Raw genomic sequence first — 72,089 nt, 5'->3', positions numbered from 1 at the left:
GAATTCAGAAAATATACAACTTCTCTTATCGGGTTGATAGCAAGCAACAACCAGTGTGCTCTATAAATTAAAACAATAGGTTATATGAAAATTTTGCTACGCAAAAGTGAAGGATAGAAAAACACTTAGAAAGGGGGGGGATTGAATAAGTGTGACTTTAAATCTTGGACGATAAAAATAAATTGCACAATTATTTTTATCCTGGTTCGCTGTTAACGAAGCTACTCCAGTCCACCCCCGCAGAGATGATTTACCTCAACTGAGGATTTAATCCACTAATCGCACGGATTACAATGGTTTTCCACTTAGTCCGCAACTAAGTCTTCCAGAGTCTTCTGATCACACACTGATCACTCCAGGAACAACTGCTTAGATACCCTCTAAGACTTTTCTAGAGTCTACTGATCAACACGATCACTCTAGGCTTAGTTCACTCCTAAGACTTCCCTAGAGTATTCTGATCAACCTGATCACTCTAGTTACAAACTGCTCAGCCAACTGCCAAGACTTCCTAGAGTATACTGATCACACGATCACTCTAGTTCCTTACAACTTAATGTAATTCTAAGAGTATTACAAATGCTTCTTAAAAGCTATAATCACAAACTGTGATATTTCTCTTAATCGTTTAAGCTTAATCTCACTAATATATTACAACAGCAATGTAGTGAGCTTTGATGAAGATGAAGATTCTGAGTTTAGATTTGAACAGCGTTTCAGCAAGTTTGATATAAGTTGTTTTGGTGCAGAATCGTTAACCTTGCTTCTCATCAGAACTTCATATTTATAGGCGTTGAGAAGATGACCGTTGAGTGCATTTAATGCTTTGCGTGTTCCGTACAGCATTGCATTTAATGTTATACGCTTTTGTCAACTACCTCGAGCCTTGTTCACGCTGTGTCTACTGACGTTGCCTTTAGTAGCTTTAACGTTCCTTTTGTCAGTCAGCGTAGTCTGCCACCTGTACTTCCTTCTGATCTGATGTTTGTGAATACGACGTTTGAATATCATCAGAGTCAAACAGCTTGGTGCATAGCATCTTCTGATCTTCTGACCTTGAAGTGCTTCTGAGCGTGATACCATCTTCTGATCTTCAGTGCTTCTGATCTCATGTTCTTCTGATGCTTCCATAGACCCATGTTCTGATTCTGCTTCGACCATCTTCTGATGTCTTGCCAGACCATGTTCTGATGTTGCATGCTGAACCATTTGAGACACAACTTCTGAGCGCTGAATTATGCGTACTCTTTATATATTTCCTGAAAGGGAAATTGCATTGGATTAGAGTACCATATTATCTTAAGCAAAATTCATATTATTGTTATCATCAAAACTAAGATAATTGATAAGAACAAATCTTGTTCTAACAATCTCCCCCTTTTTGATGATGACAAAAACATATATAAATGATATGAATTTGCGATCAGAAAGAGTAGACGGCAAAAGACAAATTACACAGCTATAGCATAAGCATATGAATATGTCTCCCCCTGAGATTAACAATCTCCCCCTGAGATAAATAATCTCCCCCTGAAATAAATACTCGAAGAACTTTAATAAAAGACTTCCCTGATTATTTCGGTAGAGACGATCATATAAGCTTCTGCCTTCAGAGAATTCATAGCTTCTGACTTCTGCTTCCATTGGACAGCTTCAGAACTTGAATTTCTTTAGATCCTTAGAACACTCACAGCTTCTGATTCCTGCTTCCATCGTGGACAGCTTCAGAACTTGAATTTCTTTGATCTTCAGAACATTCACAGCTTCTGACTTCTGCTTCCATTCAGGACAGCTTCAGAACTTGAATTTCTGGATCTTTTAGAACATTCACATCTTCTGATTTCTGCTTCCCTCGGATAGCTTCAGAACTTTGAATGTCTACCAACATCACTTCATGCTAGATTTGTATCAGAACATTGTTGAATGTACCAGAGCCTCATCAGAGCATCTCTACATCCTGAAATGTTGCAGAACAAAAACTAAACGACAAAAGTCAGCATGAACGAGTTAGAACCTAAAATGTATATTCAAATACATAATATGTATCAGAGCCAAATGTATCAGAGCATTTAGGCTAAAAACGTGTATCAGAGCAAATAATGTATCAGAGCCATAACATTATATGTATCAGAGCAAATAGAATTTTGTCAGAACAGGATAGACAATGATATTCAAATTCTATTATCAGTGCTTCTGATCGTGCTTCTGATTCCTGAAGCTTGACAGCACTCAGCTTGCTTCAGTTTCCAAGAGCTTATTCCTTTTACAGAATAACGCTTCTTATGGTTTTGCTTCTGGTGTTTGCTTCTGAAGATTTACTTCACTTCTCTGTACCTGCAAAACACTTAAACCATATAGAACTTGCAGTTCTTGTTAGTGAATGTGTGGGAGCTTTACCCAGCAACTGATAGATTTAATCAAATCATTTATCATTTATCTTCTCCCCCTTTTTGTCATAACATCAAAAAGAATATTTAAAAAGATTCAGATGCATAAAACGACAAATAGAAAACATTTACTGGAATGTAAAACAAAGAAAGTTTTTCATTGATAATCAAAAAGGATTACAAGGAGGTGTTTAACAATCAAGGAAAATAAAACTACTAAGACCAAATCCTAGGACCCTAGCTACGACACCGTTTGAGCCAGCATGCCATGAAGGAGTGAAACGCCTCATTGACTGCTTCTTGGGCTTTCAGGCGAGGGATCAGGGAGACTTGGTCCTGAAGCAGATCTTCCACCATCTTTACCAGAGACAACATTCTCAGCGGGTGAAGATGAAGAGATTTCTTCAGAAGAGATTAAGGGAGAGGAAAGGTTAGATGAAGAGGAAATTGAGACTTGAAGGTCGAGAGATGAGGAAGAAGATGGAGATGATGGAGGGCTTTCACCAGGAGGATGAAACACACGTCTAGAATAGTTTCCAGACAACATTGCTTCGAATGGATTCACCTTGAGAGGATCATAGGTGATTTTGATCTTTTTGGGTTTGGAAGGTGATGTTTCAACAGCTTTCCTTTTGTTGTTTTGATCATTTTCATTATTTCCTGGGCTTGATGAAGAGTTCATGATGGGTTTGCAGAAAAATGAACAAGTAGGGTTGATATGGAAGAGAGAGAGAAAAAGCTTGATGAAGAAATGCAAAGAGATAAAGAGAGATGAGAGGGAAAGAGAAGAGTTTGAACAGTATTTAAAAGGAAATAAAATGAAACGAATGATGAAAAGCATTTAATGTTACGTGACGTGAGGAGAGATAATAAAGACAAATGAGGTGACTAGCACAGTTACCTATGGTCGGTGTCCCTTCAACTGCACGCACGTTTATCCATGAATAGTAACGACAGGTTTACTATCCCGAGATAAAAACGTAACAGCTGTTTTGCTTTAAAAGAGGTTCTGAATCAACTTAGACAATGAAACGTTAGTAATAACCGAATCATAATTTCTAAAAGATTTTAATCAGAACTTCTGATAAAAGTAATTTCATTTCAGAAGATACTTATATATAAGAACTTCTCATCTTCTCATTCTGGGCATAAGTCCATACTGATGTTCTTCAGAATGAACTTAAACCTATCTTCAGCCAGGGGTTTTGTAAAGATATCAGCCCATTGATGGTCTGTATCAACAAAGTTTAAAGATATAACACCCTTCTGAACATAGTCCCTTATGAAATGATGTTTAATCTTAATATGTTTAGCTTTTGAATGAAGAATAGGATTCTTAGATAAACATATAGCAGAAGTATTATCACAGAAAATAGGAATGTTACTCTCAAATATCTGATAATCTTCTAACTGACTCTTCATCCAGAGCATCTGTGTACTACAGCCAGCAGCAGCGACATATTCTGCTTCTGTTGTTGATAGAGCAATAGTTGCTTGCTTCTTGCTATACCAAGAGATCAAATGACTTCCAAGAAATTGGCAACTTCCTGAAGTACTTTTTCTTTCAATTCTGTCTCCAGCATAATCAGCATCACAGAATCCTACTAAGTTGTATTCTTTAGATTTTCTGTAAACTAAACCAACATTAGTAGTACCTTTCAGATACCTTAGAATTCTCTTAACAGCAGTTAAATGAGATTCTCTAGGATCTGATTGGAATCTAGCACACAAACAAACACTGAACAGAATGTCAGGTCTAGAAGCAGTCAGATATAGAAGAGATCCAATCATACCTCTGTATAACTTCTGATCTACCTTCTTACTTACCTCATCCTTACCTAGGATGCATGTTGGATGCATAGGAGTTTTGGCTTCTTTGCAGTCTAGAAGATTAAACTTCTTCAGAAGTTCCTTCACATACTTGGTTTGGTGAACATATGTTCCTTCTGATGTTTGATTTATTTGTATTCCAAGGAAATACTTGAGTTCTCCCATCATGCTCATTTCAAACTCAGCCTGCATAGACTTAGCAAACTCCTTTCCAAGTGTAGCATTAGATGTTCCAAAAATAATATCATCTACATATATTTGACAAATTAAAATATCCTTTTCAAAGGTTTTACAAAAGAGAGTAGTGTCCACTTTTCCTCTAGTGAAACCATTATCTAGAAGGAAAGAACTTAAGCGTTCATACCAAGCTCTGGGAGCCTGTTTCAATCCATACAATGATTTCTTAAGTTTAAAAACATGATTAGGAGACATAGAGTCTTCAAAACCAGGAGGTTGATGGACATAAACTTCTTCATCTATATAACCATTTAAGAAGGCACTCTTGACATCCATCTGATAAAGAGTGATGTTATGCTGAGTGGCAAATGAAATTAATAGACGAATAGATTCTAACCTGGCCACTGGTGCAAAGGTTTCTGTATAGTCAATCCCTTCTTGCTGACTATAACCCTGAGCCACCAGTCTGGCTTTGTTCCTTACCACTTCACCTTTCTCACTGAGCTTGTTTCTGAAGACCCATTTTGTACCAATTATATTGAATCCATCTGGTCTAGGAACAAGATCCCAAACATCATTCCTTGTAAACTGATTCAGTTCTTCTTGCATAGCAATTATCCAGTCTGGATCTTCTAGAGCATGATCAACAGAAGTTGGCTCGATCAAAGATACAAGACCTAATTGACAGTCTGCATTGTTCTTAAGGAATGCTCTTGTTCTGATTGGATCATCCTTCTTTCCAAGAATGACATCTTCTGAATGACCAGAGATGAGTCTAGATGATCTTCTGACAGATGGTTCTTCAGAAATGCTTAGATCCTCCAGAGAAGCTGATACTTGATCTTCAGATTCTTTGCTTCTGAGAAGCTCTGCTTCTGATGCATTGCTTCTTGGCTCAACAACTTCTGATATGTCAATATCATAACCTGCAAAATTATCAACTTGCTTTGGTTTTTCAGAACCAAGCTTATCATCAAACCTGATATTGATTGATTCTTCTACAATCAATGTTTCAGTATTGTATACTCTGTAGCCTTTTGAGCGTTCAGAATATCCAAGAAGGAAACATTTCTGTGCTTTGGAATCAAACTTACCAAGATAATCTTTAGTGTTCAGAATAAAGCATACACATCCAAAAGGATGGAAATATGAAATGTTGGGCTTTCTATTCTTCCACAATTCATAGGGAGTCTTATTTAGAATAGGTCTGATAGAGATTCTATTCTGAATATAGCATGCAGTGTTTATTGCTTCTGCCCAGAAATGCTTAGCCATATTGGTTTCATTGATCATGGTTCTGGCCATTTCTTGCAGAGTCCTATTCTTTCGCTCTACAACTCCATTTTGCTGTGGAGTTCTAGGACAAGAGAAATCATGGGCAATACCATTTTCTTTGAAGAACTCTTCAAAGGATCTGTTCTCAAATTCACCACCATGATCACTTCTGACCTTTATGATTTTACACTCTTTTTCAGACTGAATCTGAATGCAGAAATCAAAGAACACTGAATGAGTCTCATCCTTGTGTTTCAAGAATTTTACCCACGTCCAGCGACTATAATCATCTACGATGACTAATCCATATTTCTTTCCTCTGACAGATGCTGTTTTGACTGGTCCAAACAGATCAATGTGCAAGAGTTCTAATGGCCTTGAGGTAGAAACAACATTCTTAGACTTGAATGCAGGTTTGGAGAACTTGCCCTTCTGATCTCCTCCGAACTTGACTTCTCCTCCAGACTTAAGCACCAGGTCTTGGAACATAGACCTTCTTCCTGTCATGTGTCGCGAGCATCCAGAGTCCAGGTACCATGACATGTTGTGCTTTGTCCTTCTTGCAGCCAAGGATATCTGCAATAGGAATAATCTTATCCTTAGGTACCCACATTTTCTTGGGTCCTTTCTTGTTAGATTTTCTCAAGTTCTGATTGAACATGGGTTTGACATTATAAGCAATAGGAGGAACAGCATGATAATTTTTAATATGAGTTTCATGATATTTCCTAGGTTGTGTCACATGCTTCTTGGTGTGTGTTATGTGAAAACTTTGTGCATGTGAAGTGTGCCTAATATCATGAGAGTGGCCATACTTGAACTGATCATACAATGGCTTGTATGTGAGTTTCATTTCATCAACAGGTTCAAGTTTGTATGGGGTTTCACCCACATAACCAATGCCTACTCTTTTGTTTCCAGACACAGCATATATCATAGAAGCTAGCTGACTTCTGCCAATACTTCTAGATAAGAACTTCCTGAAACTTAAATCATATTCTTTCAGAATATGGTTTAGACTAGGAGTGGATTTTTCTGAATCAGAAGGAGATCCAACATTATTGGATAATTTTAAAAGTTTTTCTCTTAATTCAGAATTTTCCAACTCAAGCTTCTTTGTTTCAAATTCAAATTGCTTTTTCAGCTTTTTGTATTTGAGACTAATTTGAGACTTGAGTTCCAGAAGTTCAGTTAGACCGGAAACTAACTCATCTCTAGTAAGTTCAGAAAATACCTCTTCAGAATCTGATTCTGATGTAGATTCTGATCCGTCATCTTCTGTCGCCATCAGCGCACAGTTGGCCTGCTCATCTTCTGATTCATCTTCTGACTCATCCCAGGTTGCCATAAGACCTTTCTTCTTATGAAACTTCTTCTTGGGATTCTCCTTCTGAAGATTTGGACATTCATTCCTGAAGTGTCCTGGTTCATTGCATTCATAGCACATGACCTTCTTCTTGTCAGATCTTCTGTCATCAGAAGATTCTCCATGTTCAAATCTCTTTGAACTTCTGAAGCCTCTGAACTTCCTTTGCTTGCTCTTCCAGAGTTGATTTACCCTTCTGGAAATCATGGACAGTTCATCTTCTTCTTCAGATTCTGATTCTTCAGGATCTTCTTCTTTGGCCTGAAAAGCGTTAGTGCATTTCTTGATATTAGATTTTAATGCAATAGATTTACCTTTCTTTTGAGGCTCATTTGCATCCAGCTCAATCTCATGACTTCTCAAGGCACTGATAAGCTCTTCCAGAGAAACTTCATTCAGATTCTTCGCAATCTTGAATGCAGTCACCATAGGACCCCATCTTCTGGGTAAGCTTCTGATGATCTTCTTCACATGATCAGCCTTGGTGTATCCTTTGTCAAGAACTCTCAATCCAGCAGTCAGAGTTTGAAATCTCGAAAACATCTTTTCAATGTCTTCATCATCCTCCATCTTGAAGGCTTCATACTTCTGGATTAAAGCTAGAGCTTTGGTCTCCTTGACTTGAGCGTTTCCTTCATGAGTCATTTTCAAGGACTCATATATGTCATAGGCCGTTTCCCTGTTAGATATCTTCTCATACTCAGCATGAGAGATAGCATTCAGCAAAACAGTTCTGCATTTATGATGATTCCTGAAAAGCTTCTTCTGATCATCATTCATTTCTTGCCTAGACAGCTTTACGCCACTAGCATTTACTGGATGTTTGTAACCATCCATCAGAAGATCCCATAGATCACCATCTAGACCCAGAAAGTAACTTTCCAGTTTATCTTTCCAGTATTCAAAGTTTTCACCATCAAATACCGGCGGTCTAGTATAACCATTGTTACCGTTGTATTGCTCAGCAGAGCCAGATGTAGATGCAGGTGTAGGTGTAGACTTTTCACTTTCATCAACCATCTTTTACTGAAGCGTTTTTCTCTTCCTGAATCTTTTCTAAACACGGTTAAGTGCTTGCACCTTAGAACCGGCGCTCTGATGCCAATTGAAGGATAGAAAAACACTTAGAAAGGGGGGGGGATTGAATAAGTGTGACTTTAAATCTTGGACGATAAAAATAAATTGCACAATTATTTTTATCCTGGTTCGCTGTTAACGAAGCTACTCCAGTCCACCCCCGCAGAGATGATTTACCTCAACTGAGGATTTAATCCACTAATCGCACGGATTACAATGGTTTTCCACTTAGTCCGCAACTAAGTCTTCCAGAGTCTTCTGATCACACACTGATCACTCCAGGAACAACTGCTTAGATACCCTCTAAGACTTTTCTAGAGTCTACTGATCAACACGATCACTCTAGGCTTAGTTCACTCCTAAGACTTCCCTAGAGTATTCTGATCAACCTGATCACTCTAGTTACAAACTGCTCAACCAACTGCCAAGACTTCCTAGAGTATACTGATCACACGATCACTCTAGTTCCTTACAACTTAATGTAATTCTAAGAGTATTACAAATGCTTCTTAAAAGCTATAATCACAAACTGTGATATTTCTCTTAATCGTTTAAGCTTAATCTCACTAATATATTACAACAGCAATGTAGTGAGCTTTGATGAAGATGAAGATTCTGAGTTTAGATTTGAACAGCGTTTCAGCAAGTTTGATATAAGTTGTTTTGGTGCAGAATCGTTAACCTTGCTTCTCATCAGAACTTCATATTTATAGGCGTTGAGAAGATGACCGTTGAGTGCATTTAATGCTTTGCGTGTTCCGTACAGCATTGCATTTAATGTTATACGCTTTTGTCAACTACCTCGAGCCTTGTTCACGCTGTGTCTACTGACGTTGCCTTTGGTAGCTTTAACGTTCCTTTTGTCAGTCAGCGTAGTCTGCCACCTGTACTTCCTTCTGATCTGATGTTTGTGAATACGACGTTTGAATATCATCAGAGTCAAACAGCTTGGTGCATAGCATCTTCTGATCTTCTGACCTTGAAGTGCTTCTGAGCGTGATACCATCTTCTGATCTTCAGTGCTTCTGATCTCATGTTCTTCTGATGCTTCCATAGACCCATGTTCTGATTCTGCTTCGACCATCTTCTGATGTCTTGCCAGACCATGTTCTGATGTTGCATGCTGAACCATTTGAGACACAACTTCTGAGCGCTGAATTATGCGTACTCTTTATATATTTCCTGAAAGGGAAATTGCATTGGATTAGAGTACCATATTATCTTAAGCAAAATTCATATTATTGTTATCATCAAAACTAAGATAATTGATAAGAACAAATCTTGTTCTAACAAAAAGAAACAAAGATTAAATGAACCAAGAATGAGAAACTAACCCTACTGGTCGGGTATTATACGCCCAAAGAATCAGACTTTCTGTATTGTCGGATGACATGAATCTATCGACTAAGTGCTATCTAACTGATTCCGGTTCCGAAGCAATTGTCATTCCGCTGCAATGGGCGGAAGACACGAAACGGAATCTGTTTGACAATGCAGTCCCGCGCAACACTCTGTCATGCAACAACCTTAAATAAAAACATTATAAACATATTAGCGGATGAGTGAATAACCGGATGTATGAGTGCATATTAGTGTATATTACCGGATGAGTGAAAAACATAATAAACATATTGTGTAAATAAATTGTTCGACTAATTAAATAATATATCGGATGAGTGAATATTACTGGATGTACGAGTGCATATTAGCGACGCCTAGTTGTTCTTGCGTAAAAATCTCTTCCAAGTCATCTATTGCAATATGTGACATGAATTCAACACCAAAGATACCTTCCTCCATATTGATTTGACGGAGAGCACCTTCCTTCAAATCGGACATATCAACAAGTGTTCCGAGCGTCGTCCGGTATCGAGCCACAAAAGCACCACCTTTTTTTGCCGCTTGCTTCGGAGGACCCTTAGGTGGTACGCTACGAACGTCCTGTGTCACTTGTTGTGACCCCCGAGCAGATGCCTAAAAATCATATAACGATCGATAAAATATAAAATCATGCAGTTTTAGATTCAAATTATATATTAACACCTTAAATGTACCTCTTTTAGTGATGCAACAGACTCCTCCTCCTGTAAAATCCCTTTGCCCTTAATTGCGGGTTTTGTAGGAGCAGTCTAAAATTAAAATGTAAAAAATAATTAACGTAACGGTGCAGAATTGACATTCAAAAACTAAATGATTCATAATGGTTTTGAATATACCTCATCACCAATGATAATGAGCTCCGAGGGCCATGCAACAAATGACCCTATTGCATCTCGCATCAATGTTGTCTCTGAGACCATGTCAGGTACCGGTAGCACCGCATCATGATCTAATACAACATCAACTGATACTTTCAGGTGTCCATCCGGGAGCGGTCTATGGTGAAGTAAATCTCCCACAGTGTTGTGCACTTTTCCCTTGCCAACTAGGCGATAATACGGTGACGATAAGTATAGTTGGCAAGAAGAAATGCCCTAAACCAATAGTAAATATAAAGTCATTATCGTTAATAAAATAGAACAATTTGTAAGGGAAAGAAATTTATAATTACCTCGGGAAGTTTTCTTTGACAGTTGAAACTAGCTTTATCACTAGTTTCTTTCACTGATGTAGTATTGCACTTTTCTCTCATATACATATCTTTATCTCTTTGCAATTCAGAGACTTGTGCTTGCAATTCCTGCAATTTTTGCAACACTTCTTGATTGGTAGGATTTCTTCTCCTAGGATGCTTGTAAAAAGAGGTTGGAGTCACACCATGACCCTTACCCCTCACCCGACCGGGATACTCAGGAGCATCTAGTGCTCTACTAAGTACGCTCCTATCATCCTGGTCCTCACCGGTGGACACCGATTGCGACAAGGTCTCCTGTAATTCATTTACATTTCAATAATGATTAGTGGAGATAAAAAATCATTTATATATTAAAAAACATTTGATTTAATTAAAGACACAGTATTATACTTACACATTCAGTATAAACTCTCTGAACATCGGGATCGACAACTTGATTCTTGCCCACACGAGCTTCCTTCCACAACACATGTACAGGAAGTGAAGTTTCCTCACTTTTAGTCTCCTCTAACTATGCATTGACACAAATGATAAAATCGTCAAATAGAACACATTTAGACAATTAATTAAAACGCATTTCTATTTACTTACAATTTTATCCTCTAAGCGTGCATATCCCAAACGCCCTTTTTTGTATGGATACGCGGGTTTGGATGCTCTCGCACTATTCGTGGCACTCCTTTTCCGAAAATCTTTATCTCTTTGATTTACAAACTCAACCCAATCTTTTTCATCAATGAAGATCTCATACTTTTTTGGCCGTCCCGGTGCCTCTTCAAGAAAGTTTCCATCTTTATCCTTAAGATAGGTGTTTGTCAAAAAAGCTTTCCACCCTCTATATCTTTTTCCGGCCAAACTAAGTATGTAGCCTCTACGATCATCTGGTATCTCAAAAGTCCTCTGCAAAAAAACATACGCATAGTGTGTTAGTATAAGTAATTTAAACAATTTATCGTCAAGATAATAACAACAACCATATATGATATATACCTGAAGCTTGTCCCAAATCGCTTTTTTTTTTCGCATCCAACTCTTCGCTTTTCAGATTCCATTTATCTACGGAGACTGGAATATGCATACGAACAAGTGTACCAATATAGCTTGTCAACTTTGCAGAATTAGGACCAATTGGTTGGTTTTCAGAATTACATTCCAAATGGTATACTAATCCTTGGTTTCTATGTCGAATGATTCCCTTCATGATGGTGATGCCTCGTGCAACTTCTTTTGCTTCAGTATCAGGTGGAGCATTTGTATCCGGAGCATCTCTTTCTTGAGCATCTCTTTCTTGTGAGTTTTCTTGTGAGTTTTCAGGTGGAGCATCTCTATCTGGAGCCATTGAACCTGTATCAAACAAACTAAAGCACATTAGTACACTATTAATAAGCTAACAATCTATACAAGTCAAATGGAAGTCAAACCATACATGTACAAGTAAATCGGTAACGAAATCGGTACAAATCAAAATAAGCGTCAAAAAAGAAAGTTTTCGGAATTGAACGAAATTTACATGGCTATGGTAAAACGTCCCCACAGACTCAAAAATAAAGTCGGTTTTCCGAAATTCAGACCCTAAGCCCAACTTTTGATTACGGGCAGAAGCAAAACCGATAAAAAACAGTCCCGAAATGTAAAGATAAGTGCATGAGCAGCTCCGGAATCGTCAAAATAGTATAGTTAGATGTAAAGAAGTCGACAAACGGATACATGGTTCAAAAGTTATGTACAAAACGAGAATATGCACCAAAATTGAATAAGTACTATACTATTGAATAAAACAATCGGTACAAATTGAATAAAGCAAATTAGTCGGAATATGTATACTATTACCTTTATCACTAATGTCTCTTTCTTTTCTTCGTAGGATTGTGTTCTACACGTCTCTTAACAACGCGGACGGTTGGATTGATCCAAATACCCTCATTATGATCATTTCTAATACAAGATTCATTCTCATTTTGATCGTATCTTGTACAAGATTCAATGCCAACACCAATATCACCTTGATCTTCAATGTTTTCATCAACTATTTTGTTAGATAAAAGCGCTATAGACCATTTCGTACTTGTCGGATCATTGACATAGAACACTTGTTTAGCTTGAGAGGCTAGAATGAAAGGCTCATCTTTGTACCCTACCCTATTGAGATCCACTTGCAAAAATCCTGACTTATCCATTCGTATGACACTATTATTTTCGACCCACTTGCAACCAAATACAGGAATCTGAAACTTCGCGTAATCAAACACCAAATACAATGTGTATCCATTAATTGCGTATGCGCTATAAGAAAGCACAATTACACTTGGACCATAGGCTAAACATCTCAACCTTTCTGTTACTGAAGCAGGATCTGAACGATACTTTGAATAAATATGATCCCTAAACCACGGTATGAAACTTCGATTGTGCTCTCGTACTATCCAGTTCTCATTTCTATTTGGATTTAAATCTCGAAGAACAACCTTGTGCATTTCAACATACGGCTCAACCTCAATCCAATTGTGCAGAACATACAAGTGCGCTTGATCCCGTTCGACCATTGATACTGTCACAACTTTATTTCCAATTACCCTTTTTCCTTCTTTTTTTTCGACAATATGTGATTTGGGGAGTCCAATTGATTGAACATTTGACAGATATTCAGTACAAAACTCAACCGCTTCTTCAACAACGTATTGTTCGGCAATACAACCCTCCGGTCGACTTCTGTTTTTCACGGACCCTTTTAATATTTTCATATAACGTTCAGTAGGGTACATCCATCTCATATAAGCTGGTCCGCACAATTGTGTCTCTTTCACAAGATGAACGACTAGATGAACCATTATGTCAAAAAACGAGGGAGGAAAATACATTTCAAGATCATATAAAGTAACAACTATCTCTTTTTGCAATGTTGGTAAGATCGCGGGATCGACCACCTTACTTCAAATTGACCTGAAGAAGAAACACAGCTTAGTTATTGCGCTTCTTACTTTTTCTGGCAGAATAGAACATATACCTATTGGTAAAAAATGTTCCGTTATAACATGGCAATCATGCGTCTTCAAACTCTTTAACTTGAGGTCTTTCATGGACACAAGTCTTCTAATATCTGAAGAGTAGCATTCTGGAACTTTAACTTCACTGAGGAACTTACACAATGTTTTCTTCTCCTTTCTAGATAGAGTGTAAACAGCAGGTGGCAGATATGTTCGTCTTCCTTTCGTCACGGGTCCCAATTCAGTTCTCATTCCCATGTTTACCATGTCCTTCCTTATGTTAAGGCCATCCTTAGACTTTCCTTGTATATTGAGTAACGTACCTATGACGCTGCCAAATACATTTTTTTCAATATGCATAACATCCAGGAAATGTCTTACGTACAACGACTTCCAATATGGAAGTTAAAAAAAAATTGACTTCTTCTTCCACCCACCCTTGACAAGTGAATGTGCAAAAGGCTTGCCAAACTGAGTGCTCATATCTTTCACCTTTTCAAAAATTTGATCACCTGACAAAAAAGGCGGGGCTGTACGATGTTTGGCCTTTCCATTGAATGCTTTTCTCCACCCACGGTAGTGATGATTAGAATTTAAGAATCTACGATGGCCGAGAAAGACATTCTTCTGACAAAGCTCCAATCGTGTCGTATCGGTTTCATCTTCACAAACAGGACACGCCTTTTGACCTTTATTGCTGTACCCGGATAGATTTCCGTATGCTGGAAAATCATTAATTGTTCCAAACAACATCGCCCTCAAGTTGAAACTTTCCTTCCTATACCCATCGTAAACCTCCACACCGTTCTCCCACAAAAACTTTAAATCTTCGATTAAGGGTGCCAAGTATACGTCTATGTCATTCCCTGAGTGTTTAGGCCCATAAATTAGCATAGATAACATCATGTACTTACGCTTCATACATAGCCACGGAGGTAGGTTATAAATCATAAGAATCACAGGCCATGTGCTATGCGAGATACTTTGAATACCATGCGGGTTCATTCCATCAGTAGACAATGACAAGCGAAGGTTTCTTGCTTCTTTTCCAAATTCAGGATAATCAGTATCAACTTTCATCCATTGTGGCGAGTCTGCCGGATGTCGCAACTTTCCATCAATAATTCTTTCATCTGCATGCCAAGTCAAGTGTCTTGAATCGGTCTCACTACGATACATGCGTCTAAATCTCGGAATTATAGGAAAATACCATAAGACTTTGGCAGGAGACAACTTTTTCTTATATCGAGGGGCACCGCATTTAGGACACTCATTCAACGTTGCATACTCGTTTCGAAACAAAACGCAATCGTTTGGACATGCATGTATCTTATCATAGCTCATGCCAATAGAGGACAACATCTTTTTGGCTTCATACGTTCGATTCGGAAGAACATTATCCTTTGGTAGCATATCTTTCATAAGGGCTAATAACTCTGTGAAACTTTTATCCGACCATCTATTGTCCGCCTTTAAGTTGTACAACTTTAACACCGCAGACAATCTTGTGAATTTTGAACAACCATCATACAACGGTTTCTCTGCATCGCTTACCAACCTCTCAAACATTTTGGGACAATCCTCAAGATCTTCTTCAAGCGCTTCTGCAATCTCTTCGACTCGATCGCAATCGTATGTGTCTGTGCAATCGTCGTTTGAAGCATACTTCCCATTACACCTCGACTCAGCATTCCCGTTACTTTTCTCACCATGCATTGTCTAACATGTATAACTTCTATCAATTCCAAACCGTAGTAAATGGGATGCCAACTTATTCCCGTCAACCTTACCCCCATAACAGCAACCCAAGCAAGGACATGGCATTCGAATCGGGTCTTCGGAGTGCGCAACCGCAAACTCAACGAATTCCCATACCCCTTTCTCGTACTCTTTCGACAATCGGTTTGAATTCATCCATGTCTTATCCATGTCTTAATTAAGCTAAACAAATGCTTCTTGGTTTCTCTATCAGGTACTAAGGAATTCTGTCAAGATAATAAATAGCTATCATCATTATGTCTTGATCAGAATACCTAATGAGATCTTATAAAGTGTGAATAATAGAATGCCTAATCAGAAGGGTTTGTTCTTCGTTCTAGTTTCGTATTCTCTTCGTATTTGTTTTTCTGGGCGGTTTTGAGGATGAGATACGGTTTTGAGGAGTTTTTATGGAGTTTTTATGGAGTTCTTCGTAGATGGCAGCGATGGTTCTTCGTTTCTTCGTTCTGGGCAGCAATGGCAGTGAAAGAAGAATTAGGGATTATGAAACAGCTATTATTTTGATTTTAAAAATTTTAATTAACGAAACAGCTATGAAAGCGCTTTTAGAAAGCGCTCTGGTAGCCCTGCCTTTACCAGCGCTTTTTAGGATAAAAGCGCTTTCGTACCCCCCCCTTTAAGAGCGCTTCTGAAAGCGCTTTCATAAGCCACCTATAAGAGCGCTTTTTGAAAGCGCTTTCGTACCCCCCCTATAAGAGCGCTTTTTTAAAGCGCTTTCGTACCCCCCCCAATAAGAGCGCTTTTAGAAAGCGCTTTCGTACCCCCCCCCTTTAAGAGCGCTTTTTTTGCGTGTTTTTTTATTTTGTTTTTAGCGAAACCTATGCCAGCGCTTTCTCCTAAAAGCGCTTTAGTAGGGGTGCTGCTAAAAGACAAATTTGGCATAGTGTACAATAAAAGGAAGAAGAGTTTAGTGAAGAAGGTCGATATCAACCCTTTGTGGTATCGAGGCTTGTGCGATTATTTATGGCCCATACGATCCTCAACCTGAGATCTGGCCATCACCGTCGGGAATTGAAAAGGTGCTTTCGAAATTCAAGGCAGCGCCTGAGTTTGGTCAAAGCAGAAGGATGGTGGATCAAGAGAGTTTTCTGAAACAAAGAATTGGGAAGGCTGAAAAGCAACTTAAAAGGCAATGGGCAGATAACAAAGAGACAGAGACAACCATGCTGATGTTTCAATGTCTCGATGCTGGGAAGGTCGTGCATAACGATATGTCAATGAGTGATTTGAATGATCTTTCTTGCATGATTGATCATAATTTGAGGAAGATAGGTAGAATGAAGGAATCCGATGATAGTGAAAATATTAATCACCAAAATCCAATCGAAAGTCAAGTCATGGCTGCTCAAAGCCAAGTCCGACTCCCCATGGCACCACCACCGCCGCCACCACCAACCGCACCTGATAATGATGAAATTAAAATGATGAGTAGGTTGGGATGGATATGAATAATAATTTCATTCAAAAGCAGTTGTTTATGGACTTGATGATGCATATCCTTTGAGGTGGATATCACGAATTTAGTCCAAATTTTTAATTATAGGATGATTTATAATTTGTTTTTTTTTTGTACGTGAAGATACAATCATTGGTCATCTGTAATTTTCACATGTTTTATGTATTTCTGTGTGCTTTCAATACTTTTGCAATATCCTTAATCTTGACTATTAACAATTATATTTATATATAGAAATAATGAAACACACGAATGAAAGGGTTGTGAAAGTTGAGTTCAAGTTTTGAGATGCAACTAAGGGGAAATGAGAACAATTAATTTTTGCAACCAATTAAGATCCCTCTAGTATTATTTCTAAGGGGGTGAGAGGTAAGAATCATAGAAACAAATGAATTAATAAATGATAATCAACCAACAATAATAAGTTGGGAATTGGTCTTGAATGAAGAAGTGTCTCGTGACCTCAAAACTTGTTACAAATCTACTTTAAGAAGATTAAAATGAAGTGTAACAAACCCACTAGTTCTTTTTGAAAATTTTCATTGAGAGCTTGTAATTAATATTTTATAAAAGCACTATTGTAGACACTATCTTTAATAACACCTTTTAGAAAAACATTATTAATACCCTTTATTTATTCTTTTAAGAAAATGAGATTTTGGACCTTAGAACAACTGATTTTCATCTTTTATGAGGCTCATCTTCTTCAATCTCTATTTCATGACTTCTGAGAGCACTAACCAACTCCTCAAGAGATATGTTATTGAGATCATTAGAGAGCTTTTAACACAATTACCATAGTAGGTCTTCATTTCTTGGGTAGACTTCTGATGATCTTTTTAACATAATCAACAGTAGTATAACATTTGTCCAGAACCTTGAGTCTTGTGACTAGAGATTGAAACCTTGAAAACATAGTTTCCACAGTTTCTTCTTCTTCTTCCATCATGAAGGTTTCATACTTTTGAATTAAGGCCAAGGCCTTAAATTCTTTGACTTGAGCATTGCCTTCACGAATCATTCTTAACGAATCAAGAATGTCTTTTTAATTTCTAAATTTCTATTTGTAATTTTCTCATATTCATTGTGGGATATGGCATTGAGAATAATGGTTCAACCTTTGTGATGATTCTTAAACGCACATTTCTGTTCATCACCCATTCCGTTTGTAGGAATGGGAATACCAATCGCAATAACAAGTGTTATATACCCATTGGTGACAATCTCCCAGAGATCAATATCATATCCTAGAAAGAAAATTTCTAGTCTATCTTTCCAATAGTCAAATCGTTTTCCATCAAATACTGGAGGTTTAGCAATGTAACTATCTCTTCCATGAGTATTAGCAGCGCCATCCATTTAAAAAGTTTGTCTCATGCTGGATCTCTCTTTATGGTTAAGTGTTTGATAAAAAACAAAGAGTCGGACCTTTGATTCCAATTGAAGGTAGAGAAAAACATAAGAAAGGGGGGGTTTGAATGGGGTTTTCTAAAAAAATTTCTTCTTAGAAAGATTATTCAGAAAAGTCAATGAGATAGTTAAGAGGGAGAAAAAAATAAAACGTTGCGATTATCCAGGTTCACCTTAGAAAAGGTTATTCCTGTCCACCCGCCAAGGTGATTTCTCCTTAGAAAATGACTTAATCCACTAATCTTTATAGATTAGTAACAACCTCTAAGAACCTAGAAATACACCTTAGCCCTCTCATGTATACAGACTAAAAACCTAGTCACTTGAGGAATACAAATCTCAATAATTTTACAAATGGTAATGTTTACAAAGATATAAGTTCTGAAAAGCATATTTAAACATAAACAATTTAGCACAGATGTTAACACAATCTAATGAGCAACAACTCTTGTGTTCTACAGATTCTTAGAAACTAGATTTCTCACAATGGAGTGTTTAGTACAGTTTTTCTAAGATCTTTCTTTGTCTTTTTCTCTTTAAAGTTTATTTCCTGAGTTTGAAAATATAGCTTGAATAGCGTTGTAAATCGGCAACATCTTCAAATGAGAGTGTCTCTTATATATGTCCCATGGAAAAGATGACCCTTGAGAGAGGACAAGACATAGCTTTCCTTGATGTAATAGCTCTAGAAAGTCGTGGGGAACAAAGAGCACACAAAAGAAGAAATCATACGATACGTCTTGCAATAGTGGAAAAGACTATGTAATGTTGTACCATATTGCTTCTATTGCAAGTTTATGATCATTCTTCTTTTGAGATTTACTTCTTATCTAAAGTGAAGAGAGTAGCGAAGAGATCATGTAACGTAGACGTTCCAAGAGAAAATATTTTTCAGAGCCAAAAGGAAGTCTTTAGAGTTGTTAGTAGTAGCCTATCTCAACGATACATTTTGAATTCAGAGCTGGAGGAAAAAAGCGTATCTGAGCTGAATTATAATCTTGAATAGTAGCTTAACTTCAAAACATTTATAATTCCTTTTTCTCACGAGTCATTCAACATTCTTCGAAACTGCTGATGTCACATCATAATTTAGATGAATAGTTATTCTAATGTGTGATGACGCTGATTCTGATGATATTTTTGGACAACAGCCCTAATCAACCAGAATAGTGAATCTACAAACTTAAGAAACTATTAGAGTACAAAATATTTGTATAACAAATATATGTATTGTTATCATCAAAACTTAAATATTAAATGCAAAACCAAATCCTGTTCTAACAATTGTAAGTCGCGACCCTTAGACGAGGCTTTAAGTTAAATCCCATCAGACAAGATTTTAAGTTAAGTTCCTTAGAGGGAAATTCCCCCAAGCATTTCTTGAGGAGAATTCAATTTTTTGTACTTTGTATGTTATTAGTATTCTCGTTATTTGTAGGACAATTTGTAACCATGCCTTTTAGGAGTTTTTCTATAAAGAGTATGTTCACACATTTGGAGATTCGCTTAAGAAATTCTTAGTGTTATGTCCAGTATGTTATTCATAGTATTGGTATTGAATTAGCATCCTGTCAAGGATTCTTCTATGAATGTCCAACAATGTAATTACCCTGTAGGGTGGTAACAATATTCTAGTGGATGTCTAGCGATATAATTATCGTGTAGGGAAGAAATGATCTAATATTGGAAGTCCTATAACTATAAGATGCAATCTAAGATAGAAAGGGGGGTTGAATTAGGATTGCTAGTTTTTTCTCGCTTATGCGTAGAGTTTCTTAAGATTAATGTTTCTTTAAGATTACTGTAAAGGGCAAAATTTTAAAGGCATAAATTAAAGAACATGGGTGGATTATTCTAGTTCCCCTAATTAATTAAAGGGTACATCTAGCCCCTATACTCCTTAGAGGATTATCCTTTATGTTTAGTTCCTTGTGCTAGTCCTCACAATTACCCCTTTTACGACCTTAGACATTTAAATAAAAAACACTACTTTATTTTAACAAAAACTTATCACAACAACTTTGATAATTAAGTCATAACACACAATTTATAAATGATTTTGAATAAGATTTCTTCTTGGATTAAATTCGAAGTTGAATGATTGATTTATTTTGTCTTTCTTTATATCACAATTCAAACTTATATATCTTTGTAGCTTAAAAATTTTTAATGAAACTTTTGAATGATTTAAAATTTATGCAAAGTTCCAATAATTTAAAATTGTATGAACAGTTTAAAAACAATTTTTGAATTGTTTGAAATTGATCATTTAAAAGAGGCGATTTCATTTTCTAGTGTATGATACCGTATTTATACACCTTTAGAAGCCTTATTGAATGATTGTTTAAGTTAGAAAATGTTTCGTGAAGCTTTTGCATTCATATGAGTGATTTTAGTTCATGAAAACTCACACTGGTTCATGTTGTAGTTGATTACAACACACTTGTAATTGACCACAACAATGTAATGTTCCAATTTTTTGAATTTTGGCAGCTTGTAATCAATTATAAGAATGATGTAATCAATTAAAGCTTTGCTTCCAACATAATAAATAGTTATTAAGGAAATTCTTTCATGGGTTTCATCTATGTAGCACCAACACCTTTGAAAAAAAGGCGTGTCCATATCTGCGTCGGTGTCAGGCACCGACACTAACATTTGTGATTATATTTAATTTATTCATTTTTTAAAATTTTTATCGGTGTCTCCGTGTCAGTGTCGATGTCTTGTTTGGGGTGTCCGTGCTTCATAGGTTTTCATGCCCAATGATGTAAGAAGGTTGTAGATAAAGTATGGGACAAAATTCTAAGAATTCAAAGTATTATAACATGAATGGGAATGAGTAATTTAATCATGGTCAATCATCTAAATTCTTCACTTGATTTTCAATACTCAATCATCTTATTTACATAAACTAGATAAAATAAACCCTCTCCACAATCTCTCCTTTTTTGAAGCGAAAAACTATTTGAACATGGGTTTTTTATAAGAGTTGAAAAATGTTGGAAATACCCCTATGTTGTATGACTCCCCCTCAATTGCTAAATCTTTTAACGTTGGGATCTTGTAATCGTGTAATTTGATTAAGCATATAAAAACACAACCAACCTTTTCTCCCTCTTTTGACATTATTTAAATGAAGATAAAATGGCAAAACAAGGTATAAAGGAGCATACTGAAGATGAGAAAAAGCCAAGAAGGGGGGTTAAATTTTCTTGACTTTTACTTTATTTCTCTTTAAATCTGTTATCATATTTTGAACATTATGTTAAGAATATAAGTTAAAAATACTTTGTTATCTCTTCAAAGAACACTTGACAGATTCTGAGTATAAGATTCAGAACCTGAGTAAGTTTATAATGTGATTCGCGGTTGAGATAGACATAGAAACATATAATAAGTTCAGAGTCAAAAAGAAAAGAGGGACACAAAACAATTATCATGATTCCTCTTCCAAGCCGAGAGTACTCCCGTCCCTTTGCACTTCCAAGAGATTTCAACTATAACCAAAATCTGATTACAAATTGCTCAATCACACAAGAAAGAGACTTCCGTTGCTCAAACCCTTAAGTAAGTGACTTCTATGCTCAATCACACAAGCAAGATACTTCCAATGCTCAAACCCTCAAGTAAGAGACTTATATGCTCAAGCACACAAGCAAAAGACTTCCAATGCTCATACCCTCAAATAGGAGACCTTTGACTCTTTACAAATAGTTACGAGAGTTGAGATATAGTACCCTTGATATTCAATCAGAACTTGTCAGACTCTCTATTAATAAAGCAGGAGCATTCCACAAAGATAAGTCGAGCTCTAAGCAACTTTTGACAAATCTAGAAGATCTTTCTCCTTAAGCATCTCACCCATATGATCTCCTTAAGCATCTCACCCATATGGGTCTCATGTTTTTGGGCTATGTACATCCCAATTAAAAATCAGCAAGTCGAGTTAATTATTGAGTCGTAAAATAATAAGATCAAACATAATAAAGACTTTTTTTATAAGCATTTCGCCCTTACGAGCCTCATGCTTGGGGGCTATGTACATACGTATACACTTGGGACAAATGTATACCTGGTCTAAAGAGAGCCCACACAGTTTCCAAATTGTACATCCTGAATAATTTAAGCCGGGCTCTGAGCCCGAACGTGGAGCAACTCGCCCATCTTATTCGAGATGATTCAAGAATGCATAAACAGGTTGGGCGTGTTAGTAGGTTCGATACTCTCATAAAGCATGTTGCTCTTACAAGCCTCATGCTTCGTGGATTATGTACTTTTGGATTTTTAGAAGCCAGACTCCAGTCCTTGGCATGGGCCAACCCGTTTAATTTGATATATCAACTCATAATCAACATATCCAATTGGGAGATAATACATATCAGTGTGTAAATATGATTTTAAATGCACATAAACAACCATAAAAGGACATTAGTAGATAGGAGAACATGAGACTTAAATCCTTAACAATGTTCAATAAATTGAACCACATATTATAAATAATTTAGTTTACTAAATTTAAGTTAAAAACCAATTTAAATTGTCTAACTAATTTTATGAAAAAAATTAGTTTAAAGAACAAAATTTATAATTACATTAAAATAAAATAAATATTTTATTAGTTTTTTCTTATAACTAATATAAAAAAATAAATTAGGCAGGATCTATAGTGTTGTATTCACCACAAGTACATATACATATTTAGATAAAGATAATAAGTTGATTAGGTAAAAAAATTTATAATTATTTTTTTTCTCCCAAATACTAGATATTTACTAATAAAATTAATTTGGACTATAGTGTATTACCAAAATTTTCATATTTTTACTTATTTTAAATTTTAATATTAATTAATTGATTTAAGTATTAATTAGAAAATTTCTGTATTGCACTTTATGTTTATATATTATATATGTTCACATATTAAATATTTATTAAAAAAGTTAGTAAGATTAATAATTATATAGAAGTAGAAAATATAGGCTTAATACCTTTTTAGTCCCTTACCTTTACCTCTGGGTCCATTTTAGTCCCTTTTCTTTTAAAACGACCAATTTAGTCCTTTATCTCTTCAAATAACATCATACCAGTCCTTTCCGTCTATTTTTCAAAAACGGCGTCAAATGTTGGCAACGTGGCATCTTAGGTGGCATTTATTTCAATTTATTTTATTTTTTAATCTTAAAAATTAAAAGAAGATAAATTAATTTACTTCTGTTTTTTTAATATAGTAGACCTTCTAATTCTCAAACATTATTATATCTATGGCATCATTCAAATCCATAACTTTTTCATTCAATCCACAGTTACACAAAATCTGCAGCATCAAACAAAATCCATAATTTCTGCAACATCATACAAAAAATCTGTGTTATAATACATATCAAGAAAAAGAAAAAAAAACAAAACTCATTTTCATTATCTACTAACAAAATTAATAATCAAAAGTAAATAACAAAATAAATAAAATCTGAAGAAGAGGTTGAAGAATCAAAACGAAAGATCTTGTCGGCACAACTTCTTCTTGCTAATATCATCTTTCTACCTTATAATTTCTTCTTGCTTTTGCTCTCGTCGGCACAGCGGCGTACAATTTCTTTCTCCCTTACCATTTCTAGCAAACTTTTCCAGATTCGTCCATTCATAAAAAAACAGACGGATAGCAAACCCCACACACACATTCCATTTGAGAGTTGATTATTTTATTCACTTTCTTAAAATTTGGGATCAATTGGTAAAGCAAATTGGGGTTTAGGTATTTTGGAAAAGGGCAAAATTAAAAAATGAGATATGAAGATATGAGTAATGGAAGGGAATACATAGGTCATGTTTTCGGTGTAAGTTGAAATTAAGAGGGAAAGAGATTTTTATGGGTAGCGTTGTTGTGTTTTTCTGGGTTTTAGTGAAGAGGTGTATGAATGTTTGAGGAAGATTATAATCAAACTGAGTTTTGGTGGATGAATGTATGAAGGATGATGATGAATTTCTAGGTGGGTATGAAGGAGGATGATGAATTTCTAGGATAATGATGAATTTTTGGGTGGGTATGAAAGAGGATGATGAAGGTTTAGGACAATGATGAATTTTTAGATGGGTATTATGAACAGAAGAATAAAGAGAGACAGAAGAAATGAAAGAAAATTTTGTTTTTTATTTGTTTTTGTTTTTTTTAATTCACCTAAGTGCCAAGTGTATGACAGGTGTTCTCTTTTTTTGACTTTGACTAACGGACCTAACAGAAGGATTAACGTGGCGCTGTTTGAAGAGATAAAGGACTAAATTGGTCATTTTAAAAGAAAAGAGACTAAAATGGACCCAGAGGTAGAGGTAAGGAACCAAAAAGGGTATTTAGCCGAAAATATATTAAAGCTAATGTAGGCCAACAACTAACCACGTACGTGCATGAATCTATAGATTACGATTCATGAATCATATAATTTAAATATTGCAAATGTTAAGAGGTAAATGTCATTAAAGTTTTCCTTTTAAATATTGACATAGATGGAATAAAAATAAGGAGACATTTTACCGTTGAAAAATGCCAATTGGAAAATCATTCATACATATACTGATATACATGTATCTAACCACATACGTATAGAGAATCTGGTGTATATATACAGTACATTTTTCAGAATACAAAAATCACAACCATCAACTTTTTCTTCTTTTTCTCTATTGATTTTCATCTTATTCTTGCCAAAAACCATGACTAGAAAGAAGGTGAAGCTTGCTTTCATTGAGAATAATACTGCAAGGAAAACAACTTACAATAAAAGGAAGAAGGGTTTATTGAAAAAGGTCGATGAAATATCAACCCTTTGCGGTATCGATGCTTGTGCGATAGTTTATGGCCCATACGATCCTCAACCTGAGATCTGGCCATCTCCGTCGGGAGTTGAAAAGGTGCTTACGAAATTCAAGGCAGTGCCTGAATTTGATCAAAGCAGAAGAATGGTGGATCAAGAGAGTTTTCTGAAACAAAGAATTGGGAAGGCTGAAAAGCAACTTAAAAGGCAATGGGCAGATAACAAAGAGAAAGAGACAACCATGCTGATGTTTCAGTGTCTCAATGCTGGGAATGTCGAGCAGAACGATATGTCGATGGATGTTTTGAAAGATCTTTCTTGCATCATTGATCATAATTTGAGGAAGATTGGTAGAAGGATTGAATCAGGTGATAGTGAAAATGTTATTCATCAGAATAAAAGTGAAAGTCAAGTCATGGCTGCTCAAAGCCAAGTCCAATAGGAGGCAGATGATACTCAAGAAATTGCATGCACTCTCCAATATATATTGAAGAGGATCTACACCTGTTGCTGGATGAACTAGAGATTCTAATGATGAGCAAGCTACATAAGATGTCTAAGAAGCAGTTGAGGATGATACACAGATGGTGATCGAGATACAAGTGCCCCTTCATTTTAAGACGGATGTTGCGCTGCAGACGACTACTAAGGCGAGTGCTATGAGGGATATGGAGGTTACTTCTGAAGGATAGAAAAACACTTAGAAAGGGGGGGATTGAATAAGTGTGACTTAAAAACTTGAGCGATAAAAATAAAATGCACAATTATTTTTATCCTGGTTCGCTGTTAACGAAGCTACTCCAGTCCACCCCCGCAGAGATGATTTACCTCAACTGAGGATTTAATCCACTAATCGCACGGATTACAATGGTTTTCCACTTAGCCGCAACTAAGTCTTCCAGAGTCTTCTGATCACAACCTGATCACTCCAGGAACAACTGCTTAGTTCACTCCTAAGACTTTTCTAGAGTCTACTGATCAACACGATCACTCTAGGCTTAGTTCACTCCTAAGACTTTCTGCTCAGCCAACTGCCAAGACTTCCTGCTCAGCCAACTGCCAAGACTTCCTGCTCAGCTAACTGCTAAGACTTCCTAGAGTATACTGATCAACTGATCACTCTAGTTCCTTACAACTTAATGTAATCTATTCAAGAGTTTACAAATGCTTCTTAAAAGCGATAATCACAACTGTGATATTTCTCTTACAATTTAAGCTTAATCTCACTAAGATATTACAACAGCAATGTAGTGAGCTTTGATGAAGATGAAGATTCTGAGTTTTGATTTGAACAGAGTTTCAGCAAGTTTGATATGAGTTGTTTTGGTGCAGAATCGTTAACCTTGCTTCTCATCAGAACTTCATATTTATAGGCGTTGAGAAGATGACCGTTGAATGCATTTAATGCTTTGCGTGTTCCGTACAGCTTTGCATTTAATGTTATACGCTTTTGTCAACTACCTCGAGCCTTGTTCACGCTGTGTCTACTGACGTAGCCTTTAGTAGCTTTAACGTTCCTTTTGTCAGTCAGCGTAGTCTGCCACGTGTACTTCCTTCTGATCTGATGTTTGTGAATACGACGTTTGAATATCATCAGAGTGAAACAGCTTGGTGCACAGCATCTTCTGATCTTCTGACCTTGAAGTGCTTCTGAGCGTGATACCATCTTCTGATCTTCAGTGCTTCTGATCTCATGTTCTTCTGATGCTTCCATAGACCCATGTTCTGATTCTGCTTCGACCATCTTCTGATGTCTTGCCAGACCATGTTCTGATGTTGCATGCTGAACCATTTGAGACACATCTTCTGAGCGCTGAATTATGCGTACTCTTTATATATATTTCCTGAAAGGGAAATTGCATTGGATTAGAGTACCATATTATCTCAAGCAAAATTCATATTATTGTTATCATCAAAACTAAGATAATTGATAAGAACAAATCTTGTTCTAACAATCTCCCCCTTTTTGATGATGACAAAAACATATATAAATGATATGAATTTGCGATCAGAAAGAGTAGACGGCAAAAGACAAATTACACAGCTATAGCATAAGCATATGAATATGTCTCCCCCTGAGATTAACAATCTCCCCCTGAGATAAATAATCTCCCCCTGAAATAAATACTCGAAGAACTTTAATAAAAGACTTCCCTGATTATTTCGGTAGAGACGATCATATGAGCTTCTGCCTTCAGAGAATCCATAGCTTCTGACTTCTGCTTCCATTGGACAGCTTCAGAACTTGAATTTCTTTGATCTTCAGAACATTCACAGCTTCTGACTTCTGCTTCCATTCAGGACAGCTTCAGAACTTGAATTTCTTTGATCTTCAGAACATTCACAGCTTCTGACTTCTGCTTCCATTCAGGACAGCTTCAGAACTTGAATTTCTGGATCTTTTAGAACATTCACATCTTCTGATTTCTGCTTCCCTCGGATAGCTTCAGAACTTTGAATGTCTACTAACATCACTTCATGCTAGATTTGTATCAGAACATTGTTGAATGTACCAGAGCATCATTTGAGCATCTCTACATCCTGAAATGTTACAGAACAAAAACTAAACGACAAAAGTCAGCATGAACGAGTTAGAACATAAAATGTATATTCAAATACATGATATGTATCAGAGCCAAATGTATCAGAGCATTTTAGGCTAAAAACATGTATCAGAGCAAATAATGTATCAGAGCCATAACATTATGTGTATCAGGGCAAATAGAATTTTGTCATAACAGGATAGACAGTGATATTCAAATTCTATTATCAGTGCTTCTGATCTCTGAAGCTTGACAGCACTCAGCTTGCTTCAGTTTCAATGGTTTTGCTTCTAGTGTTTGCTTTGAAGATTCACTTCACTTCTTTGTACCTGCAAAACACTTAAACCATATAGAACTTGCAGTTCTTGTTAGTGAATGTGTGGGAGCCTTTACCCAGCAACTGATAGATTTAATCAAATCATTTATCATTTATCTTTCTCCCCCTTTTTGTCATAACATCAAAAAGTATATTTAAAAAGATTCAGATGTATAACACGACAAAAGAAAACATTTACTGGAATGTAAAACACAAAGAAACGTTAGTAATAACCGAATCATAATTTCTAAACGAATTCAATCAGAACTTCTGATAAAAAAAATTTTCCACATTCATTTCAGAAGATACTCATACATGAGAAATTCTCATCTTCTCATTCTGGGCATAAATCCATACTGATGTTCTTCAGAATGAACTTAAACCTATCTTCAGCCAGGGGTTTTGTAAAGATATCAGCCCATTGATGGTCTGTATCAACAAAGTTTAAAGATATAACACCCTTCTGAACATAGTCCCTTATGAAATGATGTTTTATCTCAATATGTTTAGCTTTTGAATGAAGAATAGGATTCTTAGATAAACATATAGCAGAAGTATTATCACAGAATATAGGAATGTTACTCTCAAATATCTGATAATCTTCTAACTGACTCTTCATCCAGAGCATCTGTGTACTACAACCAGCAGCTGCGACATATTCTGCTTCTGTGGTTGATAGAGCAATGGTTGCTTGCTTCTTGCTGTACCAGGAGATTAAGTGACTTCCAAGAAATTGGCAACTTCCTGAAGTACTTTTTCTTTCAATTCTGTCTCCAGCATAATCAGCATCGCAGAATCCTACTAAGTTGTATTCTTTAGATTTTCTGTAAACTAAACCAACATTAGTAGTACCTTTCAGATACCTTAGAATCCTCTTAACAGCAGTTAAATGAGATTCTCTAGGATCCGATTGGAATCTAGCACACAAACAAACACTGAACAGAATGTCAGGTCTAGAAGCAGTCAGATATAGAAGAGATCCAATCATACCTCTGTATAGCTTCTGATCTACCTTCTTACTTACCTCATCCTTACCTAGGATGCATGTTGGATGCATAGGAGTTTTGGCTTCTTTGCAGTCTAGAAGATTGAACTTCTTCAGAAGTTCCTTCACATACTTGGTTTGGTGAACATACGTTCCTTCTGATGTTTGATTTATTTGTATTCCAAGGAAATACTTGAGTTCTCCCATCATGCTCATTTCAAACTCAGCCTGCATAGACTTAGCAAACTCCTTTCCAAGTGTAGCATTAGATGTTCCAAAAATAATATCATCTACATATATTTGACAAATTAAAATATCCTTTTCAAAGGTTTTACAAAAGAGAGTAGTGTCCACTTTTCCTCTAGTGAAACCATTATCTAGAAGGAAAGAACTTAAACGTTCATACCAAGCTCTGGGAGCCTGTTTCAATCCATACAATGATTTCTTAAGTTTAAAAACATGATTAGGAGACATAGAGTCTTCAAAACCAGGAGGTTGATGGACATAAACTTCTTCATCTATATAACCATTTAAGAAGGCACTCTTAACATCCATCTGATAGAGAGTGATGTTATGTTGAGTGGCAAAAGAAATTAATAGACGAATAGACTCTAACCTGGCCACTGGTGCAAAGGTTTCTGTGTAGTCAATCCCTTCTTGCTGACTATAACCCTGAGCCACCAGTCTGGCTTTGTTCCTTACCACTTCACCTTTCTCACTAAGCTTGTTTCTGAAGACCCATTTTGTACCAATTATGTTGAATCCATCTGGTCTAGGAACAAGATCCCAAACATCATTCCTTGTAAACTGATTTAGTTCTTCTTGCATAGCAATTATCCAGTCTGGATCTTCTAGAGCATGATCAACAGAAGTTGGCTCGATCAAAGATACAAGACCTAATTGACAGTCTGCATTGTTCCTAAGGAATGCTCTTGTTCTGATTGGATCATCCTTCTTTCCAAGAATGACATCTTCTGAATGACCAGAGATGAGTCTGGATGATCTTCTGACAGATGGTTCTTCAGAAATACTTAGATCCTCCAGAGAAGCTGTTACTTGATCTTCAGATTCTTTGCTTCTGAGGAGCTCTGCTTCTGATGCGTTGCTTCTTGGCTCAACAACTTCTGATATGTCAATATCACAACCTGCAAAATTATCAACTTGCTTTGGTTTTTCAGAACCAAGCTTATCATCAAACCTGATATTGATTGATTTTTCTACAACCAATGTTTCAGTATTGTATACCCTGTAGCCTTTTGAGCGTTCAGAATATCCAAGAAGGAAACACTTTTGAGCTTTGGAATCAAACTTACCAAGATGATCTTTAGTGTTCAGAATAAAGCACACACATCCAAAAGGATGGAAATATGAAATGTTGGGCTTTCTATTCTTCCACAATTCATAGGGAGTCTTGTTTAGAATAGGTCTGATAGAGATTCTATTCTGAATATAACATGCAGTGTTTATTGCTTCTGCCCAGAAATGCTTAGCCATATTGGTTTCATTGATCATGGTTCTGGCCATTTCTTGAAGAGTCCTATTCTTTCGTTCTACAACCCCATTTTGCTGTGGAGTTCTAGGACAAGAGAAATCATGGGCAATACCATTTTCTTTGAAGAATTCTTCAAAGGATTTGTTCTCAAATTCACCACCATGATCACTTCTGACCTTTATGATTTTACACTCTTTTTCAGATTGAATCTGAATGCAGAAATCAAAGAACACTGAATGAGTCTCACCCTTGTGTTTTAAGAATTTTACCCATGTCCAGCGGCTATAATCATCTACGATGACTAATCCGTATTTCTTTCCTCTGACAGATGCTGTTTTGACTGGTCCAAACAGATCAATGTGCAAGAGTTCTAATGGCCTTGAGGTAGAAACAACATTCTTAGACTTGAATGCAGGTTTGGAGAACTTGCCTTTCTGACATGCTTCACAAAGAGCATCTGATTGGAATTTCAGATTAGGGAGTCCTCTGACAAGATTCAGTTTGTTAATTTGAGAGATCTTTCTCAAACTAGCATGACCTAATCTCCTGTGCCAGACCCACTGCTCTTCAGAAACAGACATAAGACAAGTCACCTTCTGACTCATAAGATCTTGCAGATCTGTCTTATAAATGTTGTTCTTCCTCTTGCCTGTAAATAGGATTGAGCCATCCTTCTGATTTACAGCCTTGCAAGACTCTTGATTAAAGATTATATCATAACCATTGTCACTTAATTGACTGATAGATAAAAGGTTATGTGTTAATCCTTCTACAAGAAGTACATTAGAGATGGAAGGAGAGTTACCAGATTTTATAGTTCCAGAGCCAATTATCTTGCCCTTCTGATCTCCTTCGAACTTGACTTCTCCTCCAGACTTAAGCACCAGGTCTTGGAACATAGACCTTCTTCCTGTCATGTGTCGCGAGCATCCAGAGTCCAGGTACCATGACATGTTGTGCTTTGTCCTTCTTGCAGCCAAGGATATCTGCAATAGGAATAATCTTATCCTTAGGTACCCACATCTTTTTGGGTCCTTTCTTGTTAGATTTTCTCAAGTTCTGATTGAACTTGGGTTTAACAATGTAAGCAATAGGAGGAACAGCATGATAATTCTTAATGTGAGTTTCATGATATTTCCTAGGTTGTGTCACATGCTTCTTAGTGTGTGTAATGTGAAAACTCTGTGCATGTGAGGTGTGCCTAATATCATGTGAGTGGCCATACTTGAACTGATCATACAATGGCTTGTATGTAATTTTCATTTCATCAACAGGTTCAAGTTTGTATGGGGTTTCACCCTCATAACCAATGCCAACTCTTTTGTTTCCAGACACAGCATATATCATAGAAGCTAGCTGACTTCTGCCAATACTTCTAGATAAGAACTTTCTGAAACTTAAATCATATTCTTTCAGAATATGGTTCAGACTAGGAGTGGATTTTTCTGAATCAGAAGGAGATCCAACATTATTGGATAGTTTTAAAAGTTTTTCTTTTAATTCAGAATTCTCCAACTCAAGCTTCTTTGTTTCAAATTCAAATTGCTTTTTCAGCTTTTTGTATTTGAGACTGATCTGAGACTTGAGTTCCAGAAGTTCAGTTAGACCGGAAACTAACTCATCTCTAGTAAGTTCAGAAAATACCTCTTCAGAATCTGATTCTGATGTAGATTCTGATCCGTCATCTTCTGTCGCCATCAGCGCACAGTTGGCCTGCTCATCTTCTGAATCATCTTCTGACTCATCCCAGGTTGCCATAAGACCTTTCTTCTCATGAAACTTTTTCTTGGGACTTTCCTTCTGAAGATTTGGACATTCATTCTTGTAGTGTCCAGGCTCATTGCATTCATAGCACATGACCTTCTTCTTGTCAAATCTTCTTTCATCAGAAGATTCTCCATGTTCAAATTTCCTTGAACTTCTGAAGCCTCTGAACTTCCTTTGCTTGGTCTTCCAGAGTTGGTTTAGCCTTCTGGAAATCATGGACAGTTCATCTTCTTCTTCAGATTCTGATTCTTCAGGATCTTCTTCTCTAGCCTGAAAAGCGTTAGTGCATTTCTTGATATTAGATTTTAATGCAATAGACTTACCTTTCTTTTGAGGCTCATTTGCGTCCAGCTCAATCTCATGGCTTCTCAAGGCACTGATAAGCTCTTCCAGAGAAACTTCATTCAGATTCTTCGCAATCTTGAATGCAGTCACCATCGGACCCCATCTTCTGGGTAAGCTTCTGATGATCTTCTTTACATGATCAGCCTTGGTGTATCCTTTGTCAAGAACTCTCAATCCAGCAGTCAGAGTTTGAAATCTCGAAAACATCTTTTCAATGTCTTCATCATCCTCCATCTTGAAGGCTTCATACTTCTGGATTAAGGCAAGAGCTTTTGTCTCCTTGACTTGAGCATTTCCTTCATGAGTCATTTTCAAGGACTCATATATGTCATAGGCCGTTTCCCTGTTAGATATCTTCTCATACTCAGCATGAGAGATAGCATTCAGCAAAACAGTTCTACATTTATGATGATTCCTGAAAAGCTTCTTTTGGTCATCATTCATTTCTTGCCTTGACAGCTTCACGCCTCTGGCATTTACTGGATGTTTGTAACCATCCATCAGAAGATCCCATAGATCACCATCTAGACCCAGAAAGTAACTCTCCAGTTTATCTTTCCAGTATTCAAAGTTTTCACCATCAAATACCGGCGGTCTAGTATAACCATTGTTGCCGTTGTATTGCTCAGCAGAGCCAGATGTAGATGCAGGTGTGGGTATAGTCCTTTCACTTTCATCAACCATCTTTTAAATGAAGCGTTTTTCTCTTCCTGAATCTTTTCTAAACACGGTTAAGTGCTTGCACCTTAGAACCGGCGCTCTGATGCCAATTGAAGGATAGAAAAACACTTAGAAAGGGGGGGATTGAATAAGTGTGACTTAAAAACTTGAGCGATAAAAATAAAATGCACAATTATTTTTATCCTGGTTCGCTGTTAACGAAGCTACTCCAGTCCACCCCCGCAGAGATGATTTACCTCAACTGAGGATTTAATCCACTAATCGCACGGATTACAATGGTTTTCCACTTAGCCGCAACTAAGTCTTCCAGAGTCTTCTGATCACAACCTGATCACTCCAGGAACAACTGCTTAGTTCACTCCTAAGACTTTTCTAGAGTCTACTGATCAACACGATCACTCTAGGCTTAGTTCACTCCTAAGACTTTCTGCTCAGCCAACTGCCAAGACTTCCTGCTCAGCCAACTGCCAAGACTTCCTGCTCAGCTAACTGCTAAGACTTCCTAGAGTATACTGATCAACTGATCACTCTAGTTCCTTACAACTTAATGTAATCTATTCAAGAGTTTACAAATGCTTCTTAAAAGCGATAATCACAACTGTGATATTTCTCTTACAATTTAAGCTTAATCTCACTAAGATATTACAACAGCAATGTAGTGAGCTTTGATGAAGATGAAGATTCTGAGTTTTGATTTGAACAGAGTTTCAGCAAGTTTGATATGAGTTGTTTTGGTGCAGAATCGTTAACCTTGCTTCTCATCAGAACTTCATATTTATAGGCGTTGAGAAGATGACCGTTGAATGCATTTAATGCTTTGCGTGTTCCGTACAGCTTTGCATTTAATGTTATACGCTTTTGTCAACTACCTCGAGCCTTGTTCACGCTGTGTCTACTGACGTAGCCTTTAGTAGCTTTAACGTTCCTTTTGTCAGTCAGCGTAGTCTGCCACGTGTACTTCCTTCTGATCTGATGTTTGTGAATACGACGTTTGAATATCATCAGAGTCAAACAGCTTGGTGCACAGCATCTTCTGATCTTCTGACCTTGAAGTGCTTCTGAGCGTGATACCATCTTCTGATCTTCAGTGCTTCTGATCTCATGTTCTTCTGATGCTTCCATAGACCCATGTTCTGATTCTGCTTCGACCATCTTCTGATGTCTTGCCAGACCATGTTCTGATGTTGCATGCTGAACCATTTGAGACACATCTTCTGAGCGCTGAATTATGCGTACTCTTTATATATATTTCCTGAAAGGGAAATTGCATTGGATTAGAGTACCATATTATCTCAAGCAAAATTCATATTATTGTTATCATCAAAACTAAGATAATTGATAAGAACAAATCTTGTTCTAACAACTTCTTGGGTTGGGACAAATTTTATTGTTCTGTATACAACTTAATTGTTTATACACACGGGTGAATGGTTTCTAGGAGGCCTAATGATTGTTCTATGCTAATTGGATATGCCGATCATGTGGAATTCAAACGATGGTAGGGAGAAGTATGTGAATGTTATGATGAACTTGATTATATTTATAATTTATACGTTGAAAATAATTGATGCTTTTTACTTGGTTTGTTATAAGACTCGTTGCCGCTGAAGGTGCCTACCCATGGGAGGAAGCTCAAGAAGTTCATAGGATAACACATGAAGATAAACATAACTTTTGACAGACGATTAAATAATTTAACAAAACAATAATAAATAAGAAAACCTAAACACTACCAAGATTCTAGATGTTTCAACATCTTGATTATGTTGCAAAATGTTTTTTTTACAACAAATTATCCTTATTAATTCTAAGTTGGATTCATTATGTACGTCACAAAAGAGTCGGTGCAATCCTAGCCGTACAAAATAGTCGGAAAATTCTTAACCCTTGAAAATACACTACAAGATTTTTTTGTAGATCCGCTACATTTTTCACTAGTTGCAGGAGGTTTTAAAAAAAACCAGTGCTTTTATACTACCATATTTTTCGAAATGTCTGATTAATCATCTCAAGATTCTCTACGATCGTATATTTTAAAATATTCGGTATGCATGTATACAATTTTACCGGACTTTTCAAAATATCATGTATTTTTATAAGTTTTTCAAAATATCTGATTAAAATGTATGAGAAATATTTGTTTTTACCGGACATTTCAAAAAATACATATTTTTGATGAAAAATATGATATTAAACGCAAATTGGTGATAAAAATGTATACTTGTAAAATTTTGGTAGTTTGCTTAAAACACTAAAAAAAACATACAACTTTTAGAAAATTTTGAAATGTTACAACCGAATGGTAAAATGGTTTTTAGTTATGCAAAGGTCATATAATAAACATAAATTCACGTATAGAAACGAACATAACACGTTGTTTATAAACAACCAATCACAATTTTTCGTTAATTAAATAATAAAAATTAATTTGTCTCTCTCTTTTATTATCACCACCACCTCAAAATAACAACACCTTATTGATTGTTTCTGAGAATATAGATATATGTGCGTCTCTATACAAGTATATATATTTTTTATAATAAAAACATTACAATTGCAATTTAGGAGGTTTTTTAAATGACGATGAGAGGACAAAATCTCCTAGTAGCACCACACAAATCTGAGGTTTTAACTTGTCACCCTCAAGTTTTATCTAGCACGCAACCTTTTATATTGCTTTTATATTAGTACCCTCAAGTAAATACCAGAAATTTTGAAAAATATAGGCGGTTACTGTAACGACCAGATTTTATTTCTTTATTTAAATTATTAGGTGTTTATGTTATTAATTATTATTTGGGTGATAATTAATTATTTATTATGTTTTGGTAATTAATTGAATATGTGTGTTATTTAATTAATTAAGTATGTGAATACTAGTATATATCTATTAATGGGCTTAATTAATTAGAATATAGAATTAGGTGGGTTAAGCTCAATATGTTAAAATGAGTTAGTAAGGAAAACAAGGTTTTTAGAGACATAACAATTTTTGGGGAAAAAGAAGGACTATAGATTCTAGGTAAGGATGTGAATCTAAGTGATTATAAGTTGATATAATTGGGCAATGTAAGTAGGGTTAGATAGCATGATTTAGGATTTGGGAATTTTGCTATTTCATTAGTTTTATCTTGAAATTGAATGTTAGTCCATAAACTATGTGAAATATGACATGCTATGATGAATTTATATGAGATTCTATGAATGAGTATGTGAATAACATATGATTTAGTATATATATGTTGAATTTGAGAAAAACCTATCTTTTGAGATTATGTAGAATCCAAGAAATGCTTGTTTGAATCATGTTTGATGGTAGAAAATGGATGTTGTATGATAAATTGATGATTTATTTGCTGTCAATTGATGCATAGATTTATATGTAATGTTGGGTTGTTGATATGAGAGGTTTGGGTATGTTGGGACATGTTTAAAAGGGCTTTGGAATAAAGAAAACTGAATATTTTCGTCACAGGTTCTGTGGTAATAATCGATTACCACTTATTAGTAATCACTTACCAGCTTAAAAATTGAGGTTTTTTTAGTTTTCTGGTGCAGTAATCGATTACCACGTACCAGTAATCGATTACGGCAGACTGACACCGAAATTTTTGTTTGCAAAACTAGAAATCTCATAACTTTTGAACCGTAAATATATGTCGCGTGTCGTTCAAAGTGCTAGGAAGCTAATGCAATAAACTTTGTGATGGAACTAGGTTTGTTGGTATTGGATTATTTAATCATTATGTGGTTGTGTAAATGACATGTATTTACGTATGTGTATGTCATGAATTAATGTTATACTATGTTTGAATACATGTGGTTGAATGTGTGTGCTAATTAATGCATTGTTGGGATTAAAATCCTGTTGTGTATGTTGTGCAATGTTGGAAGATATGTGATTATGTGTGGTAAGAGGTTGGGATCGTCTTATTTGCATGAGTCTTGTTTGTTGCACACTTGCACTAGCATGAGTCTTTGAAAGAGGCATTGTCGGGTAATTTTAAGAGGATTATTTGCTTGTCCCAAACCTAACGTCGAATGACGTTTGACAGCTTAACACCAAACGGAGCTTTAGATGTGGTTAACTTATCTAAGGCATGGATAATGAGCTTGCCGAAAATGATAACGAAGGGATCCACATGCATATTGCATAGAGTCACACTTGAGTCGCATGTGTCCGTGTGAATTATTGTTGTTGTGTGATTATGTGATAAGACTATGTGGAATGATTTTGGTGGATATACATATATATGGATGTTGTGATTGGTATTGTATACTTGAATTATGTTTCATAATTGTATACAATTGAGATTAGTGGTAATTAAATATAATTACTTGAATTGTGGAGCTATGTTGTATGAGGTAAACATGTGAATCTTGTATATTATATATGATACACGTTTATGCAAAGAGTGATGAATTCTTGGAATGTATTCTTGTTGTGTTTTACATTTCCCATTATTTTGTTTATTTATAATGATTTAAATTCTCATCCGTCTATTTGAATGATGTTCATTGCGATATCGCGTAGGTTCCGAAGAGTAGTGGTGCTTCGGAGGAGGCTTAGCTTGGAGTTTTAGATCTCCTTAGCGTGTTTTGATTAGGTAGTCATATTATGCTCTGGTCATATATAACACATGGGATTTGAGTTTATTTTTATTACCTATGTTCGGATATTATGAGATATTGTTTTACTCATACGTATGTCCTATTTAGATATGATATATTGTTGATCGGCCTTGAGCCGAGTGTTAACCCACATTTTGTGAGTTAATACATCCTTAGTTATTAATTTGTTTAATGTTATTTTGTCTTTAATATTGTCTTGTTTCCATGCTTATTTGTTGTTTTGGTTTAGTTAGTGTGGAGTACATTAGGTTCTCCCTTTTGGTTGGTTTCATGTTGATTTGAGTGCAGGAGTAAGCTCAGAGGCTTGCTGAGGCGAGACTGCGCAAGACAGAATGAGTGCTATGTGGAAGGAAGCTAATTTCGTGATGTATTAAGGTGTAAGCTGATGTAAAAGTGTAAAAAATAGTCATAATGGAGGGAAGAAGTGTATTGGGCACTGAAAATGAGAAGGAAAAATATTCAAACCATAAAGTGGGAACTAGCAGCGCTACAAGACAAAAACCTGCACACTGTTGTGCCGCCTGCTATGACAATCTCCTCAATCCACCTTGTCTCCCACTACTGTCGACTGGTACTGAATTTTGTTTTGTCTTATTCTAAAGAGACGTTTAGGATTCCTTGGGCTGGATGATTCTTGATGCGAGGCCCAAGATACAAGATACCAAGGAAACCATAATCCTCTTGGTTTATAAAAGGATATGAAAAACTCATTTGAAAGAGTTCAGCAATTGTTAGTTAAAAAGTTACTTAGCTCTGAGTGTGTTGTGGAAGTGCGCTGAATCTTCTCTCCTCTCTCATTTATGTGCTTGTTGATGAACACGGTCATGACTGAAGTTGTTTTTTGAAGACTTAGCCATTTCGAGTCTCACTTCAAGCCTCTCTTAGGTTATAATATTTTGTACAATTTATTGTTATAAGAGGTTTCTTATGAGAATCTTGTTCATTGTTTGTACTCAACTCACTATGAGCTAAACTCTTTTTAGTTGAGTTATGAGAAGTTAATATATATAGTGTGTTTAAGTTAAATGTGTGTCATTAGTACATGCTTTACCATGTGTTACCATTCTTATATTTGTTTCTTTGACTGATCACCTTGGGAATATTTACAAGCTTGTTATTGTGAGAGATCCAATAACAAGTGGACTTCATGAGTAAAGATGGTTGAAAGAGCATGATAGATATATTCACTTGAATTAGTTGCTTATACATAAGTAACTACAATCATTAAGGAAATCAGAACTTTTAATAGACATATTCTAGGATTACAAGTGGAGCTTAGAGATTTGTGTCCTTTATTCTTTTATATGCTGCTGATTGTGTAGAGATACACTCCTAGATGCTTCTGACCTTGCATGTCACGACTTCACACATCATCACACTAAAACACACTAATATATACATACGAATCATAGCTCAAATATATTTCAAATATCATTTCTACAACACCTTGTCTTTTACATAATTTATTTTATAACATAAGAAAGCTGGACTCATTTCAAACAATTATTATCTCTCTAACTTATGCTTACAATGGAAAATAGAATTAATATAAAATTCATATTTGTGTAGTAGCACTCCATGTGGGTACGATACTCTTAATATTTATCACTTATTGCAATTGAAACATGTATACTTGCATGTGACACTATAAAATTGCAATCACCGAGATGTTGAGATATGGTGAATGATGTATGAGAATCATTCGAATATACCATTTTTATTTGATGAAATGATTATTCCGCTTGTGGCTTTGCATGTTATTTTAATTCCGTGTTACTTGAAAATGACCATTGCATGTTAAAGTGTTATTTTTGGTTTTAAAATGTGTAATGGCCTCATGTGGTGCATGCTTGTTACTCTGATATGTTCAAATGTATGTGTCATACCCCAATTTTTGTTCCTAAGAACATACATCATTTGCATCTCAATCATTATTCAAGAGCTCCATCTTGGAGATTAGTTTTCGGTATTGTGCCTACTTTATCTCTGAGGAGAACCATCAAGCACATATATTTATTTAATTGTTTTTATACTAACCAAAATCCAAAAATATGCATTTTGTTTCTTTTGTTTGTGTTTTACAGATAAGAGATCGAGCAAGAACCAAAGCAGTTCAAAAAAGAATTTTTTTTGAAAATTTTGCTAAGGAAATCGATTTACCCATATGGGAAATCGATTTCCATGGACGAAATTTAAAAAATAAAAATAGGGAAGCATGACATCATTTTGGCACCAATGAAATTTCATTGATTATTCATTGTCATTACCAATATTCCACCTCATCACGATAATTAATTTCTTTCATTAACCTCATTTTAACAATTAAATTCAAATTAATCTCCAAGAGACAATTACCAATTTGCACTACCCTCACTTCCAATTCTATAAATAGAGGACTCTGCCTCTTCATTTAATAAGCTTGAAAAGCCAAAGAGAACTCTTGAAATTTCTCTTCTCATGCTCTCCCAAGTCACTCAAAGCTCTTCTTCCATAAAAAGTTAGTGAGATTCACATTGAATCTCACTAATCTTTGAGCTAAACCTTCATTCAAATACTCTTACTTCATACACTTTTGTTATATCAAAGAATTTGGTGGTTGTTCTTGAAGTAGATTCAAAGTTTGTGAAAGAATTGGTAAATCTCTAGATTCATATCCATTCTTCAAGATGTGATCCTTTGTTGATTATGTGTGCTACATCTTGTTTACGGTGAATTCCGGTAAACAACCGCTAGTCCTCAAAACTATGAATATACTTTGGTTACTCGCATGATCGACTAGATTGATTCTAGGACATGTGTCAAAAAGTTATCTTTTATGATGATTGAATTCATATTTTTTGAGTTCTGACTTTTAACGAAATGATCCTAGTCTATGACTGGTTGTAAAGTAAAACATAAATACAATGCAACGAAAGAAATTGCAAAGAGTAAATCGAAATGATTAAACTAGAAATATAAATGGCTCGACAAGAAATATAAATGAATTTAAAATACTTTGTTTTTATAAAAAAGAAAGACAAATATTGAAAAGATAATGGTGTTACACGTACATTTCTCAGCGAAAACTCTTTCTCTTACGCCTGATACTTTAGTGATTTATGACTGATTTGTACAAAATGAACACCCTTAGATCCTACCACTAAGACCCTTATTTATACTAATTCGAACCTAACAGTCCTACTCTAACGAGATGCCATGTTACTCGTTTGCATGTGCCTCGATTTCCTGGGGCTCCACATGTCCTCCTTTGTTCAAACGAAACATTTTGAATTTCAAATCTTCTCGCTTGAAAACTCTTCGACGCGTAGAAACGTGTTTTTTTCAAAAATGTATTAGAATATCCTAAGTTTTTTCAGTCCTTAGGCTTTGAAGGTAACTCATTCATATTTAATGCTGATTCAAGAAACCATCCTGATACATAACAATCTTAAAAATAGCCATTCAACAACCATTCTTTCTTAGAAACCTATATCTTCGAAGAACATAATCATTAGTCGAAATCTCCAGCTAACACATCTATGGTGTTATTTTGATGTTATTTGATGGTGAATTGATGGAAATTTCGTGCAAATTGGTATCCAAGATCATAAGATGTTTGTTTATATGTTTAACCAAGGTTTTGTGCTTCCTAATGTTGTCTCTTTGAAAATTGTGCCCAGGAAATTGATTCCATACAAAGATAAATCGATTTCCACACTCAATTTTGCGCCAGATTTGAAAAACTGCACTCAGGAAATCAATTTCCTACAAAGATAAATCGATTTACTGCAGGCATAATGTGTTTTTTTTGCTTTTTTAAACTTGTTTTTGGTTCTAACTTTTCTAGTGCTCCATTCTTTTGATATTTTATTTGAATTACAAGTTTAGAGGTCTAATTCCTCTTCAAAGTCAATGTACTTAGGGCGTTGATGGGATGAGAATCCTAATCCGCAATATTAAGTGATTGGACTTGAAGATGGATGAGCCTTTCAATGTGATTCCATCTTTAATTTCTTTTTATTTTGGTCGATGAAAATCTTAGATATCATTGGAATTATTTTGAATTCTTGATGAAGATGAGACCGCTACCTATTTTCTTTTCGTGCGGTATTGCTTTTGGAGAACGATATATATATCGTTTCTCTCGCATGCATTAGCATAATAATTGTTGACCGGCCTCGTTGTAGGGCAACTTCTATATAAGTTACTTGGAGACCTTCTTAACATAGCGTAACATTCATTGTCCTAAATCATAAAAAAATCAAATATGGCAGAGATTGTATGCGGTAGGTTTAAGACTTAAGGAAGTTTATCGTATATTCGCTTTGATTCTATCAAGCTTCTGATGAACTTCCATTGAGTTTAAACCTGAGATCATCATTCACTCACCATCGATCTCTATTCCAAAATCGATGATATACTTGACAAGTTTCAAGATGGTCATCTTGCTAACATTTCTAAATTGATGATATACTTGACAAGTTTCAAGATTGTCATCTTGCAAACAATTAACAATTGACTTTAATTTCCGCACTTTAATATATTTCTCGCTTTATGCTTCATTTTATCATTCATCATGTTTAAGTTTCCTCTATTTTCCTTTTGTACATTTGACGTGTGTTTATATTTCCTCTATTTTCCCTTTGTCCATTTGGACGTATGTTTATGTTTTCGCCATTAATCTTTTATCCATTTGGACCATATTTTATTTTTATACTAAAACATTAATAAACAACTTAAAATGATAAAAAATACTTAAGGCTCTTCATGGACTATTGGTTACTATCCCGAGCATTTTGGAGACTTGGACTTTTTGGACTTAATATCTCTGGACCTTTTATCATACTGTTATTCTCTCTGGAAGTCCTTGCATTTTACTCCAAGGAATTGCGTTGGTTTATGTTTGTGCATGCGAGTATTTCCTCGAAAGTCCTTGATGGTTAATTCCAAGGCATTGTGATAAGGAGTTCATCTGGACACAGCCGATACTCTGCCTGATTTTCTTCAAGATTTTATGATATATTCCAAAGACTTGGTGCAAGTTGTGCTAAAGATATTAAGTTCATCTGGATCCCCAAGTGGTATTTTGTTGGTTTAGTTTGGTAGTCCAAAGGATGTGAAATCTACCTTGACTCTCAATGTCAAGTGTTAGCTTCTTATTTTGGTTAGATCGTTCTTTTCCTTAGCATTTATTTCATGCTTTAGGATAGTCCCTTCATCTCCTCCCCTTCTTAGATTTTCAAAATCTTCTCCCTTTTTCCAAAAACTTCTTATGTTAGAAAACTCTTTAAAAATCTTTCCTTAAAAAATATCTTTTGCCCTTGGTGGCATTTCTTTCAGAGTTTAAACACAATTAATAGTTGTAGTGAGTTGCGATACCCCACGATTTTGACATTGATTGATATGATGAAATCTTTTCCACTTGAGAGAGCTAGTGACATACTTGTTGATTTTACCCATTTTGGGGACCTTCTATCATGTGTGACCCAAAGGATCCATCTGTTCTCATGTTTAAGATCAATGACTGGGTATTCTCTCCTATGATGATAAAGTGTTTATTCCTTTTAAAAATCTTCCCTTTTAAGTGGAACTACATTTGCTATGACTTCTCCATTGCACCGAGGAGGTATGTAGGCATAAGATGTAATGTCTTGCCGAGCTTATTTTAAAAATCAAACAAACCGTTTCTTTCGCACACGATATCTTTTTCATAAAACACAAATTTTCAAAAAGGTTCCTGTGGAGTACCACAAATATGAGGGGTGCTTAAATCCTTCCCCTTGTATAATCAATACCCGTACCTAAGATCTCTTTTTGCTTTAAAACAAAATTTGGGTTTATTTAGCTCTTTTCCCATTCCTTTGGAAACAATAAAGCGTGGTGGCGACTTTCACTAAAATAATGAGTCAAGTCAACCAATGGCTTTGATCTCATATTTTCCCCGCTATAGTATGCTTTAATTAGTAGTATAGATTTGGGGGTGTTACATAGTGGTATCAGGTTGTTAAAGATCGCTTTCCCCTTTTATATTCTGTTTCACTGTTTCACAGTTGCAGGTCGTTATCGTGGCTCTCATGGGAGGGTTGTGCAATGGTGTTTGGGTGTGGGGGATTTTGGCATCCCACACAATCCCTCGAACAACTATGTTACTCTTGTTGTTTTTTCCTCCATAGAAGGGCAGGATCAGCACATTGTGGCTTTAGCCGATCTGTCTAGCAGTAGCATTTTTTCTGAATATCTGTTACGGCTGTAGTAGGTTGTTCAATCGATTTCTATTGATTATAACAGGACTGATATAATGAAATGGCAGGCTAAACCGGTAGGTGTTTTTTCGGTTAAAAGTTGTTATAATCTTATAAATGCTAAGCTTATTCCGTATGGTCCTTTTGGGCGAATTTGATAAGGCTTTAACAATTGTTTGGAAGATGGACGTCTCGATGAAGATTAGAGCTTTTGGATGGCAGAGTTTTATTTATAGACTTCCGACGAGAGGAGTTTTAACAAAAAAAGGTATTATATCTTTTTCCAACTCATCTTGTGTTTCTTGTTGTATAAGGATGGAAACTTCGGTTCATTTGCTTTTAACATGTCATAATGCAGATTTAGTTTGGAGGGATATTTCCGAATGGATTGGTTTTGATAATTATAAAATGAGGGATTAGAAGGAAAGTTTTTTGAAATGGTACTATTACGGATGAAAAGTTAAAGTTAGTAAGATAAACAATATGCATTAGAGTTCGAATGTCATAAAATCATCACTTCACAATATTATCATCACAATTCACATCATAATATCCAACAAGTAGTTCACATCATAATACATATCACAATACCTCGCATACGTTCATAAAATCAAATCACAATACTCAACAATTAAATCACACCTATGCAAAACTAATAATGCATATACATGTGGTACCCAGAGCTTCATCCCCCATCGCCAATTGCTAGTTATTAGAGGCACGTCAAAATAGGCATAATCCGTCATCACTATTTTTGTCAATCCAGACCGTCACATAAATATGCAATGCATGTGACTCGACACATGCAACATCACATCACAACATTAATCATTCGTCACAAAGGCAAAAGCCTATATCACCATTGTTACCAATAATTAGAGGTAACACATCGTCCCTAAATTTTCTGCACATCACAAGGTTAACAGAATAATAACACCACAACGTCATTGAACATAGGCCTACAACTCAATATTAATCCGGCACGACACCGAAATCAGCCAGAACATTAACAACAAAATCAACGACAACAACTATCGGCAATAACAGGAAAACATCACAACAATTCACAATAATGGCAAAAGCATCACAATACACATCAACAACAACGGTAAAACACCGCAATAAATTGGTACAAATAATTCCAAGACAATTCATATATTTTCAACAATTAGTCAATACGCCAATTTCGATCCCGTAAACAATCCACGCGCATTCCATAGTTATTTGGACAATTCTCGTCCCAAATCGGTTAATTAATTTTATCGGTTAAATATTTTAATACGCATACGCGGTACTGTTTTCATTAGTCCTATTATTATTACTAATCCCTGATATTTAAAATTGCTTATTCTACGAAAGTCTGCTAACATGTTATTACTCCTTCTGTCATCAAGGTACTACTTCCACCAACCAATGCTTCCTGGAAAAATTCCAAACCTTGTCACAGTTATGAGGTACTTTTACTACTCCTAATGATTTTACTGCTGCTAATATATTACATATGTTATTCTATTCCAACTATAGTACCAACCAAACTGCATGTATACTTCAGCTATCTTGGCTAGACCCGTATCAATCTATTTTCTGCCACTCATTTTCTATTACCAATTTTCAACATGCTCTGCTACAACAACACTAATTAAACTATCTTAATTCTCTATTATTTATACTAATTCTATTAATTATGCTGCAAACTACATTAGTGTAGCATTTAAATGGTATTAGTTATGAGTCCGTTTTGGTGAAATGTTATCCTCATACCTGACTAAACAAATAAGTAAACAAACCACTTAAAACAATAGTGTGGCCCCCGCCACAATCATAAGGGACGTCCGTTCCACAATGGAAAGAGCTAAGGCGCCCACCCCTCTCTTCTGGTGGTCCCCACTACCAATTTTCTTCCTTCTCTTTGATTCATTCTTTCATCTTCCTCCTCTCAGTTCCATTCTTTCCCATATTAATTTTCATCAATTTTAAATCTTCCAGACACCATTCCTCACAGCATTCATATATTTAATAAAACGAAATAATTACATTCACCGCATCATCAAATAATATAGTGTAGTTAATAAATTTTCAATACAACATCAGTCATCATGAAATTTCTTTCCAGAACATCACATACAACAAATCACCAAAAGCATACACAGAGATAAAATTTAAGACCCGAATTCCCACATACGATTCATCATATTCCCAGTTATAAAGATCGAACCCCACCCTTACCTTGGATTGGAGACCGCTCTCAATTTCCGGTCGAATTTCAAGCTTTCGGCTCCACAAACTTCTTTTGTTTTCTCCTTCCCGGAACAACTCCCATATCTCTTTTTCCTTCTCTTCTTCACGGTAACCCATCCTCCAAAACCATTGCTTCTGATAGTCACTTTCCTCTAACAGTTACTGATAGCTCAATTTTTCTCTTTTTATCAAATATAACCAAATAACATTATTCCTCTTAGTGGGCCTACAATTACACGTCCATTTTACTAATACCGACCAATCACACGTAATTGAATAATTATTCCAAAATAATAATATTATTCCTAATATTATTTCTCAGATTAAACTGACCATTTTAATTCGACTTTCCACATAACCGCTCGAGTTGTATAGTAACTCACTTATGGGACGGACCGAGTTACACATGGTTGGGTGTTAGCAAGGGGGATCTGTGTAAGGGATGGGACACCGTGAACCAAATGCTCCAAAATTAACATAATTAAATTCAAACAACGTTTGGTCGGAGCAAGACGGTTGCGGAACACCGGTTTAAGGGAAAAAATCTATACTCGCAATTGATTTACAACATATCTCGTGCGGGATTGAATTTTATTTTTCATGAAGCGAAGCGGGCGGAGACAACGGGTCCGGATAGTTCAAAATATTGGTGCACAATTAGAAAAACTTATGGGCTTCCATGTGCTTGTATACTTTCCAAAAAGATGAAGTTGAATTCCCCGATACGCATGGATGAAGTAATCAATCATTAGAAAAAGCTACGTTTTGATTATTTTGAACCGGAAAAAGAAGGTGAATCCAAAATTACCATCTCCGAAGAGTTTGAAGAGATAATGGATAAGTTTTCTAAAGCAGATGACACCATGAAATTGCACATAAAAGAACAAGGGTTAAATACGTTTTTAGTCCCTATAGGGATACTTTACAATGAATATTTTTATAAAGCGTACTTTTTTTTTGGCTTTATACCACCGGTTTAGTCCGGTTCGGGGGCGAGTTCTGGCATCAAGTGCTTCCATTCCCCTCCCAATCGCAGTTGCGGGGGATCGAACCGTAGTTCTCCCTACCAAGTCCAGCGCCAATCACCACCGGACCAGTGTACTTAGTTGTGGAAGAATTCTAACCATTTCGAGAGAGAAACGACTTTTCAATTTGTTGCAGCTATAGACAAACATATCTTTTAGCTTTGGAAAATACAATTCCGAATTAGGAAGTTCCAAAAGTTCTTCCTTTACTGCAACAATTTGTTCCAATTTTTGACAGTCGCGAATGCCAAGATACATCAACTCTAGTAAGCTTCTATGTGTTTCCATGGAGAATAAACATTTCAATTTTGCAAAATTGCCCACTGTTAAACGCTGAAGATATTGGAAACTCCAAATCTGAAATGGAATATCCAAAGGTAGGTAGTATTATAAAAAAGGAAATTGTATATATACTACAAAGCATTTCAACGTGAGTACTCACTTCATTTAGATGATGATGTTGTCTCTTATCATAGCCAACCTGCAAATTCAACCATGGTACATCAATTTTGGACAATTAATTATGGTTATTGTCCTCATAGACTGAGATGGCCACTTTGCTTGACAAATCACCAAACACATATTCCAACTTAGGAGATGATGATATTTTCAGCATTTGCAACCGTCTAAGTCCATCAACATAGCCAATTGGATATATTGACTCTAAACTTCCACAACTAAAAATCTCAACTCCCCTTAGATTGGTCATCAGAAAATGAGAATTCACTGAACTTGGAATTATTTCTTCACTTCTTTTACAGCCATCGTGTTCATTTCCACTTTCAGCAATTATATGCTTCAATTCATTGCATCCACTTATTTTTAGTTGTTCTAATTGCTGCAGACTTTGAGCAACAGATGCTGAGAAAAGTACTTCATCACTCCTGCAATATTCTAACCTGAGGATTTTAAGATCTCGTAACTTAATTTCCTTGGCAAAAATGATGTGCAACCGGTTTTTTTTACCATTTGTGAGGGGATTATCCCCTGGCTAATTACGTTTTTTCTCGTAGTGTTTAGAGGAGGTTTAAAACCCCCACAATTTGTGCTACGTCAGCTTGTGTCAAGGAAACTTGACGACAGGGACCAAAATTGCGGACGCAAAAGTTTGCGAGGACCATTATTCGAAGAAAATTTTTAAAGGGATCAAAATTGCAGAGTCGTATATTTATAAAGACCCCAGACATATTTAACCCAAAGAACAATTGCAAGAAATTGTGTTTCTGGAGACCACCGATTTGAAACCTCCATCTCAACTGGTTAAAACCAAAGGTGCGCCTAAAAGCCGAAAAGTATCCAAGATGACACATCAAATAAACGAGATCCTTCTTATTATGCACGTGTTGATGCATTGATCCTGGATTCCCCCACACCAAAGTTCAAGTGTAGTGCAAACAAAGGAGCACGTATTTCGAAGCCGCCTTACACACCTCCGATTAAAAAACCTTCGATGATCTACATTGATGAGATGCCGATATTTATGCACATATATATTGATAATATAGTATATGTGGGTACCGACGATAATTATGGGTATCGGGCCATTGCTGATTTGCTCAGAAAAGGAGAAGAAAATCACACTCTTATTTGACGGGCACTTATTTCGGAGTTGACTTCGCATATGAACATCTACGGCCGACTTTATGAGAATCAAGAAAACTTTGATAAAATTCATGAATCACTAACCGGTCACGCACCGATTTCAAAGTGGATGTCATTTTCCGATATGGGTCATCTTATAGCATGTGCGTACAACCGGGTGTGTGTCAATTTGACGAGATTTTGATTTTCGGAGATATTTTTTCTTCTTCATAGTTGCCCCACCTTTGGACGTGTCCATCTGCATCATTTGTATCGGGTTCTAAGATTGCGTCACTTTCTGCAAGTTTTTTTTGAAACTAGGGTGTCCTATTCCGGCTACTTCTTGTCAGGGGACGACACATCATACAAAAGAGGCGGACGCTTGGCCGGATCCCTTTTTTGAAAGAATGGCGGAGTTCAAAAAAATGATGAAGCAAGAGCGAGAGGAAAATAGAGAGAGGTCGAAGAACTTACCGGGTTTAGATTTAAATGCCACTGGATCGTTCGGGGCATTTTAGGTTAGACCGGATCTTTTTTGTTTGTTATGACCAGATGTGTGTCATTTTTTGTATGTATTGTCGTCTAGAATGGAAAATCAAATCGATTCAATACATATATAATATACCTATTTTTAATGTTGTCAATGTTTATGTCATTTTCATTTACTTGTTGTCATTTGGTTCAATTTGTGGAATTTAACAAAAAAGACTGCACACAACAAAATATTTTTTTTCTATTTTGCCTCTGCTTAATTCGGAAGTGCAAATTCAAAATTAACCTTTTTAAAAAAAATATGTATTCGAAAATGCACTTTCAAAATATAGGAACGTATTTCAAATTTCTCAAGAAGAGGGAGGTGGGTGTGTGGGTGGGTTTGGCTAAAGAAATTGTTGCAAAACAAAATCCAAAGAAGCCCACCATTTACATGTAGCCCAACCAACTCCAATCTTTCTCCATTATGAAATAGTCCACGTGTTGAATTTGAGAAATAATGATGATGTAGATATTCCGTGGATCCCAACATAATGCTCTTATCCCAAGAGAAAAGATATATATACACTGCTTTCAACACCTACACCGTATTGTATCTCTAAATTGTACTCCCTCCGTCTCAAATTAAATGTCTTATTTGATCTATGCACGGTTCTTAAGAAAATGATTAGATGTGTTGGTTTTAATGATAAAATTAACATCATTTACTAAAATATCCTTATTTATTATAAGTTGTGGAGTAGTTGAAAAACGTGAAAGTTAAAAAATAGGGGTATAGTAGTGGAAAAAAATAATAATTGTTGTATTGGAATTCTAAAGAGACATTTATTTTGAGACATAGAAAAAGTAGAAATGAGACACTTATTATGAGACGGAGGGAGTACTAGTTTTATTGTTTTTTACTAGTTAAGGCAACTTTGATTTCCGTGCCCTATGAATTTGCTTCATTCCTACCTACGGTGTAAAAGACTGTGTATGAAAAACAAATGTAAGAATAGCAAAGCTCTTATCCCAAACGTACATGAATCTAGAGATTACGATTCTAGATACATCCTTTTAAAAAGAAAAAACTGTGAAATGGCATAAAATCTTCTATTTTATAGTATATCTACATGGATGGAATGAAAATAAATTCATTTTACCGTTACAAAAATGCCAGTTGGAAAAATAAAGATCCATGCACCTAACCACGTACGTATATCCAATGTGGTCTCTATATATACAACACATTATTCACAAATTGAAAATCACATCCATCAACTTTTCTTCTTTTTCTCTATCAATTTTCATCTTATTCTTGTCAAAAATCATGACTAGAAAGAAGGTGAAGCTTGCTTTCATTGAGAATGATACTGCAAGGAAAACAACTTACAATAAAAGGAAGAAGGGTTTATTGAAGAAGGTCAATGAAATATCAACCCTTTGCGGTATAGAAGCTTGTGGGATTATTTATGGCCCATACGATCCTCAACCTGAGATCTGGCCATCGCCGTCAGGAGTTGAAAAGGTGCTTACGAAATTCAAGACAGCGCCTGAGTTTGATCAAAGCAGAAGGATGGTGGATCAAGAGAGTTTTCTGAAACAAAGAATTGGGAAGGCTGAAAAGCAGCTTAGAAGGCAATGGGCAGATAACAAAGAGATAGAGACAACCATGCTGATGTTTCAGTGTCTCAATGCTGGGAAGGTCGTGCAGAGCGATATGTCGATGGATAATTTGAATGATCTTTCTTGCATGATTGATCATCATTTGAGGAAGATTGGTAGAAGGATTGAATCAGGTGATAGTGAAAATATTATTCAGCAAAATGAAAGTGAAAGTCAAGTTATGGCTGCTCAAAGCCAAGTCCAACTCCCCACGGCACCGCCACTGCTGCCACCATCACCGCCGCCACTCCCAACCGCACCTGATAATGATCAAATTGAAATGATGAGTAGGTTGGGATGGCTATGAGTAATAATGATATCATTCAGTAGCAGTTGTTTTTGGACTTGATGATGCAAATCCTTTGAGGTGGATATATATCACGACTTTAGTCCAAATTTTTAATGATATGATGATTTATAATTTTGGATTTTTTTTTGCATGTGAAGATACAATCATTGTTCATCATAGAGTAATTTTCACTTGTTTTATGCATTGGTGTTTGATTGAGTAAAGAGACTATTGCGTGTGTTTTCAATACTTTTGCAGTATCTTTAGCCTTGACTTTTAACAATTACATTTATCTATAAAAAATAATGAAACACACGAATTAAAGGGTTGTGAAAGTTGAGTTCAAGTTTTGAGATGCAACTGAGGGAAAATGAAAACAATTAACTTTTGCAACCAATTAAGATCCCTGTATTATCTAAGGGGGGAGAGGTAAGCATCTTAGAAAAAAATGAATTAATAAAGAGAATTGATATTATTACACCAAGTTTTGACAACTACACCATGTTATTATACGGTTTGTTTTTTTTTATATTAAAAAATTATGTTTCACTGATTTTAATACAAATAAATACATCTTGGTATTTTTCCAGGTGTAAAATACACTGTAAAATTTGGGTGTAAGCACAGCACTCCTCATGATAATTACCCAACAATAATTTTGTGCCCTCCAAACTTACTTGTTACTACTACTGTTAAAAAAACTATAAACTTAATTCATCTATCGAATCGAACTAAACTGAAGTTAAAATAACTAAACTGTTATTTTTTATTAGTGAACCGAATCAATTTGCAAGTAACCAATCATAAACCAAAACTGAAAAATTATTAAAAAAAACTGAAAAATTAAATTATGTTCTTGGAACATCAAAATATTGGTTTGGAGGGAGACTTTTTGTAAAGAGATTACACATTCTAATTACTCTTTTTACGTTTTTAGTAAAGAGCCTTTGTTATACTTGAAATAATTGTAATTGGTGGGTAATTTCTCTTGTCGAGCTTTTACTCTTGTTGTAAACAGGTTGGAGAACCCTTAATTATCCTTTTTCTATTATCTCTTTTTTAAAAAAAAAAAATAAAATAAAAAATACCAAACATATTAGCACTTATCAGTATGGCACTGGACTTTTAACTTAAGTGAAATGATAAAAAGAAGAATACACTGCAGAATAGAATGAATTGATTCAAATTGCAAATTAATAAATATAAACATAATCTTAAAGTTTTTATCTCTGATAAATTTAATACTCCCTCCGTCCCAAATTATAAGAGAAATTCACTTTTTAGATTCATTGAATAATTAATGTATCTGGTCTGCATATAGACCAGATACATTAATTATTCAATGAATCAAAAAAGAGAATTTCTCTTATAATTTGGGACAGAGGGAGTATAAGTTAAAGATAGTTTTATATAGCCAAACAGTAGATGTGAATTGAGAATTTAATTTCAGTTTAAAAATATTTTGTTCATTTAAAATATAAACGGTTTATAATGAAAGTAACTAAAAATCACTGTTTATATTTTGATTTTTTTATTGTAAATATATAGACAATATAGTAAATGAATACCTAATAATCTTTTGTTACACTGCAAATATATTTTTATAAGAAGATTTCTTAACCCACCTCATAAGTATACGCGCACCACAGAATTGACAAAATTGTTCACGTGCTTTTGTCGATGTATCTCCGGAAGTAACTTTTTTTTGTTTAATGTTGTTTTGTTCCGTAGATACACTTACGCATAGGCAGAGCCATCGCCCGGCCAGTTAGGGAAGCTGCCCGGGCTCGGCCGCCTCAAATCACTTCCATGGAACTCTTCTCTCCCTCAACACGATGATTGATGAATAAGACGACAACTTTTTTTCACTCTTCATTGGCTCCAATGAACTCGAAGGAGGTTTGTTTCATTCTTATCCGATAGATTTCATTTTATCATAAACACTATTTCTCTATAAGTAGCCTCAAATCTTCTTCTTCAAAAGTTATACCCATAATAAGCATTACATATAGCTTATTTCTGTAAATTGTATTCTGCCTGCTAAGTGTTTGATGAATTGCTTGACCATAGTGTGTTTGTAATTGGTTATTTTTGTCCATACATTGGCCATGGGATTCGTATCGAATTATTGTCTTTACCACCGTTTTGCAACTTGCATACTAAGTGTTCGATAAATTGCCTCAACCAAGTTTCTTTTTCGTTTTTCGCTTCTGTTTCTTACGAATTATGGTGCTGAATTGTTGTTATTGATTTATTCACTTGCTGAACTTGTGAAGGAAAGAAAGAAGTATTGAAGCAAACTCTCTATTCTGGAGTCATATCCGCCATGTGATAATGTCGATATTTTGAAGCAAGCTCTTTTAAACAACAAAGTGAATTACAACTTACAAGGTTGGATTTATTTATGTTTCAGCTCACACCAACTAGAACCAGGTAACTTTCATCAATGGATTTCAACTTGTTGAAAAGGTACTTACTTTTGTTGATTTTATATAAATTATGATCTACTTAATTTATAACTAGTATGAATGAGAGAGATATTAAGTTTGAACTTTGAAGAGCAGAGAGTAACAAATGGTTTGAGATATAATAAGAAAAATAATTATTTGTATTTTATAGATATTATAAAATGACTTAATGAGGGAATTATTTTATTGCTAGAATGAGATGTATTTTTTTAATATTTGATATGATTGATCTCAACAAATTAAATTGGGGATGCTTGCCATTTTGGGGAGTGACTAGTTTGTGCTAAGTTTGGAACTCTATTTGTTTCTTTTTAAAAAGTGATTATGTTGAGTTTTGTTTTATTTTCATTGGTGAGATATTGCCTCACGATTTCTGTTTTGCAACTGGTCTGTTATTCATAAATTTTGTGGCTGATGTAAGCATTTTCATCTGCTTAAATTTGACACTAATTTTTTTAATGTAAGTATTATGTTGAATCTATAATACATTATTTGGCCATATTCTGTATGTATTATACTCCACTTTAACTTTTTGCTTAAGAAAAAATGATGAATGGCATTTTGCCTTTAAAACAAGTTGATTATATTACAGTTAAATATTAACATGTCTTAAGTTATGTTGAATCTATAATTTATTCTTTGGCCACAATGTGTATGTGTGAAGATTCACATAGTCATCATAGTTACTCCTCTTAAATCTTAATAGCTCTTGTTCATATTGAATTTTATTGATCAAACCATTGAATGTTATCATGGAACAAGTGAATCATCACCCTATATGTTTGTGCGTGTGTCCCTGTAAGTGTAATCTCAACTTAGTTGTGATTATTTTCTTTATAAATTGCAGGATGTTGCAATTAATGTTTTAACAGATCAGGATTTTTATGATGATCACTTGAAGGAGTTTTTTAGTGAGGCATGTATTGATTGAATTCATGAAATTAACGTATTTAGTTTCCTCTTTATTGCATTTGTCTGTGGTTTGGAATATATTCCGATAAGAGGAGACTGGTGGGTTCACACAAAAATATACTACCAAAGGCAATACATATGAGCTGATAGTTATATATTATATCTAATGTGAATTTGCTGTCTTAAAATTTTGATGGATGACTATTTATATATTATATACAATGTGAATTTGCAGTCTTTAAATTTTGTCCAGGCTTCATAATTTTTCTGGCTCCGCCACTGCACTTACGGAAGACTTTCGTAGATGCATCTACGGAAAGGTTTGACGTTATAACTCGCGCCAGACCTTTCCCCTCCCTCATTCTTCACATTTTCAAACTCAAACTCTCTCAAACTCTCTCAACCTTCAAATTTCAAATTGATGTATTTCTTTATCCCGAATTCGGAAGACGTTCTCAACTCAAGTATCAGCTTCCATTCAGTTCCTAAATTTATTTAACCGGTAATTTTTCGACAATTCGATTAATTTTAGAGTATTTGTAAAATCGAATTAGAATTCGATAGTTAGGTGTAGAAATGAATTGATAAGTTTAGCAATAGTGTTTAGAGACAATGTAGGGGTTGTTTGAGGTTTTAAACGGACGATCAATCCACAAAAATAGAGTTTGTAGGGGCAGGAACACTACTCAGACGCCATTGTTACGTTTCTGAGTTTGAGTGCCTTCCGTAGATTCATATACGGAAGAGATGTACGTTATGGGATTCCGTAGATCCATCTCTTCTGACTGGAGATGTAAGTTTTATTTGATAATTACTTATTTATTTATTTTCTTCAGTTCTGACCTTGCTTATTACTAACCGTTTGAATTTTAAAAAAATTTCAGAGTAGGGATCCGTAGAGGATCTACAACCATGGCCGGAAGATTAAGGATCTCGCCAGCCTGACGAGTTGTGGTTTCAGGAGGTACTGGCAGCTTCAGGCATGAGGGACCTCTGTATGCTCGACTACCATACTATACATAATGGGATGCTTGCAGCCTTTGCGGAGAGATGGCATCCTGAGACTTCCTCATTTCATCTACCCCACGGTGAGATTACCATCATCCTAGATGATGTGGCATGCCTACTTCATCTACCTATCAGGGGTACCCTGTTTCATCATGATAGGATAACGAAGGAGGAAGCTCAGGAGATGCTAATTGCTGAGCTGGGGGCTGATCCGAATGACGCCCTTGAGGAGGTGCAGAGGATACGAGGGGCCCACGTCAGGTTTAGCTTCTTGCAAAGACAGTATGTTGCGCAACTCATTGCGGCACATAGAGAGCAGGCGCTGAGATGCTACTTCCTATATTTGATAGGCGCTCAGCTCTTTGTGGACACGAGCTCGTCGTACATAGACATTGTCTACCTGACGTACTTATCGGATATAACACATATCCATGAGTACAACTGGGGAGCGACTGTACTGGCGTATAATTACCACTGACTTGGAGAGGGATGTCTGTGGAAGGGAATGGCAGTTGTAGGTAGCTGTACTCTTTTGGTGGTAACAATCTAATACTCTTCTACTACAGACATTATTGGTCAGGGGAGAGGTGCCTACCTACACGGAGGTCATGTCGCGTGCTAGTGCTTTTACCCCCCTTAGAGGGAACCAGGTGTCGGATCCCTACAGGAGCAGTCTTGACCGCATGGCTGCCGAGGACATCAAGTACTACTGATATGCTAAGCATCGGGAGACGATCACGTTTGACGAGATAGCTCTGTATTCTGGATGGTTGGCCGCCAGCTCGACCATTGTTGTACGTTATCTTTCGGAGCACGTCATACATCAGTTTGGATATGAGCAGACGATTCCTCGCGATCCTAGTGTCTCAGCTCCTATCGCCATGACCTGGAGGCAGTTAGATGAGGTCTTTGCAGACTAGGAGCATCACATGGTCCCTGAGGAGGCACGAGCGACACTAGTAGAGCACGACTGGAGCTGTGCTGAGGGGTACATCTTCTTGTACTACAGAGTGTCACACCTATACATGCTTCCAACCGTAGAGGGAGGCCCTCCTGGACCAGCCCCCGAGGAGATTCTCTGTGTGCATCAGGCTCAGTTGGACCACACTCAGGATCTTCTTCCTTTGTGTCGTCAGATAGCTGACAAGGGCCTCAGAGCCATTGCAGAGGGTTTATTCCTCGAGGGGACTGCTTATAGGCGTATGTTGGATGATATGATCAGGCTGGCAGAGAGTGCATTTCTGTACCGTCGACATCGTGCCAGGACCCGTGGGACACTTGACGCTAGCGGTAGAGCCAGCAAAGCCCTTGGTGGACGCGGAGACGGAGGTAGAGGAGATATGCAGGATGGTATGCAGGATGATACCCGACATACTTAGTAGTTATATTTGATGATGTATTTATATATCATTTTTGTATGTATTTGATGATGTACTCGACACTTTGACCGACATTATTTATATATCGTATTTTTATTGGTCTACCTACTGTTGTCTTTAAAATGCATTACTGAATCTGAAAATGTATGTCTTTAAAAATGGAGTTTCTGAATGAAAATGACATGAATTCAAAAAATAGCAGACTGTTCCGTAGAAGCACCTACGGAACATTCTATTTTCACCACATTTCGTAGATGCATCTACGGAAGTATTTTTTAACTGAAAATAAGGTGAAATTAACTGTGTTTTCTTTTATTTTATACGCTTTCATAGATGCATCTACGGAAGGAATCAAATTTTTTCAAAATATGGGGTGCTTCTGGATGTGCATCTACGGAAGCAGGAGACAAAATTCGAATTTTACATGGTGTCTAAGAGACTTATGGGATTGGATGAGAAACTTTCTTTTATAAATGCATATATTTTTATAAATGCAATTGTAATTTTGAATGCATTGATTTGGATTGATTTATAATTTTGATTGTAAAAAATATCATGTAAAATAATATATTAGAAATATGTTTACCAACAGAAAAAATGTGTTAAAAACAAGTTTAAAATGATTTTTTATTAAAATAAATTTAAAAAAAAAGTGTGTTCTAATGGTATGATTTGGAAAAAGTGTGTTCTAATGGTTCGGAATTTCGAACCATTATACCTAATCAATAATTTTGGTTCAGTTCAGTTCTTGACAAATTGAAACGGTTCGATTCAGTTCAGATGACTTTTTATTATGGTTCGGTTCAGTTCAGTTTGATTTTCTTACCTAACCATACCATGAATAGCCCTACTTGTTACAAATCTACTTTAAGAAGATTAAAATGAAGTGTAACAAATCCACTGGTTCTTTTTGAAAATTTTAATTCAGAGCTTGTAATTAATATTTTAGCTATTTTATGTGGCTCCTAAAAGACACATGTACTTAAAGTAAAAATTTGTGAAAATTCTTAGTGGTGATTAAAGATTTTTAGAGATTTTAAGCTTTGTTGTGAGGTTGAGAGCTTGCTTATGTAGAGGAGAAGCTCTGATTACATTTTTTTTTATTGAATTAGATTATTCTCATTTTAGAAATGAGATGTTTATAGAGGCTTTTTGGGCATATGCTAGAGATCTAGGTAGTGATTTGCCCTAGTTTCATGACCAAGAAATGCGGCCATTAAAGGACCTGGTCTCCTTGGATTTTGGGGAAAGTAGTTTTCCACCTTTGACTGACCCTTAATCAGTTTGTACTTGGGACACATCACTTATCAAATTTACTCTACGAGTGAAGCTAATTCACATGACCCAAACCTTATTTGGGAGACTAGTTACTATTGTCTCGTGGGTATCTCCAATCGCTCGGCGTCATGGAAAAAACCTTTCCCGGCCTAAGGTCCTACCTTGTAAACTCACCCTCCCAATCTTGTATAGATTTCTATTCTTCTTATGTTATCCCCTCTTAAGGAATAGTAAAATTATGATGTACAAATCCCTCTAGCACGAGGGCTTGAAAAGAACAAGGTGATTTAACTGCTATGAGATTTCATGTGTCCATAAAAAGAGCTGCCTTGATTAAAACGCATAGGGAAACCAACATGGGCCGGGAATTTAAGTTAAGTCTCTTTGTCAAGACTGTAAGCCGAGTCCCTCACAAGAGACTTTGTGTTGAGTCCTTCAAGCGAGACTTTAAGTTTAGCCTCTCAGGCATGACTGTAAGTCAAGTCCCTTAGGAAATACTTTAAGTTTAGTCTTTCAGGAGATAATTTAAGTTTAGTTTCTCAGACGAGATTGTAAGTTTATTCCATCATGCGAGGACTTAATTTGAGTCGCTCAAGAATGACTGTAAGTCGCATCCCTAGACGAGGCTTTAAGTTGAATCCCATCAGACGAGATTTCAAGTTAAGTCCCTCAAGGGCGATTCCCCCAAGCATTTCTTAAGGAGAGTTCAACTTTTTGTACTTTGTATGTTATTAGTATTCTCGTTATTTGTAGGACAATTTGTAACCATGCCTTTTAGGGTTTTTCTTTAAACAAAATGTTCACACATTTGGAGATTTGTTTAATAAATTCTTAGTGTTATGTCATGTATGTTATTCATAGTATTGGCGTTAAATGAGCACTCCTATACAACGCGCAAAAAACAAAGCCTAACTAACCACGGTTCTTCCAAACACCATGGTGACATCTCTAAACTCAGGCGCTAACATTTTTTAATTAAAAACTGTTAGGATACAATAACGGTTGATGACCTCACCATGGTGATACAATCAAGTTTTTATGGGTTCGAACCTCAACGCCCTCAAATATTTTATTCCTTTAACGTTAAGGCACACTTTTCTTTTTTATTTATTTTTAAGTAAAAAATAAAAAGGATATCACTACGGTAGTTATGTTCCACCGTTGTGACACACACACACATGTATATTTATGCACAATTTAATATAATATGACATGATGATGCATGACATATAAATATAATTATGAAAAATTTAATATAATATTGTACATATTACGATCCACATTGATCACACACGAGCCACATACTCACCGTAATTCCTTCACTAAATCACATCATTCCTAATAGAACATACAATAGTAAGAGATTCACAACATAAGCACATAAACCTCTCATGTATTTAAAGTCCCTGTAAAACTCCCACATTTTACTCGCATGCCACCATCTAGTTTAATTTCTAATTATCTAAGTTCTTATCACTCTCCGGGATCCTCAGAATTCACGTCGCATACGAAATCGAGAAAGAAATCGCGAAAATGGAAAAATTCTACAAAGGACTGGCCATACACATAATGCAAAGCCAGTTACGCATATTGCCTTGTTTCCCTGCCAATCATTACGCGTAATGGATAGCCTTACGCATAATGCCTTGCTCCCTCTCCCTAGTCCTTACGGGTAATGGCTAGTCGTTACGTGTACGACCAGAGGCAATTCCCTTCAAAATTTCCCCATCACCCCCTATACGCGTACTGGCCATGCTAGACGCGTAATGCCTTGCCCATTATGCGTATGGGAAGTCTTTGACATAAAATCTCCAGATCTACATCAGAAACGCATCAATGCGATTTTTCCTCCATTGGAGCACTTCTAAGATCCTAAAATCGATCCAAAATAGTCTTAATTCATATTCTATCAACCTACTCATCCTATATCAATTATCCCTCAACAAACAAAAATTTTTCATACCAATTACATGCCCAATCTAAGATTTCCATCACCATTAACATGGTTCATTAAGAACATATCACAGCAGAATTTTCAAGCAACAATTTAACACGTCGTGAGATATTCAGCATTACAATTATTCACATAGATCCAATCACGGATTTTAATCACAACATAGACACAAACACAATTAAATTCATTGAAAACAGAAAAATACTCATAAACTTAAAAGTGAAAGGAACCCTCACTACCCACTCATGTACAAACACCATTAGATGAATCCATTCTCCCCTTTTCTTAATTTCAAGCTTAATTTCCTTTGGTAATGGTAAAACTGGTTGATTCTCTTTCTTTACCCTAGCTCTCCTCTTTCTATTTTTACGTGAAAAGCGTTTTCTCCAACTCTTTGTGATCTCCTATATTCCCTAATTCCTTATTATTCCAATTATTATTTAATTAACCCAATAATGCTAATAATAAAATAATAGTAATAATAATAATAATATCAATAATGACAATAATTTATACTATCTATTATCAATATCATATTATTATTGTATTACTCTCATTACAATTCCAATAATTATCCATTCATTAACTTAGACTCTACCCTTGCATTAATACCCTTAATTCAACCACTGCCAATATCAATTATAAAAATATAACACAAATGAATAAATATTTAAATGGGGTGTTATAACTCTCTCCCACTTAGAATATTTTTGTCCTCGAAAATGTATCTGACGATAATAGTTCTGGATACAACTCTCGCATCTTGCTCTCTAACTCTGAGGCTACACTTCCTCCAGCAGCTCCTCCCCAAGCAACTATTACTAAGGGGATATCTTTTCCCCTTAACTGTTTTATCTTACGGTCTTCAATCCTTATTGATGTTGCCTCTACCATAAAGTTGTCCCGGACCTGCACCTCATCCCTTGGAATAACATGAGACATGTTAGAAATGTATTTCCGAAGTAGTGACACCTGAAACACGTCGTGCAGATTCGAAAGTTCGGGTGGCAAGGCCACCCTGTATGCAACATCCCCAACTCTCTACAAAATTTTACATGGTCCAATAAACTTAGGATTTAATTTCTTTGACTTCAAATCATGAGTGACGTCTGTCACCGAATTGACCTTTAAAAACACATGGTCACCCTTGTCAAATTCTAAATCCTTCCTTCTCTTATCATGATAGCTCTTCTTCCTACTCCGAGAAACTTTCATCTTTTCTCTTATCATCTTGATTTTCTCGGTAGTTTGTTGTACAATTTCTAGACCAAGTATTATACTCTCACCTGATTCATACCAACACACAGGTGTCCTACACCTCCTACCATACAACACTTTGAAAGGTGCCATGTGAATCCTAGAATGATATCTATTGTTATATGTGAGCTCAAACAGCGATATATAACTATCCCAATATCCTTCCTGCTTGAGCACACACGGTCTCAATAAATCTTTTAACGATTGAATGGTCCTTTATGTCTGACCATCCGTTTGCGAATGATAAGCAGAACTCAATTTCATATCAGTACCCAACTCCTCTTGCAGGCTTTTCCAACATCCAGAAGTAAATCTCGGACCTCTGTCAGATATTATGCTCAAATGAATCCCATGCAACTTCACTATTACTGTGATATAAATCTTTAGCCTTAACAAATGAATCCTTAGCCTTAACAAAAAACTGATGTTAATCAGTATATAATGCGCTGACTTAGTTAACCTGTCAACAATCACCAATATGGTGTAAAAAACCCTCGCAGTATTCGACAATCCCGTCACAAAATTCATTGAAATTCTATCCCACTTCCACTCTTGGATTTCCAACGGTTGCATTAAACCTGATGATTTTTGATGTTCTATCTTCGACATTTGACAAGTTAAACAAGCATACACAAATTGAGCTATTTATCTTTTCATACCGCGACCACCAGAATAACTTCTTAAGATCATGATATATCTTCGTAGCTCCTGGATAGATACTTAAGCTACTTCGATGACTCTCCCCTAAGATCATCTTCTTTAACTCATGATTATCTGGAACGGAAATTCTGCCCCAAAATCTCAACACTCCCAAATTGTCCATTTTAAATTCACTCTCTGGATTAGATTCTATTAAGGACATCAAATCCACTAACTTTACATCAAGCTTCTGATTCTATCTAATTTCAACAAGAAAGTCATTAATAATCTTCAGCATATCCAACATAACACTGTTTGGAGTTACTTCACATACCATGCTCAACACTCTAAATTATTCTATTAAATCTAGATCTTTACTCATCAATGCTAACATATGAATATTCTTCTTACTCAATGCATCAGCTACCACGTTAGCCTTACCCGGATGGTAACTCAAATTAAAATCATAATCTTTTAGAAATTCCAACCACTTCCTCTGTCTCATGTTTAACTCTTTTGATTGATTAAATATTTCAGACTCTTGTAACCATTGAACACTTCGAATCTCGACCCGTAAAGGTAATGTCTCCAAATCTTCAGGAAAAAAATAACTATAGCCAACTCGAGATCATTAGTAGGATAATTCCTTTCATGCACTTTCATTTTTTGTGAGGAATAAGCCACGAACTTACCATCCTGCATCAACACACCACCTAATCCCATCTTAGACGCATCACAATATACAACAAAAGGTTCAATAGGATTTGTTAAGATTAACACTGGTGCCGTAGTCAATCTCTTTTTCAATTCTCTGAAGCTCTCTTCATACAAAATATCCCATACGAAAAATTGACCCTTTTGATTCAATTGAGCCAAAGAAAGGGCAAAATTAGAAAACCCTTCAATAAATCTATGGTAGCCTGCTAGACCCAAGAAACTTCTGATGGATCCACTACGATGCCATTCATAGAAATGACAAGACCTAAAAAGCCCACTTATTGCCAGCAGAACTCACACTTCGAAAACTTTGCACTTTGAGTCTCAATTTTATCTCTATATTTTCAACCTTTATCGCACCCAAATATCACTTTGCTGCTTCACTCTGAGAAACTAAACTCTGAACGCGCGATGATAACGGTCACTTTATTGTTGATTCTGGTCTCTTTAACCCAACGAATAACTTCTTCCCGTGTGACAAATCTCTATGAAGTTGTGAAAGCATTAGTGGTATCTATAGCTGTCTCGTTTTTTCGACAAATCTGGAGCGGAACTTCCATACCTGAAAAAACATTACAAAAAATCAAAAAATGGAAAATGCATTCCGGAACACTTTTCTAAACCGTTCCGGTTTGTTATCACGTTAACCGGAACACTTTTCCAATTTATTCCGGTTTGGTTTCCGTATTATCGGAACAATTTTAAAATGTCTTCCGGAAAAAAAAAAACTGTGAACCGGAAGTCTTTAAAAATGTGTTCCGGTTTGTTAATTTGTAAACCAAGTGTCTTACCTAAAGTGTTCCGATTTAGAGGCGCGTAGGGGTGCAGTTTTCAAATTTTTTTGACTTTTTGGATGAATGGTAAAAAGTAAAATGGTAAAATGGTTATTAGTCTTTGAGGGTAAAATTGTTATTTTTTAAATATTGTAGTGGTATGAAGGCAAGTGTAGGGGTAGGAAGTAAAATTTTCCTAACACCACACAAACCTCCCTTTGCATATTTTTGCAAAACAAAATCCAAAGAAGCCCACCCGTTATGTGTAGTGTAGCCCAACAATCTCCAATCATTCTCCACAATGACATAGTCCACGTGCTGAATTTGAGAAATAATGATGCGGATATTCCATGGATCCCAACATAGATAAACACTATGAATCGGCAATTATCCCAAATGTACATGAATCTAGAGATTACGTATATCTATTTTTATAGTATATCTACATGGATGGAATGAAAATTAATTCATTTTACCGTTACAAAAATGCCAGTTGGAAAAATAAAGATCCATGCACCTAACCACGTACGTATATCGAATTTGGTCTCTATATATACAACACATTATTCACAAATCGAAATCACATCCATCAACTTTTCTTCTTTTTCTCTATCAATTTTCATCTTATTCTTGTCAAAAATCATGACTAGAAAGAAGGTGAAGCTTGCTTTCATTGAGAATAATACTGCAAGGAAAACAACTTACAATAAAAGGAAAAAGGGTTTATTGAAAAAGGTAGATGAAATATCAACCCTTTGCGGTATCGATGCTTGTGCGATAGTTTATGGCCCATACGATCCTCAACCTGAGATCTGGCCATCTCCGTCGGGAGTTGAAAAGGTGCTTACGAAATTCAAGGCAGCGCCTGAGTTTGATCAAAGCAGAAGGATGGTGGATCAAGAGAGTTTTCTGAAACAAAGAATTGGGAAGGCTGAAAAGCAACTTAAAAGGCAATGGGAAGATAACAAAGAGAAAGAGACAACCATGCTGATGTTTCAGTGTCTCAATGCTGGGAAGGTCGTGCAGAACGACATGTCGATGGATGATTTGAATGATCTTTCTTGCATGATTGATCATAATTTGAGGAAGATTGGTAGAAGGATTGATTCGGGTGATAGTGAAAATTTTACTCACCAAAATCAAAGTGAAAGTCAAGTCCTGGCTGCTCAAAGCCAAGTCCAACTCCCCATAGCACCGCCACTGCCACCACCACCACCGCCACTCCCAACCGCACCTGAGAATGATGAAATTGAAATGATGAGTAGGTTGGGATGGCTATGAGTAATAATGATATCATTCAGAAGCAGTTGTTTTTGGACATGATGATGCAAATCCTTTGAGGTGGATATCACGACTTTCGTCCAAATTTTTAATGATATGATGATTAATAATTTTGGTTTTTTTGTGCATGTGAAGATACAATTATTGGTCATCATAGAGTAATTTTCCCTTGTTTTATGCATTGGTGTTTGAGACTTATAGTGAATAAAGAGTATATTGTATGTGCTTTCATACTTTTGCAGTATCCTTAGCCTTAACTATTATTAACAATCACATTTATCTATAATAATAGTGATTTAATAAACGATAATCACCCAACAATGAATAGTTGTGATTTGGTCTTGAATGAAGAAGTGTCTTGTAACATCCAAACTTACTTGTTAGTAGGGGTAGGAATAGGCTGGGCCGAGCTAGGCTTTGTCAAGTCTGAGCCTGACCTACTAAAAAATTCAAAGCCTAAGTCTGGCCTGTAGCCTATCGTAGGCTTATTTTTTTGGCCTGAGTCTGGCCTTAGAGAAGACCTGATTAGCCTGATAGCCTACTTAAAAGCCTATTTCATTTGAACATTTGTAAATAAGTCATTCAACTCAACTTTATATAGACTAATAAATTAAAAGATTAGTGAGATTAAATGTTTGTTTGCATTGACTTATTTGAGTTTACCTAGTATATAGATTTTGTGATACTATTTGTTTGAAAAAACATATGGAAGTAACTTATGACATTGTTCATAAGATTTTTTTTCATCTTATTTTTATAATTTCTTTAAGATAACTAATATTTGTTTTTATATTTTAATTCAAAATACAAAATACAATATAATATTAATAAAATTATTTAAATTAATTTAAATAGGTCGGCCTCATAGGCTTAAAAGGCTTTTTATATGGCCTGTGGTTTAGCCTTTTTAGCTAAATAGGCTTATAAAAAAGCCTAGGCCTTTTCTATTTATGTAAAAAGCCTGGCCTGACCTTGACCTATGTAGGCTGGGCCGTAGGCCCCTGTTAGTCGGCCTGGCCTATTCCCACCCCTACTTGTTAGCTAAAAAATAATAACCACCCTACTTGAAGGTGTTGTTTTATGTACATTGGTTTAAAATTCTATTAATTGTCATACATTAATAACATAATATATTTTAATTATATCTATATAACTATTCAAAATTATACATTTATTCCTTTGTTTTAATTTGTTTTCAAGTAAAATTAGTACTATCTTCCCAAAGCAAAATGTATAGAAGATTTCGTTTTACTAAATGTGTACAGAAAGAAGAGTCAATTGTATTTCAAAAACCTACAAAATATGTTATTTAATTTAATTAACAGCTATTTTAAAAAATACTGTGCCTATATTTTTTGTTTAATGCTTAAAATAAGAAGCAGACTAATACACTTATACAACTAAATTTAATATGATTTATTTTTAATCTATTTTTGATATTCAAATAAAAAAAATTATAATATACTTTATAAAAACACAGTAAATATTAGATTTGACGTAATGTATTATATAAAATTAATTAGAATATTAAAAAGTTTCAACATTAGATTGTCTACAACGTGTAAAAATGACAAACAAACATATAAATTAAAAAATTTAAACAATCAGACTCTTGGAATTCCATTTTCATATTCCCAGATCAAAAATCACATGTGTCACATAAGAAAGATTCTTTCTCAACCTTAGACGAACACTGAATCAAATTTTCAATATCAAACTGTTCACAACGTGTAAAATGGACTAATAATCATAGAAATTAAAAAATTTAACCAATATGACTCCATGAGGTCCACGATCAACTTCCCATAAGCAAACTGTTGTTGCCATGTCCAACACTGAAGCTGAGTATATGGCTCTCGAAAACACTACCTTTGAAGTTCTCTAAATATTAAAGTCTCTCGTCACTAAACTAAGGGTATCATTCACTACACCTATTATATTTTGTGTCAACTTGAGCAGTGTTGCTCTGGCACACAACCCTATTCTCCATGCTAAGACCAAACACATGGAATTAGATATATTCTTTCTTAGGGAGAAAGTATTGAACAATAGTCTGGTTGTGCAATATATATCTCCAGTGGATTAGTATGCTGATATGCTTACAACTCAGAGATAAGCTACAAGTTCAAGACAAGTCATCCCTTGCACAAGGAGGACCATGAAATCGAGGGGAAGGTATTGGAGTAAACTGTTAGAATAGAGCAACTAAGCTAAGTCAGTATGTAATTAACTTTATAACATAATGTGTTGAGTCAACACATTATGAACTGAATTATATAAGTTTAGTTTCTCTCTCTTTTGTAATCAACTTTGAGAATAACAAATTCAGTTAGACACTCATTGAAATTTCTCTCCCTCTCTCTCTCTCTCACTCTCTCTCTCTTTCTTTCTCTCTCTCTCTCTCTCTCTCTCTCTCTCTCTCTCTCTTTCTCTCTCTCTCTCTCTCTCTCTCTCTCTCTCTCTCTCTATATATATATATATATATATATATATATATATATATATATATATATATATATATATATATATATATATATATATATATATCCCCCCTATTCCTTGATCAAACTCTAATAAAATAAGTGTCGCCCACAGAAGGTCTACATGCCGATGTTTGAAACTAGAGGAACCCATAAAAATTAGGTTTTTTTTTCAAACCAAAACAAATAATTTTCTTAAACTCGTGATTTCTCAAATTTTTAATGACATCAAGTATAGGTAGCATGTTTAAATTATATTATCCCATTTTTAACACATGCGTCAAGTAAAATTATATTATCCAATTTTCATAAATTAGTTGTTAATATATTTTTTGGAAGAAATATAAGCATTTCTATCAGATTTTTAGAAAAGTCCGGTAAAAATGAGTACCTTCTGTAGGATATTTTTAAAACCCCGATAAAAATACATCCGTTTTTTTGAAATTTAAAAAAAACTAGTAAAAATGATGGGTTTCTATCATATATTTTGACAAACACTGTAAAAATGCTTGTGTTTTTACCGGATTTTTAAAAAAGAACAAATAAAAATGTATGCATTTATATGAATGATTTTGAAAAAACCAGTTTTGAACAATTTTTATTTGGTTAATAAAAATTTTCAAAAAAATTGGGAAAGGATGAAGTCGTTAGGATTTTTAAAAATTTGGTAGTTTAATTTTCACCTTTTTTTAATGTATTGCAAGTACAGAAGGATCACACGACACAATGGCTTCTAGGCTGTGTGACAGAATTGTAGATGTCGTAATGAAGGCTTATCAGATGAGAGATGACATCCAGGACTCTGATATCAAGGTTGGAAGAGTAGTTACGACCGATTCTCATAGGAGGCAGATGATACTCAAGAAATTGCATGCACTCTCCAATATATATTGAAGATGATCTACACCTGTTGCTGGATGAATTAGAGATTCTGATGATGAGCAAGCTACATAAGATGTCTAAGAAGCAGTTGAGGATGATACACAGATGGTGACCGAGATACAAGTGCCCCTTCATTTTGAGACGGATGTTGCGCTGCAGACGGCTACTAAGGCGAGTGCTATGAGGGATATGGAGGTTACTTCTTGGGTTGGGACAAATTTTATTGTTCTGTATACGACTTAATTGTTTATACACACGGGTGGATGGTTTCTAGGAGGCCTAATGATTGTTCTTTGCTAAATGGATATGCCGATCATGTGGAATTCAAACGATGGTAGGGAGAAGTATGTGAATGTTATGATGAACTTGATTATATTTATAATTTATACGTTGAAAATAATCGATGCTTTTTACTTGGTTTGTTATAAGACTCGTTGCCGCTGAAGGTGCCTACCCATGGGAGGAAGCTCAAGAAGTTCATAGGATAACATGTGAAGATAAACATAACTTTTGACAGACGATTAAATAATTTAACAAAACAATAATAAATAAAAAAACCTAAACACTACCAAATGATTCTAGATGTTTCAACATCTTGATTATGTTGCAAAATGTTTTTTTTACAACAAATTATCCTTATTAATTCTGAGTTGGATTCATTATGTACCTCACAAAAGGGTCGGTGCAATCCTAGCCGTACAAAATAGTCGGAAAATTCTTAACCCTTGAAAATACACTACAAGATTTTTTTGTAGATCCGCTACATTTTTCACTAGGTGCAGGAGGTTTTAAAAAAAACCAGTGCTTTTATACTACCATATTTTTCGAAATGTCTGATTAATCATCTCAAGATTTTCTACGATCGTATATTTTAAAATATTCGGTATGCATGTATACAATTTTACCGGACTTTTCAAAATATCATGTATTTTTATAAGTTTTTCAAAATATCAGATTAAAATGTATGAGAAATATTTGTTTTTACCGGACATTACAAAAAATACATATTTTTGATGAAAAATATGATATTAAACGCAAATTGGTGATAAAAATGTATACTTGTAAAAATTTGGTAGTTTGCTTAAAACACTAAAAAAACATACAACTTTTAGAAAATTTTGAAATGTTACAACTGAATGGTAAAATGGTTTTTAGTTATGCAAAGGTCATATAATAAACATAAATTCACGTATAGAAACGAACATAACACGTTGTTTATAAACAACCAATCACAATTTTTCAGTAATTAAATAATAAAAATAAATTTGTCTCTCTCTTTTATTATCACCACCACCTCAAAATAACAACACCTTATTGATTGTTTCTGAGAATATAGATATATGTGCGTCTCTATACAAGTATATATATTTTTTATAATAAAAACATTACAATTGCAATTTAGGAGGTTTTTTAAATGACGATGAGGGGACAAAATCTCCTAGTAGCACCACACAAATCTGAGGTTTTAACTTGTCACCCTCAAGTTTTATCTAGCACACAACCTTTTATATTGCTTTTATATTAGTACCCTCAAGTAAATACCAGAAATTTTGAAAAATATAGGCGGTTACTGTAACGACCAGATTTTATTTCTTTATTTAAATTATTAGGTGTTTATGTTATTAATTATTATTTGTGTGATAATTATTTATTTATTATGTTTTGGTAATTAATTGAATATGTGTGTTATTTAATTAATTAAGTATGTGAATACTAGTATATATCTATTAATGGGCTTAATTAATTAGAATATAGAATTAGGTGGGTTAAGCTCAATATGTTAAAATGAGTTAGTAAGGAAAACAAGGTTTTTAGAGACATAACAATTTTTGGGGAAAAAGAAGGACTATAGATTCTAGGTAAGGGTGTGAATCTAAGTGATTATAAGTTGATATAATTGGGCAATGTAAGTAGGGTTAGATAGCATGATTTAGGATTTGGGAATTTTGCTATTTCATTAGTTTTATCTTGAAATTGAATGTTAGTCCATAAACTATGTGAAATATGACATGCTATGATGAATTTATATGAGATTCTATGAATGAGTATGTGAATAACATATGATTTAGTATATATATGTTGAATTTGAGAAAAACCTATCTTTTGAGATTATGTAGAATCCAAGAAATGCTTGTTTGAATCATGTTTGATGGTAGAAAATGGATGTTGCATGATAAATTGATGATTTATTTGCTGTCAATTGATGCATAGATTTATATGTAATGTTGGGTTGTTGATATGAGAGGTTTGGGTATGTTGGGACATGTTTAAAAGGGCTTTGGAATAAAGAAAACTGAATATTTTCGTCACAGGTTTTGTGGTAATCGATTACCACTTATTAGTATTCAATTACCAGCTTAAAAATTGAGGTTTTTTTAGTTTTCTGGTGCAGTAATCGATTACCACGTATCAGTAATCGATTACGGCAGACTGACACCGAAATTTTTGTTTGCAAAACTAAAAATCTCATAACTTTTGAACTGGAAATATATGTCGCGTGTCGTTCAAAGTGCTAGGAAGCTAATGCAATAAACTTTGTGATGGAACTAAGTTTGTTGGTATTGGATTATTTAATCATTATGTGGTTGTGTAAATGACATGTATTTACGTATGTGTATGTCATGAATTAATGTTATACTATGTTTGAATACATGTGATTGAATGTGTGTGCTAATTAATGCATTGTTGGGATTAAAATCCTGTTGTGTATGTTGTGCAATGTTGGAAGATATGTGATTATGTATGGTAAGAGGTTGGGATCGTCTTATTTGCATGAGTCTTGTTTGTTGCACACTTGCACTAGCATGAGTCTTTGAAAGAGGCATTGTCGGGTAATTTTAAGAGGATTATTTGCTTGTCCCAAACCTAACGTCGAATGACGGTTGACAGCTTAACACCAAACGGAGCTTTAGATGTGGTTAACTTATCTAAGGCATAGATAATGAGCTTGCCGAAAATGATAACGAAGGGATCCACATGCATATTGCATAGAGTCACACTTGAGTCGCATGTGTCGGTGTGAATTATTGTTGTTGTGTGATTATGTGATAAGACTATGTGGAATGATTTTGGTGGATATACATATATATGGATGTTGTGATTGGTATTGTATAGATGAATTATGTTTCATAATTGTATACAATTGAGATTAGTGGTAATTAAATATAATTACTTGAATTGTGGAGCTATGTCGTATGAGGTAAACATGTGAATCTTGTATATTATATATGATACACGTTTATGCGAAGAGTGATGAATTCTTGGAATGTATTCTTGTTGTGTTTAACATTTCCCATTATTTTGTTTATTTATAATGATTTAAATTCTCATCCGTCTATTTGAATGATGTTCATTGCGACATCGCGTAGGTTCCGAAGAGTAGTGGTGCTTCGGAGGAGGCTTAGCTTGGAGTTTTAGATCTCCTTAGCGTGTTTTGACTAGGTAGTCATATTGTGCTCTGGTCATATATAACGCATGGGATTTGGGTTTATTTTTATTACCTATGTTCGGATATTATGAGATATTGTTTTACTCATACGTATGTCCTATTTAGATATGATATATTGTTGATCGGCCTTGAGCCGAGTGTTAACCCACATTTTGTGAGTTAATACATCCTTAGCTATTAATTTGTTTAATGTTATTTTGTCTTTAATATTGTCTTATTTCCATGCTTATTTGTTGT

At 35.3% G+C, this 72,089-nt stretch overlaps 6 protein-coding genes across 6 annotated transcripts; 5 read left to right on the top strand and 1 right to left on the bottom strand.

Annotated features, from left to right (window-relative positions):
• The first annotated feature begins 16,517 nt into the window (after positions 1-16,517).
• LOC131658567 (agamous-like MADS-box protein AGL80) lies at positions 16,518-16,898 on the top strand. Its single transcript, XM_058927847.1, has one exon. The coding sequence runs from the start codon at positions 16,518-16,520 to the stop codon at positions 16,896-16,898; it is 381 nt and encodes a 126-aa protein (XP_058783830.1).
• Positions 16,899-25,024: 8,126 nt separating this feature from the next.
• Positions 25,025-25,567, top strand: LOC131658566 (agamous-like MADS-box protein AGL80). The gene has a single exon (XM_058927846.1). It carries the CDS (start codon positions 25,025-25,027, stop codon positions 25,565-25,567), a length of 543 nt encoding a protein of 180 aa, XP_058783829.1.
• A 25,133-nt stretch (positions 25,568-50,700) lies between these two features.
• LOC131658565 (agamous-like MADS-box protein AGL80) lies at positions 50,701-51,394 on the top strand. The gene has a single exon (XM_058927845.1). It carries the CDS (start codon positions 50,753-50,755, stop codon positions 51,392-51,394), a length of 642 nt encoding a protein of 213 aa, XP_058783828.1. The 5' UTR covers positions 50,701-50,752.
• Positions 51,395-55,738: 4,344 nt separating this feature from the next.
• Positions 55,739-56,477, top strand: LOC131658564 (protein MAIN-LIKE 1-like). The gene is made up of 2 exons (XM_058927844.1): positions 55,739-56,218; positions 56,331-56,477. The coding sequence occupies exons 1-2, from the start codon at positions 55,739-55,741 to the stop codon at positions 56,475-56,477; spliced, it is 627 nt and encodes a 208-aa protein (XP_058783827.1).
• Positions 56,478-61,074: 4,597 nt separating this feature from the next.
• LOC131658563 (uncharacterized) lies at positions 61,075-61,725 on the bottom strand. The gene is made up of 2 exons (XM_058927843.1): positions 61,501-61,725; positions 61,075-61,416 (listed from the first exon to the last, which is right to left on the bottom strand). Exons 1-2 carry the CDS (start codon positions 61,723-61,725, stop codon positions 61,075-61,077), a joined length of 567 nt encoding a protein of 188 aa, XP_058783826.1.
• Positions 61,726-64,360: 2,635 nt separating this feature from the next.
• Positions 64,361-65,227, top strand: LOC131656350 (agamous-like MADS-box protein AGL80). Its single transcript, XM_058926084.1, has one exon. The coding sequence runs from the start codon at positions 64,404-64,406 to the stop codon at positions 65,040-65,042; it is 639 nt and encodes a 212-aa protein (XP_058782067.1). The 5' UTR covers positions 64,361-64,403; the 3' UTR covers positions 65,043-65,227.
• Positions 65,228-72,089: the final 6,862 nt, after the last annotated feature.

This window comes from Vicia villosa, linkage group LG3 (assembly GCF_029867415.1).
Source record: "Vicia villosa cultivar HV-30 ecotype Madison, WI linkage group LG3, Vvil1.0, whole genome shotgun sequence".
Lineage (NCBI taxonomy): Eukaryota > Viridiplantae > Streptophyta > Magnoliopsida > Fabales > Fabaceae > Vicia > Vicia villosa.
Note: the sequence above shows the minus strand (reverse complement) of the source record. Positions and strands in the feature narration are given on the sequence as shown.

Excerpts from the sequence above, each read along its gene's own strand:
- LOC131658565 (XM_058927845.1), top strand. The coding sequence starts at position 50,753 with ATGACTAGAAAGAAGGTGAAGCTTGCTTTCATTGAGAATGATACTGCA.
- LOC131658564 (XM_058927844.1), top strand. The coding sequence starts at position 55,739 with ATGAGGGACCTCTGTATGCTCGACTACCATACTATACATAATGGGATG. Across the intron at positions 56,219-56,330 it reads AGTACAACTGGGGAGCGACT|ACATTATTGGTCAGGGGAGA; the intron begins GTACTGGCGTAT and ends CTTCTACTACAG.
- LOC131658566 (XM_058927846.1), top strand. The coding sequence starts at position 25,025 with ATGACTAGAAAGAAGGTGAAGCTTGCTTTCATTGAGAATAATACTGCA.
- LOC131658563 (XM_058927843.1), bottom strand. The coding sequence starts at position 61,725 with ATGGCACCTTTCAAAGTGTTGTATGGTAGGAGGTGTAGGACACCTGTG. Across the intron at positions 61,417-61,500 it reads GTGACCATGTGTTTTTAAAG|AGAGTTGGGGATGTTGCATA; the intron begins GTCAATTCGGTG and ends AAAATTTTGTAG.
- LOC131658567 (XM_058927847.1), top strand. The coding sequence starts at position 16,518 with ATGGTGGATCAAGAGAGTTTTCTGAAACAAAGAATTGGGAAGGCTGAA.
- LOC131656350 (XM_058926084.1), top strand. The coding sequence starts at position 64,404 with ATGACTAGAAAGAAGGTGAAGCTTGCTTTCATTGAGAATAATACTGCA.